Source organism: Rhipicephalus sanguineus, unplaced genomic scaffold (assembly GCF_013339695.2).
Source record: "Rhipicephalus sanguineus isolate Rsan-2018 unplaced genomic scaffold, BIME_Rsan_1.4 Seq496, whole genome shotgun sequence".
Classification (NCBI taxonomy): domain Eukaryota; kingdom Metazoa; phylum Arthropoda; class Arachnida; order Ixodida; family Ixodidae; genus Rhipicephalus; species Rhipicephalus sanguineus.
In genome coordinates this window covers 1-60,001 of record NW_023615372.1, presented here as the reverse complement: position 1 = coordinate 60,001, position 60,001 = coordinate 1, and the positions used below count along the sequence as shown (strand labels likewise).

Sequence of the window (60,001 nt, the reverse complement as noted above, 5' to 3'; positions counted from 1 at the left end):
TTGAAATAGCGCCTTTGTGATTGAACAGGTAACAGCAACAATGACGACGGCCACGACAACAGTTCTGACTTAGGCGACGTGCTTGATAAGCGCAAAGCGGTAATCAGGAATCAGCATAGTAACGTGAAAACGTGGGCGAGTTTGGTGATGCATGGTGAATAACCGCGCAACTACCGAGGCGAGGACGTCGTTGTATTTCCTGGTGTATTTTCTTCCGTGCCTCTTATGTATGCGCGTATCAGAAAAAATAAACCAGTTGTAAGCCAGCGCTTTCTTTGTCCTTCCTATCGTCCTCTCGTCTCGGTAACTGCGCTGGGGTTCATCACCAAGGAATAATCATCATGGTCACCATCAGCGCCGAGACAACGCGAAAAAACCTGGAAAAAGAACTTGGCACCTGACGACGCGATTGTTACCGCTTTGTCGACCGTATCACCTCGCGGTCTCTGAATAGCCTGCACCGCGGTTAGCACATAGATACATTGTTCAGCGTACGAGGCATTGTTCAAGACACCCGAGAGCCGTGAAAGGGTTTGTTTACTCCACGTGTGAGTGTGTGTGTGTGTGTGTGTGTGTGTGTGTGTGTGTGTGTGTGTGTGTGTGTGTGTGTGTGTGTGTGTGTGTGTGTGTGTGTGTGTGTGTGTGTGTGTGTGTGTGTGTGTGTGTGTGTGTGTGTGTGTGTGTGTGTGAAATGGGGCGTAGCTTACAGATAGGCTCTTCTTTATTCGAGGTCACTCGTTTGTCGTTTTAGCGTCATAAGTGCTCGAACGTTTTTAAAGCAAAAAAACAAAAGATTTCGGGCAGTTTGCACTAACTCGCGCACAGCTTGATACAGCGAAGCACGGGCCTGTCGCCGCTCCTACTCCCCGTCGGCCGACACGTCTAGCTTCGAGATGCGCGGCTTCCTCCTCAGGAGTACGCAGCCAGGCTATGCACGCTAAAACGGGGGTTGCGCGCAATGTCTCCGTAGGTGTGCGTGGTTTAACTACTGCGCATGCGCGCCTGACGAAGTGGTGCGGTATCTCGTCGCTAGACGACGCGATGCTTGCTTCCTCTTTCTATCTTTTTTTTGCTCTCTCTCTGCTTCTGTCTCTCTCTTTCGTTGATGTTCTCACTGTCTCTTTTTCTTTCTGCATTTCTTTTTCTCTATTTCTCTCTTTCTCATTCTTTCTGTGCTACGCTTTACTCTCTCCCTCCTCCTAACCATCACATCTCTCCTCATCACGCTCCCTTCCCTTTCAAACCTTTTGCTGCACTGTACTATAGAAGGCTACGCTATGCTCTGCTAGCGTGCATGGATAGCCGAGCAGTCAGGATGCTCGCGTTCGGATCGAGGGTACGCGGGTTTGGATCGAGGGTACGCGTGAAAAATATTGTTTCGGTAAACTTGTCACTTTCTCTTTTTTATATCTTTCTTTCCGTCTCTGTGTTTCTTTCTTTCTTTCTTTCTTTCTTTCTTTCTTTCTTTCTTTCTTTCTTTCTTTCTTTCTTTCTTTCTTTCTTTCTTTCTTTCTTTCTTTCTTTCTTTCTCTCTTCCCTGTACTCGTTCTCAGAGTTATTAGAGGACACAGCGTGGCGGTGAGTAGTGCGTTCTGCAAAACTCTGTGGCACATACCCGTTCATGATGATTATAGTTTTCGGACACCATCACACACTTTACGCCGAGCTAGAACAGATTGCTGTAGTCCTTGTGGCTGCGGGTTACAGCTAGGGAAGTAAAAAGAAAACTCTGCTTTTCGATTCTATTCTTGTTGCCATCTCATGGAGGAAGTAGGCATTTCGAATATAAATCAAAAATAAATTATTTGCAGTTTCGCGAACCTCAAAACAGCGCGAGAAAGCCGAGGAAAAAGTATTGTGCCACGACTGAACCCTACCCCCACCCTCCCACTCCCTCCTGCCTGAAAAAGAATTCTGGTTACACTACTGTTGTGCTTCCTGTTTTCTTCACTTTGCTTTTAGAGCGCAGCTCTTCGGCGCCCGCTCCTGCGTTCAGCGGCGTCGCCGTTGCCGTTGCCATCGGTGGCGTAACCGATAGAGATAACAAAATAAAATGAGAAAAACATTTCACCATCTCCCACTAAAGGGAACCATGTGGGGATGCGAAGGAGCGCATGGGTCGACTTAAAGTTACGTTCATCACGGGCACCTTGCCCGATGTTAACGCTTCCTTGCATGTGGAGCACACCATGAATTCATTGTAGTTGCTGTTGCTGTTACTCGTCCCGAACCTTTGTTGGAGCACGCCACGCGGGTTCATTCCGCGTCTGAAGAATCTCGTTCCCCGACGCAATCACGTGATTGCTGAGAGAATGTAAGGGGGAGAGGCCACAGCGTCTTACCCAGCCCCTTACAGAGGCCCAAAGCGCTGGCGCGTGACAGCGCGTTCTGACTAGGATATACCGCGTTGGTTCATCGCGCGTCAGCAGAATCTCGTTCGCCGACGTCATCACGTCATTGCTGAGAGAGCGTAAGGGGGAGAGGCCACAGCGTCTTACCCAGCCCCTTACACAGGCTCGAACACGCTAGCGCGTGCCAGCACACGTGGTTTTGTCTGCGTTACGCCAAGCTAGGACAGCATACGGCAGACCGGACCACTAAAGTGCTCTGCACGTATCATCATCAAGATGGTCGAAGAACAAGACGAAGAAGACTTCTGCATGGCGCGAGCGCGCGCTCTGCACGTATCATCATCAAGGCGCTCGAAGAACAAGGACGAACAAGTCTTCTCCATGGCGCGAGCGCGCGCTCAATATGTTACAGACGGCTATGGTAGGTTTTGGGAAGCGGACGGTCGCCAATGAAACTACGAAAAAAGCCCAGCGCAAAAGCTGCTTCGCATCTAAAATACCCAGGATCGAATGGGATTTCTACCCGGGCCCTCAACGGAGCAGTCGATTATTCTACTACCGAGCCACGCTTGTGCTTGAAACTCATTTCCACAAAGACCCTAAACAGGCGTCATGTCGGGCAAGGAATCGCGTTAACGTATGTAATATGGCGTGGCAGAAGAGTAAAATAACCAATCATCACACAATAATAATTCCGCAACGAGTGTGCGGTTTAATGCTTCCCACCCACTGCAAAGTGCCCAGCCATAATACTTCATCGTCATCAGCCACATGCAGGGTCAACAAAGTGGACGTAATACTTTGCAGGTGTGCAGCGGGTAGCTCACTCATCCGCAGAAAGACGGATAATGGCGTAGTGGGTGCTGTCCTGCTTCACACAAATTATGATTGATGGCGTGGTCGATACTTTGCGGAAAGCGAAAACTTCAAGCACATTTGGCCTTGCCCCAACACGAGGCTGCGCTCATAAGTCGCATTAGGCGGTATGCTAATCGTCTGTGAATGTTTTTCTTCGTGAAGTTCTGGTATGACAACCAACTGATTACCACTCACACTTAGTAATTCATTGTGTGGAAATGTTTCTTAATGGCTCAGCATTCCTCTCTGCCTTTTTATTTTAAATTGCCGATAGCTTTCTAAGGGCGCATTTAATGGCGACCAGCGTTCATGGCATAATAACTGGACAATGTGGCCGCGTCGTGCTGTGCACTAAAAAAATTGCAGATCCCACACCTTGCGGGAATCGGTTTCATGCAAAGCAATGAACAAGTAGCTGTCTATGCTGGATTTTAAATGCGAAGCATTTCTTAGCGAACCTCATGCACTTTGGCCGTTTCTATCTACGTATCTATCTATCTATCTAGCCGCCTACGTCTCGGCGCTCTCCTGGTCGTCTCCATAACTTGTAGTATACCAAAATTGGCACAGCAAGGGATCAGTGTATGACGAACACGATTCACTGATCATGACATGAGTAACGCAAAATACCTGTCGCGCACGTCATGATACCCTTTCTCTCAATCACGTGTGGCACATACCAGCATACCAGATTTCATGTCATGCGGGTATGTGCCACAGGTGATACAGAGTCTCAACCATCACAGTAACGTCGAACACACACATTGACACGCAAGGAAAGTGATAATAATAATACTTGTTGAGGTTTTTGGTCCAAAACCACGATATGATTATGAGAGACGCCATAGCGAAGGGCTCCGGAAATTTTACCATCTGGTATTCTTTACCGTGCACCGAGATTGCCCTGTACACGGGCATCTAGCATTTTGCCTCCACCGAAATGCTACCGCCGCGGCCGGGATTGAACCCGCGACCTAAGGGTCAGCAGCCGAGCACCGTAACCACTACACCACCGCGGCCGACGCAAGGAAAGTGAGGAAGCTGAAGACAGATCACCCCTGAAAGACGCTCAACTACCATCCCCTCATCCACGTGGTCCGCAACGTAGATTACAAAAAAAACCGGGGTGATTGCTTCCCTACAATAAATCTGCCGAGAGAACCAGGTCTCTCATCATTACCGGGGACTTCAACATCGACTTATGAAGACCCAACAACGCCTCGTCCTTATGCTGCGTGAAAGACGGCTTGGATGAGGACAGGGCATCAAAAGGCCTCGCTACCACGTCCACGACAGGAGGCATCATAGATCATTTCATCGTAAGAGGCATCCAGGATTTCCACCAGCTACACTATACCTCGCACTTCACTACACTTATACGCCTCGTCGCCGCGATCACGAACGGATCCGACAAGTCCGGTCCAGCTGCTGGCGCTCACTGATCACGGTGATTATGACCTTGTTCGAGAACTGTCAAGAACCCCTCCTACACATACACACAGGTTCGTGAAACGTGCTTGCGTTCACCGTCATAACAGACAAGTATAAGCATAACAAATGAAACGCAACTGTAACAACTGCAACTGTGACTGTAACTTACGTGCAGTGCGCTTGCGCGTGCCACTCGGCTGCGTACAATATATCTAGGGAACCTTTCCTAAATGAAGCATAGTTGCGTGTAACGCTTGTCCTGTGCATCCGTCTTCCTTCTTTGTCCTGTTCGGATTCGCGCTATCTAGTACTGAAGAATCTATAAGCACTACATATCAGCTTACAGCGTCTGGTGTTGGTAACACCCATGTGGCTGTTGACGTCGTTACGCCAATGTAAACAACTGGTTATGTAATACATATTCAACTCTTCAACACATGAGTGTGCCTATACCACTTCCACATTTCTTTAGCGTCATTCCGTAACGTTTCGCTCAATATGAAACATTACGCCACAGTCACCATCCCGCGCATGCTTCGCACGGATTCCCACGGTACGTGGGATCTGCCGAAATTTTTTTGGCTTTCAGCCAAGGGTTACGAGGTGCATCGACGTGTTTTTGTAAGCGTAGTAGTTCTGGGCACATCGTGGCTTAACCAGGCACGTCGACTACGGTGGCGTTTAAAGGGTAACTTATGGACTGACGTAACGTCAGCACTCACTTTCTAGCATAGACATCAATATTGTCTAAAGGAAGCGCACTTTACAATGGCATGATGTGAATATCGCAGGCAACATTCGTTTGCGTATTCCTCCGGAGTCGAGCAACGCTTGAATATAGCTTCCTGAATCATGGAAATACAAGTCTAATGTTTAACAAGCGGCGCCAACACTGGAACCACAATTGCCGTTAATACGGCATGAAGCCACTATCATAGGAGAAAATATGTAATCGTTATTGCTTTCTTCCAAAATTACATAACGAACACTGCAAGCACAATTGACGTTGCACCGACATTACACCTGCATAGGGTCTTTATTCCAAAGCAGTTTCAAGACGTGGCGTAGCTCAGTAGTAGAATACCTGACTGCCACGCAGAATGCTTGGGTTCGAATCCTGCTGGGATACTGATTTTTATTCAATGTGAGCAATGATGCGTCGGGGACCTTCTACTGCGACGACGGAACGCCGCGCGCGGCGTTCAGCGCTCGCAGCGTTTCATTGTCTTTTTGCGCCTGCGCCGGGTGGGGAGACCGTCTGCTACTACCTTCGACAAAGCGCCCGCAGTGCGCTAGAATGATGGTTGTCATTTCGCAATTCACGATGAAGGTGGTGAAAGTGAAGACGACAATTATAACCAATTGTGCTGAGAGCTTATTTCTTTTAACATCTAATTTCTGGTGCGCTTGACCCAAACCGCTTAAGGCCTATACATTTCCTCTTAAATCACCGGCCACTGCAACCTAAAGCGATGCTTAAAGGGACACTAAAGAGCAAAACGATTTTTCTCATATTAGCAAAGTACTCTTTCACGATACTAAAAACACCACGCTTGCTGCGAGAAGACGCGTAGTAAGCGAGAAAACGCGCAAAAAAAAATGTGGGTGGCGGCGCCACCTTGAAGTTTACGCACCATTCGCCGTGACGTCACATGTTTTGACGGCGCCTACTAGGGACAACGTAGTTCCCAAACGGTAAACATGAAGTACATTGTCCTCTGAGGGTGCCATAGACTTAACATACCAATTTTTGGGTAATGTTGTTGAGCCGATGGCGCCAAAATCCGATAAATACACTGTGACATACATGAAGTCACGTGGGGAGATTTCGGCGCGAAATTTAAAAATGAAACTTTGAAGTTGATTTTATCCTCTATTAATAAACCTTTGATGTCGTAATTAACGATGTTAGAGTTCTCAGGGCACAATTTATCGATCTAAACCGATTCATTGTTTCTCTTTAGTGTCCCTTTAGGAGAAGGGAGCTTCGACAGCGCCGAGGAGTGCGGGCCTAAAAACTTTGCGCAGCTTGCACTGAGTCCCGCAAGGCAGAGCAGAGCTGGTCGGCACTCCCCTGTCCAGGCTTGTAGATGTAGATGTAGATGTAGATGTAGATGTAGGTCCTGTACTGCTGGCTCACACCCACTCAGGGGGATTGGCCGAGAATCGGGTAGCTAAGAAAAATATTTAAAAGCTAGAAATCAGAATAATTTTTTATTTTGTATAACAGAAAGTCTAGGTACACGATGTGTTCACGTGATCAGATTGTAAATGACGAATGTTGGCTATTATCGACCGGGTTCGATTGGGAAACACTTGGCAATGTAAATGACGAGTGTTGGCTATTATCGACCGGGTTCGATGGGAAACACTTGGCAATGACTGCACCGAGCAGCTAAAACACCTTACTTAGCCTGAAAGCAGGGGAATTGTCCGAGGGGCTCGTTTTCCTGTATTATACACAACTAATGAAACCTACAGACGATTAAAACAAGGAAAGAATAGGGGACAAAAAAATTCGGCAGATCCTACGTACCGTGGGAGTCGATGTTATGCGAAGAATGCGGCGGGTAGGTCACTGTGGCGTAACTTTTTTTTACTGAGCGACACGTTACAAAATGACGCTAAAGGTTTGTATAAATTTTATACGCACACATATATATGTTGAAGAGCCGCATATGTGTTACATAACCAGCTGTTTACGATTGGGTAACGCTGCCAATGGCAACGTGGGTATTACCAACACCAGAAGCGGTAAGTTGATATGTAGTGGTTATACGCGTCCCGAGAACGCATGCACGTTTTACAAACCCGTGTGCATGTGTGCAAGAAGTTCTTGACAGTTATTGAACAAGGGAACCATCACCGTGATCAGTGAGCACCAGGAGCTGGTCATGACTTCCTATAGGATCCGGTCGTGATCGTGGTGACGAGGGGTCCCTGTGTAGTGAAGTATGTCGTATAGCAGAGCTGTTGGAATTCGTGGATGCCTCGGTCATTTCGTCGACAAATTGTGTGTCGACAGAGCCGGCGAGATGTCGGAATCTGAAGTCACCCTTCACGTTGGTGAGGTACAGGCCGTCGAGGCTGGTAGGCCTGGATAGTGCTACATAGACCAACATCAGTGGATGGTGTTTGTCGTATTCGTAGACTACCTGGGCGTATGTAGCCTACGTAGCCTAGTCTACAAAGCGGCTGTCAAACAATCTGGCATCATTCTCGGTCAGCATGAGGCCATCGCTCAGCCCCGTAAGAAATGAAGAGGACACTGCATCGTTCTGGTGGACGAAGTGCAGTTTACGGTGCGGTGATGTGGATATCATATGTAACTTAACTTTCGTTAATGTATTCCTCCGGGGTCGAGCAATGCTTCAATATAGCTTGCTGAATCATAGGAATACAAACGAATGTTTATTAGACTGCTATAAAAGCAGAGCCAACACTGGAACTACAGACGTTAATCTCATATGACGCCTGTATCGTAGGAGTACACATCGTAGCAGTATCATGTACTGTTTATTGCTTTCTTGTAAAATTACATAGCCAGCCCCACAACCACAATTGACGTTGCACCGCTATTACGCCTGCGTAGGTTGTTTTTCCAAACCAGTTTATAGACCTGGCGTGGCTCAGTGGTAGAATACCTGATTGCCACGCAGAATGCTTGGGTTCGATTCCTGCTGGGATCCTAATTTTCATTCTTCTTTCATTCTTTCCATTCGTTGAGTCAACGCTGCCGATGTTGGTTTTCCTTAACGCTCTAGCATTTAAGTTACCAATGTCTGTTCTCGCCATTCCTGGCTAGATATAAACTGTCAATCACCTGTGGCGCATACCCGTACACCGCGGCCCGTGGTAAACGGGTATGTGCCACACGTGTCCAGTGGAAAGGGTTTGACGACGTACGCGACAAGATTTTAACGTTACTCATGTCACGCCCCGGCAATCATATTCGTCAAATCCTCTTACCCTCCCATGCAAATTTCACCTCTACGACAACCATTGAACATCACTACCACATTCATTCTAATCATTATTGTCATTTACACAGTGAAGCGTAGTTTAGCATTTATGATCTCATGAGGCATTTTAGGAGTATTTCGTGCATTTCATTAATATACGAGACCACCAATGAGCATTTTCTCGAAATTTACAGTCCGTGCGCATACTCCGCGCGAATAGCACCTGATAACATACCATGATAACATACACACTTAGTGCGGAAATACAACACGACCCCAGACGATGATCGGAATGAGCTTTATTCCGCTATTTGGAATTGTTTCCTTCCATGTGTTGACTACATCAAGATATTTTTAAAAAGCCATGCAGTAGTTCTCTGTCGCATCCTGCAAACTGTTTTTTTTTTTACTGGATGGTGCAAGAATAGTAACCTCCTCGTGAATACTGCGAACGCCAACGCAATGATCAGAGCTAGGAAAACAGCTACCATATTATTTTCCTAACCTGTTCATCCTGTTTCGTTAGGTAAGGTTTGTGAGAACAATGACATCGATGTTCTCTCTCATACAACCTTTCATATTTCGGCTCACACTAAGCGCGTTGCTATGCGGGGTCTGTGTACAGCCTACCGAGATAATTCAATTCGTTAATGCGTTTGTCCGAATTGTACAGAATTATTTCTTTTCCTCAAGTTGAATATGCGTCCGCGAAGTGGAATCTTACTTCGAAATCCAGCAGTCGCACCACTGAGCGCGCATACATAGCCATCTATGCCACCCAAGCATATATTGCCTTCGATTCTCTATATATGACCCTGGATTTCGTTCCTGCTCGATTATTATAATTGCCATCCCTTTGCTGCCAACGAAATCGCACTGATCTTCTATTTCTCTTCAAGCATGGTCAGGGTAATCATCCCCTTCCCTGAACTGCCGAGTTGTACTCTTTCTGGTATTGCGCGTAAGATAACCAGAGACCTCTTCGTGCACCTGCCTGCCGCTGTCAGCATTCAGTCGTCCAAACAATACAAAAGTCCTTACAATGTTTATTTTCTTGATTTCGATGTTTTTCACGCTGTGTGGGCACTCCAAAACTGGAGTGCCCACATTGCAAGCGAAATAATCACGACGAAGCTTCAGGACTGCAACAGGCCACCGAAGAAAAGTGGGAGCCAATGTTAACGGCACAGAGTTTTAAGGATCAGCGAAGCCTGGTGGACCAGCCACGCGCCGTTCCATTAGCCAACTGTTTTCGGGTCTGAGAAAGCAGCCCACCTCGGGTAAAAAAAGAACACGTTCTCGCGGTTTCGTAAAGTAAACGTTTATTCTTCCCCCTCTATGTTTTTCAAAAGTGAGACTTCCCCTCTCCCCTTCCCTCTCCACTTCCCCTCTCCCCTTCCCTCTCCACTTCCCCTTTCCCATGCCCCTCTTCCCTCCCCTTACCCCTCCCCCTCTCCCCTTCCTCTCTCCCATCCCGCTCTCCACTTCCCCTCTTCCCTTCCCTATTCCCTCCCCTCCTCTCCTCCATTCCTCTCCCCCCTCCACTTCCCCTCTCCCTTTTCTCTTCCACTCCCCCTCTGAAATGCGGGCTCTATATGCCGAAACACTTTCGCATCGCCTCATGGTCCCCTTTAGCGGGAGTTGGTGTGATTACTTTTTAGTTTTCTCTTAATCTTTTATGGTGTTTCCTTCGGTTGTCTTTATTCCCTTCGGCCCCCTTCCCGAGCACAGCTGGGTAGTCAGCTTGTCTAAAAATCACACCATCTCCCGCTAAAGGGGACCATGAGGCGATGCGAAGCAGTGTTTCGGCATGCAGAGCCCGCGTGTCAGAGGTGGAGTGGTGAGGGGGAAAGGGGAGAGGGGAAGTGGAGAGGGGAATGGGAAGGGGAGGGGAAAGGGGAAGGGAAGGGGAGAAGTGAAGTGGAGAGGGGGAAGGGGAGAAGAGGAGAGGGGGAAAGGGGAGGTGAGGATATGTGGGAGGGGAGAGGAGGAGTGGAGAGGGGAGAGGAGGAGTGGATATGGGAAGTGGAGAGGAGTGGGAAGAGAAATGAGAGAGGGAAAGGGAAGGGGAGATGTGATGTGGAGAGGGAAATGGGAGAGAGGGAGTGGAGAGGGGAAGTGGAGAAGGTTTGCGCATGCGCAGTAACGGTGGTCACGCCGCACACCACCACCACCGCCGGATTGAACTCCGCCATAAGATGCTTCACATCTAAAAACTGACTGGCTTCCCAATCTTTCCATCTAGTTCTCCTCCTCCTGAAACCTGCTATGGTGTCTCTCTGCCTCCCTCAGAACATAATGTAATTCGCATTTACCGATGCGAATTGTGTAGCCCCGTCTAGCAAGAGCTGCAAGGTATGTATGATGTCACGGGGGTTGCTGCGGGAACCTCAAAGCGGCCGGGCCATGAGCATTTCTTTTCGCATATTTTCTGTCTTACCGATCGCCATTTGTAAATAGCTCGATGTTCACATAAAAGTAATAATAACCACAACAATTCTCGCGGAAAGTTTTGTTCCTGCGAAAGGGCAATTTACTGCTAAGAGTGAAATCGGCTTTCCCTTGAGTGTCTTCTTAATACGTGAGTGGCCAGAAAAGAACATTTAGGCCAGGTTCCTGTAACTTTCCTTCGTTTAAATGGACAATCAAAACGTATTCGACGATTTCGTAAAAACGCTTGGAGCCTATAGCGGAAGTTCTTTGAAGCAGACCTATTTAAAGGGGCCCTGCAACACTTTTCGAACATGGTCAGAAAATGCTGCCTATAATTAGTCGAGACTCCTGCGAACATGTGAGCCAAACATTACAGCACAGCACGCGGCATAGAACTTACAATTCAATTTGAAACTCAGCTATAAATTGTTCGCTTTCCTCCTGACAAACGATACCATATACCCAAAACCAACTGCTTCACATATACAAAAGCGCATGGACACGGCCATTGGCTCATTTGAGCATCATGAGCGGCACAGTTACCGCGGTCGCCGCAGTGTGCCTCGACGCTCTCGTGCCGCGCTCTACAGAGTGCGCTTGTACTCACGCTTAACGTTAGCCGGACGTTCAAAGACAACAACAAAAGAAAATGCTCAATTACATAATGTGCGCTAACGTACGGACGTAGCTTCTTGCCCCCTTGTCATCGCCCGCTGTGTAGCTTTCAGCGCGCTGGATTGGACGAAAGGAAAAAGAAAGCGGTCAGAGTGTGCGTTAAATCCCTGTAACTCCGCTCGTACTGGACACATTAAAAACATTTTGTGGCAGGCGATTCTTGAGGCAATAGACTGCGATAGTGAGGTCATTCGATGATTACCTTGAGAAGTGCTGCAGGGCCCCTTAAAGCACTGTGCGAAAAGAGTAATTTCTAACACGGTTTTAAATATGCGCGTCGTATAGATCGCAGCGGCGCTGCCGAAAGGGTTTCCATCCATCCCTTCCTATTGGTCGCTACAGGTGTGAGTGACCACATAGAGGCGACTGAGGTTCTATTGACTGTCGCACTAACGTCACGGTTAACATTTACAACTTGGGGAATTAATGTTATTGATAATAGTTTCAACAATTTATAATTTGTAGCGCTTGAACAAAGAGCAGCACAAATTGATTACGCAATCACACTATGCTGCTTCAGTTGGGAACCTCCGGCGGAGGAATTGCTTCGTCTGCTTGTGTAACAACGTGCTCGTTGTTGACGCCAGTGTGCTTATCCTGAGGTCCCCGCTCGTTACTCCATGAATCGCCCTTGCTGCACTTTTATAAGCTGTAAACGTACTGACTCGCCGCTTCGGAGACTGCGTCATTCTGCGCCTGCGCAAGCCAAGCAACGAGCAGAGTTCCTGCAGCGCACCGGTGTAGTGGGCATCGGGCACTTCGCATCCCATCGACGCCAGGATACGCGCGTTTGCGACCATCACTTCACAGCGCAAGACTGCCACTGCAAATACAGAATTTATGCTATTCGTTGTTGTCGGAGAGTTTCAGTCTCTCCGCGAATTGCTTAGCATTAGCAGATTCCTGACATTATACACATGGCTCACTGCGTTTTATATGCTGACGATACTACCATTTCCTTTGCTGATAGATGTATTGATACCGTCACTAATAAATTAAATGCTGTACTTCGTAGCATGTCAAAGTGGTGCCACGAAAACTTTTTAATTATTAATCCAAATAAATCTAAGTTTATGGTTTTTAGATCAGCTCAACGCAAGTTAACCTCCTCACCAGCAATCACAGTTGACTCTCATTTGATTAATGTCAGCGACAGCGTATCATTTCCTGGCGTTCACCTCGATGCTAACCTTACCTTCGCTCTCCATATTGCTCACATTAGAAAAACGGCAGCATTCGGCATTCGCGCTTTACTCAAAGCTCGCTCATATTTTTCTCATAAAGCACTCCTTTCTCTTTACTTCGCGTTCATTCATTCTCATATCACTTATGGCATCGTATCATGTGGGAACACTTACCAGTGTCATCTTTCATCCTTACAACATCTACAAAATCGAGCTCTTCGCGTCATTTTTAACTGCTCTCGCGACAGTAGCGCCATTCCCCTTCTTCAGTGCAATAACATCTTAACGGTTAGCAACCTATTTCGGTTTAATCTAATTGTGTTTCTGCCTAAACAAGTAAAAAATCAACTTTCTGCTAATTTCATTGATCCCAAGATGTTAGTTAATACTAACACAATCAGGTTTGCGGCTAACAATAACTTTTTACTTCCTAAGGTTCATACTAACTATGGTAAATCATCTTCTCTCTTCTGTACCATCTCCATATGGAATAACTTGCCCACTTCACTAAAATGTAAAGTTTCTTTTATTTCGTTTAAAAACTCATTAAAGGAGCATCTGTTAAATAGTTGATCGGTCTTTTTTGTTACTTCACAATGTATTTATTATTTGTTTTTTGATGCCATGCACTTTTGTTTTTTAATCTGCTTTGTGTATTCTTTGTTTCTGCGATTCTAACGGCTGCTTATTGTTGTTTTCTTTGTTTGTAATCATCACTGAGGGTCCCTTTGCAGTCGTGTACTTTGGGAACCTCGTCTGTATATTTTACTCCATGTAATATTCTTTTACATTATGATAATAAACTTATTGATTGATTGATTGATTGATTGATTGATTGATTGATTGATTGATTGATTATCGGGTTACATGACAACAAAATGTGAGTGGCCAGCGGCCAGGTATTTCGCGGCACCTGGTGCCGGTTTAGCCAAACAAACAGAGATCACGTGTTCTTGTTTTCGCGTATTTATTCACAATTTCGCCCCTGGAGGCCTGCGGTGAGTGGTTGGGGAAGAGATGGGTCTGAAAAGAAAGGAAGGACAGTGGCGAGGGGTAGGCTTATACTCAATCTGCCTCGTGGGAGTTGATGCTTCGAGCGGTATGCCTGTGATGAAGCCAAGTGCCAGGGGCTGGAGCCTCGGGGTCATCCAGGTATTTGGAGAGCGTGTCCTCCGCGATCTTTCACGCACCGGCAAGCACTAGAAAGAGGCGGAGCTTATAGACCAAACGACTGATCGTTTGGTGGACGTTTACATAATTTCGTAAAACGGTTTCACAGATCCCATGAGAACAAGGAATGTTTTGCTACAGTTTGATAATGAAATAAACAAAATATATAAATAAATACATACATAAATAAATAACTAAGATATGGCTCTATTCTGTTACTATACACGCAGGATTACTTGTGGAGCTTCCTGCAAGCACTTCCTGCACAACCTAGCAGTGCGAACTGTATCACCCAGAAAAAAGCAACATTGAGACATGTATTTAGTTAATAGCACATTTACCCTTTTCGTATGAACTTCAGGATGAAAGCATGGCTGCGCATAGAGGAACGGTTGCGGACCCGCCCTGCGGGTCTGCTAAAAGCGAGTGCTTGGGCTATAGCTGAACGCCACTGGGGTGCAGACGTCTTGTTGTCATGAGCCTAGGTTGCTTCATGTATCAAATTAACGGTTTGAATCGTTCAAAATGTTAAGGCACAATTGACGCGATACTTGTAAGAATGCCATGTCTCATGAGCAGGCGTGAGGCGTGCTTGCTTACATGTTGCCTTTGTAAAGATGGCTTATTTTTGCTTAGATAGATAGATAGATAGATAGATAGATAGATAGATAGATAGATAGATAGATAGATAGATAGATAGATAGATAGATAGATAGATAGATAGATAGATAGATAGATAGATAGATAGATAGATAGATAGATAGATAGATAGATAGATGCGCTCAAAATGCCAAAGGTTCGCTATGAAATGCTTTGCATTTAAAAAGAAGTTTGCGCAGCTTGCACTGAGTAGCGGAAGAATGGGGCAGAGCAGAGCTGGTTGGCACTCCGCTGTCCTGGCTTGACTAGGTACACGTGCATTCACAAGCCAATGCAAGAAGTGTTCCCGTGATCAAATTGTAAATCACGAGTGTTGTCTATATATCGATAGGGTTCGATTAGGAATCACTTTGCAATGACAGCACCGAGCAGCTAAATTACCTTAATTGGCCTGAAAGTAGGGTAATTGTCCGAGGGGCTCGTTTTTCGGTATTATACACAACTAATGAAACTGACAGACGATTAAGACAAGGAAAGCATAGGTGACAATATTTGTGTTTTTTTTACTGTATTGCAATGATTCTCAGTTAAGTTGAAAGAAGTTAAAGTAGATGAAAAATCACCCTTTCCATCGGTGGGATCCTAACCCACAACTTTCAAACTACGCGTCCGATGGTCGACCATTTGAACTACAACGGAGGGTGCGTTAATAAACCGTTCCCGCGTCACCCCTGCAATTTCACTAGAAAAGAAATTCATTACAAGACAATTCCAACAATAAATAGAACAATAAGGACGCCGTGAGGGAAATTTTATTCCTGAATATTGAGCTTCGCCAGAGCAAGAGGGTCTTTAAACCTTGCCACTTTTTCGGAAAGATTAAAGCGAAATACAAATCGTTCACTGTGGCTGGCTCTGCTCTAGGCGCAGCTCGGTCAGACCTAACGGAAGCGTTTATTCTAATCGTGGCTTGACCCGTCTTCTACTTCCTCTTCGAGCCTTTAGAGGTCTTCCCGAGTCTGGTGCGCCTCCCGTGTCTGGATGACGACCGGCTGCTCTGAGTTTTTCTCGCCTTCACGTGCCTTCCTCCGAGCCTGGAGGACGCGCGACTGTCGCCATGGCGACGCTTTCTGCCGCGCTTCGAGGGAAGGCTCGTTGCCGAGGAAAAGCCTGTAGAGCGGTCATGGCGGTTGCTGTTGCTGTGCCTCTTCTTTCTTCCGTGGCTTCTTTCGGACCGTGTTGCGGAGCTTTCACGGCTGCGGCCTTTACGCACTCGTCCACCATGACGACTGTGGGACGAGTGCCTTGACCTGCAACTGCTCACCTTCCTCTTGGCACTGAGATGCTTTGGCGCCTCGCTAGCCGTATCGCTGGTGCTGCTTGACGGACTTCGCGGACGCGACGAGCCTTACGACTTGACACCGGAGCCGCAGCGTGTCACACGTGGTGCACTGTAAATATGAATTACTAGTTTTTGCATATAGTGCTTAAGGGAGTGTTATAGTTTACTTTGCGTGCCTTTTACCACTTGGATTCTTCATGTTTGGGTTTTTTTTTTCAGTAATAAAGAATTTTGCTTGCTCCATATTGTTCCTGTCTCGTTTTGCAACTATAGAGGCCGATGAAAATATTGGCGAGCCTGCCAGGATTGATTATCCGCCTGATTGGTCTCTCACATCACAGGAACATGGATTGCTAGAAATTGTTGGGAATAGCGACTGCGTTGGGACTGAGCCGAGAGGAGTCGCTTAACTTATTTCAGCGCGCGGAACAGAAGCTCGCGAGGCAGGTGAAGCTGAGGAAGAGATTCTGCTCTTAAAGTTCCGGTTGGCTGACGCCTCTATTCCCACAGATGATGACAGCAGATCGTCGGCTTCTTTTGAAAGGGAGATGCCGAGAGCAAAGAGTATTTGTCCGCGGAAACTAATGACACCATTTCATGATAAACGAGATGATTTGGATGTCTATTTGCACCGGTTCGAAAGAATCGCTTTGGGACAAGGATGGGCTAGAAGCGAGTGGGCGACAGACCTTAGTCTGCGTTTAGCAGGCGAAGCTTAGAGCGTATTTGGGAGAATGCCTGCTTCCGAGTCCATGGACTAAGACAAATTTAAAAAAAAGCGCTGCTTCAGCAATTCAGACCGACCGCTGAAGGATTTCGTGAAAAAATTTCGGAAATCTAAGGCGCGAAGACGGTGAAACAGGAAATCAGTTTGTGGGCCGCTTGTCTAACTACTTTGAGAGATGGATAACGATGGTTGATGCTCCTCAAGCCGTACCTCTTCGATGAGACGCGGTGTAGAACAAGAAAGAAGTTATTACCAGGGGGGCAATGTGGGGGGTCATAAGACTGAGGAATGTGGGCGGAAATTGCGAGATCAAGTAGCAGCGGTAATAGCTCATAGAGAAGCAGACAAAGATGCGACAAAGAGAGATACGGAATATAGTGAGTGCAGCTGCGGCCACAGGCGGTCTCGAGAACGTTAATATGCCTGTTGTCGAAGGGACAGTAAGCGAGAAACGTGCGTCGGTACTTCGAGACACTGGTGTTAATACGGTGCTGGTTACAAGAAGTTTGATAGACGACAGGAAGACACGTGTGGCGCATACCCGTTTACCACGGGCCGCGGTGTACAGGTATGCGCCACGGGTGACTCCAGTTTATATCTACCCAGCAAGGGCGAGAACAGATATTGGCAAGTGAAGTGCGAGAGCGTAGGAAAAAACGACATCGCCAGCGTTGACCCGACGAATGCAAACAACATTAGGATCCCATCAAGAATCCAACCCAATCATTCTGCGTGGCAGTCAAGTATACTACCACAGAGCCACGCCAGGCCTGGAAAGTGCTTTGGACAACACCCAGCATAGAGCAACACCCTATGCTGGCGTAAGTTGGTGCAACGTCAACTGTGGTTGTGGTGCTGGTCATCTAATTTTATAACAGGTTAACGTCTGTGGTTCCAGTGTATGCTCTGCCTTTATAGTACTCTAATAAACATTAAATCTGTATTCCTATGATTCTGCAAGCTATATTCAACCGTTGCTCGAAGGGCGCTCGAAGGGTGGCAAAAGGCGCCGCCACGCCCATAGTTGCGTGTCCTCGACGCATGGCAGAAGGCGCGTGAAAGCAAGGAAAGATCCGAGCAGCCGGTCATCATCTAGACACGGGAGGCGAACGAAGGCGGGCAAGACCTCCAAGGGCATGAAGCGGAAGTAGAAAACAGGTGGAGTCAAGATTAGCTATGTCCAGAGCAGAGCAGCCGACATGAACAATTAGCCTTTCCCTAACTTTTCAAAAAAGTGGCGAGGTTGAAGGAAACTTTTGCTCTGCCGAAGTGCAATTACTGGAATAAAATTTCCTTCCTTGCCCTTGTATTGTCCAGTTATTGTTTGACGTGTCTTAATTGTAGTTTATTCGCTGGTGAAATTGCGGGCATGCCGCGAAAACGGTTTAATTACTCCAGAACTGTTATGGTCGAGCTTTGCGGTGTTTCCTAGGTCAATAGTTATCATCATTTTGAACCGGCACGCTATCTATATCTTCGTCCTCTGCTTCCTCTTATGCTTCACTCCCAGAACGTGTGCTCCGATATCGACGTGGGATGCAATAACTCTGGTGGGTGAGAGAACGAGTACTAAGAGAGAGAAAGAAAGAGAGAGAAAAGTTATGAGCTTCGCGCTAGTCGTTTAAGCACTGCACGGGCCGTGATTCTCGGCCTGGGCCCGGTCTGGCCGCGGAACTCAAGTTTACTCGCCTGAGCTCGGCCCAGCGACACAAAGCGAGACCCTGGGCCTGCCCGCACATGAGAACAAATTACATCTACCCGGCCGGGCCCGGCCCGACCGCAGACTGGGCCCGACAGGGGCCCGTATCAGTCACCCATAGCTGGTAATCCACATGTGATAGACAGCAACGTATTTTAAGTGGCAAATAACTTCGTTTTGTTGGCGCATGGTTCGCTAACAATCATACTTTAACCTACGGTAATTTCTTGTAAAAAGGGGCTCACGGTGAAAACAGTTGAGCGGACACAGTTGGTACGATGAACGTTTGTTCGGCAGTGGTATACTGCACATTTTTTTTTAACACGAAAGTGTTTTATGCCGGGGTCCACCAAGACTTTCATGACGTATTTCCGTCACGGAAATACGTCAGCAAAATGAGCGCCATCAGATGGCAAAGAAAAAAAACTATAAGAAAAATTTCCGGTGACGAACCCACGAAGTCAGCCACGATCACTGTTGGGCGTTTAGCCTACTTAGCTACCTTATCTTTCACTTTCCTGTCACAGTGCTCTTGGATGGATGGATGGATGGATGGATGGATGGATGGATGGATGGATGGATGGATGGATGGATGCTATGAGCCTCCCTTTATAACGGGGCGTTGACATGTGTGCCACCAGCCTCCAAAAACAAAATAAAAAAAACTTCGTTGCCTCCGCAATTAGCTCCAGCGACGCGCTGTTGCTACGACTGTCCCATTCGGCACGTTTCCAATAGAAGTGTAATTTCGTGAACACTTTAACAAACCGCGAGGTGGCGGCTTTACCCCAAGACTCACTCATAGCATCCATCCACATTGAAAAATAGCTCTCCGACGCTCGCCTGGCTGTCGCACCGCGTTTCCCGCTCGCCATGTGAGAATTAAAGGCCAGGCTAGAGGGAAGACACGATGCTCGTCGAGTTTGTCTTCGCTTTTCACGACGCTTTGGTGGAGTGCATATCGAGTATCAGTGTTTACTATGCGCTTGTTGATGCCATCTTTGCACGGGATTCACCATAGGCGGTGTCCAGGTCTATCTTGAGAACTTCCGCTACCACAAGTGTTAACTCATGATCATGGGCGCTAGTCCTCAGTACGGAGGTGTGCCACTAGTTGTCAACGTGGGCGCGTCCACATCAAGCGGTGCTACATCTGCCAAACAACAATAGACATTGTACAAGCTCCCATATACCAGTGCACTATAAACAATCAACTACTTCTCTGACGACACGTTTCACTTTCGTGTTATAGCGATTCCTATGACGGAGGGATCAGCAAGCTTTTTTCTGCAAATACAATGGGGATCGTAAGAGCGTTTTGTAGCAGGTATTGCAGCAAGGAAAGTGATTCGCAGCATGAGTTCAATTTCGATAGGGAGCATAATAACAACAGAGGAGAGAGAGAACAGAACGCTCTCTTCACTTTGTTTTTATTGCACACTCTATAGAAATTTAAAGCATGCTCTAACGCCAAAGCCAATCGTGCCCCCTACTGAATATGCAGCACCTGTCTGCAGCATAGTAGCACCTTGCCACAACAAGAGAAATACAAGGAAAAAGGCAGATTTACTACTTTTCTTGTAATTGCACTAACCTAGATAAAACTATGAGGAACCGCGTGCACCAAGCGTACTTTAACAAATACGTATAAGTAGCCGGAAAAAATCAATTTGAACGATTCTTTTCATATATCACACCATTGCTAGTATATACGGTCTATATGTTTTTGGTGCCATAGTTTATATTCTATTTCTTCACGTGCAATTCTGCAAAAATCAAATTATCAGGCGATTCCGGCTTTAAGCACGCCTTGCGCTGTTGCATCACATATCCTGCCAAGCTAAAGTTTCTTGCACTACTTGCGCTAGCGGCAGCGGCCGCAAATCACGTGCCTTGCGAATTGTGAAGGCATTGGCAGTCGTTGTTCTTAACTTCCATCACTGGAGAAAATTTAGGATATAATTCTGGACCTCTGCAGAAAGGGATGAGCTGTCCTCTGCAGAAAGGACCTCTGCAGAAAGGGATGAGCTGTCCTTTGTAGAAAGGACCTCTGCAGAAAGGAATGAGCTGTCCTCTGCAGAATGGACCTCTGCAGAAAGGGATGAGCTGTCCTCTGCAGAAAGGACCTCTGCAGGAAAGGATGAGCTGTCCTCTGCAGAAAGGACCTCTGCACAAAGGGATGAGCTGTCCAGCTCATCTCTTCATTTCTCACGTTCCCGAACGCCGTGCTACTATTCAATATCATCTATAAAACTCCTCTTTGAGGGCTCCTCCTTGCAGTTTTCAGCAGTGCGGGTTATGCAGAGTTTGCATCGTGCAGCATGCCTTCCTAACGATATTGTACCGGTAGAAGGTGACCAGTGGACTACGCGGGAAGGACTGGCAGGAAGGGGACGAACCGATTTCACCTATTTTCATGGTTCGTTCCAGTTCAGTATTAAATGCGTCAATAATCTGATCGCCGCTTACGCATTTTATGCATATGGTTCGAGGTAAAGGACATCCCTCGGTGCGTAATTCGTAATTGTCTTTTTTCAAGCCAGATATTTTGTCAAACGAATGTACACTTTGCCCTACGCCTTGTTTAAAGGATATACGCTATTCCTGGGCACCCCAATGCTGTTGCGACAGTATCGTGTAGCTCTCGCATTATATAGCGCGAGGGTCTCAAACACGCGTCCCGTGGACCTCTTGCTAGCGGCCCACGGCTCGCACATGATTGTCTTCGTCCCACTTTTAAATGCGAAGCATTTTTTAGCGAACCCAAGGAGCTTTGAGCATTTCTATCTATCTATCTATCTATCTATCTATCTATCTATCTATCTATCTATCTATCTATCTATCTATCTATCTATCTATCTATCTATCTATCTATCTATCTATCTATCTATCTATCTATCTATCTATCTATCTATCTATCTATCTATCTATCTATCTATCTATCTGTCCTCCAGTTACATATAATATTCACGTCATCGTACCGTAAAGTTCGCTTCGTTTCGATAACACTGACGTATGTGGTCTAACGTGAGTGCTGACGTCACGTAAGGCCATAAGTTACCATATCAACGCCAGTGTTCTCGACGTGCCTGGCAAGTTCACGATGTGCACACTACTACACTTACAAAAACACACCGATCCACCTCGTAACACTTGGCTCAAAGTCAGAAAATGCAGCACAGAAATGCACTCCAGAGAATGCGGCATGTAAATGCTCGATGAAACAGAAACTGAAATTGCATTCAGTAGGTGAAACTGGTGCCGGTACGTTTTATCGTGCGCCTGTCGCTGCAGTCGTGGCCGAGCGGTTAAGGCGATGGACTAGAAATTCATTGGGGTCTCCCCGCACAGGTTTGAATCCTGTCGACTGCGTGCATTCTTTTTTTCGCACATTTTTGCAGAGAGACCTGTTCTCGCAGATTTATTTACAACCGCGTGAAGTGCTACCGAAGTAAAATCCTGTTCGCAAGTGTGAAATGTACTGCCGGCAGAAATGCTCGATGAAACAGAAACTGAAATCGCATTGAGTAGGTGAAACTGGTGCCGGTACGTTTTATCGTGTGCCTGTCGCTGCAGTCGTGGCCGAGCGGGTCATTCTACTTCCGGCCGCGCCAGCGAACGGACGAAGAATGAACGGCTCCGATGGAGCGGCGATAGCGGCCCGTGCCGGCCGCGGTAACAGGATTGCTGCCGAATATGACAAGGATTACGAAATTGTGCTGCCCACTCTGCCTACCGGTCGTGTTGTTCACAACACGTTGTTTTTGTACAGTGACGTGCGTGAGAGGCCCTACAGGGTCGAAGACTTCCGAGACGCCCTGGTCACCGCTGGTGTGCTCCCCGACGTGATGGCGTTGGAGGCGTACCAGATTAACCATGTCTGGGCGGTGACCCTCAACACCGGAGAAGCTACGAAGAAACTGGCCGCATTGAAGGAGCTCAAGGTGAAAGGGCGCCGGTGTGTCATTTTCGACCCTGAAGACCAACAGGTGAAACTTCGCCTGCATTGGCTGCTCTACGGCGTGCAGGACGAAGACGTCCGGACAGCTTTCGCAGCGTTCGGAAACGTCACCGAGGTGACGCGTGAGCGTTGGCGCGTCCGGGGCATGCGGGAAAAGGGCTCAACCACCAGGAGCGTGCTCCTCAAGTTGAAGCCTGGACTGAAGGTGGACGACCTGCCCCACCAGGTTAGAGTCGCCGGCGAATTGGCCCTCGTGGTGGTGCCCGGGAGGGCAATGCAATGCCTGCGTTGCCACGGCACGGGTCATGTTCGCCGAGACTGCAAGGTGCCCCGCTGTTCGAAGTGCAGGCGCTATGGACATGCAGACGCGGACTGCGTCCGCACGTACGCGTCGGCGACCGGACTGCCAAGGGGTGACGAGCACAACGAGCTCATGGACGTCGCCGAGGCCGAGGAGGCAGCGAGGGGGACTGACGAGGCGAGAAAGCAGGCGGATCAACCGGACACGTCGGCGCCTTCCATCGGTGAAGCCTCGAAAGGGGCTGGCCCGGCTGAACAAGAAGCGTCAGGTGACTCGTCTGGCTCAAAAGGCACCCCGCCGATGACACCAGTCCTGCCAGCGTCCTGTGGAGCTGACACCCGCCAGGTTCCTGAACCGACGTGCCTAGGAGCGGCGGGTAATGTGGCTGGGTCGAGCGACACGACGGGGAAAGCAACGGAGAGCTCGCTAGGAACCAAAGGCGGCGAGCAGAAAAGCCCGAGCGAGCCGCAGGCGGAGAAGCCTGGCGGCCAGACGACTACCAACGCCGCCGTGGCGTCGAAGCGCCCGCACCAGCAGACAGGCAACGACGGGACTCAAGCGACGACCCCGGGTGTCGAGGAACCCCCAGCAAAGACTGCCCAAGTACGGCGGTCATCCCTTCGTCCGCGCCCCAACGTTCCGTCCGACAGGCGAGGTGGCAACGCCGAGCCAGTCGGGCAAGTTCAAGTGCCGGCGCCGGACGGCACCGCCGGCGATGGCGTCGTCTAGCCACGCGCTAGACGTGAGAGGTAAGCACAGTGCTGCTGGTCTCTTTTCTTTTCGTTAAAATGGCTCCTGCATGTCCGTTAAAAGTTGCAACCCTAAACGTTAGAGGACTGGCAGGAAAAAGAAAGCAAAGCCAGCTTTACCGACTTTTAACGGAACGCGACATAGACGTGCTGGCGGTGTAGGAAACGAAAGTTGATGGTGAAGAAGAGACCGGCAGCATGGTGCGACGTTTCACGTCTAGGTTTTTTGTTGTGATCAGCCACGCACTGGGCACATCGGCTGGCTGCGTACTTTTTGTCAAGAAGTTGCCTGAGCTCAGAGTGAACGGTCATTTTTCGTGTCCCACGGGTCGGTGTGTGGCTGTTGACTTTTCTTTGAATAATGTCGAGTGGCGTATTGTGCGTGTGTACGCGCCCAACAAGGTGGAAGAAAGGGCCCTGTTTTTTCACGGCCTAGAACAACGACTCTGTGCAGAAAAGGAGACGATACTGTTGGGCGACTTTAACTGCGTTCTCAGTGCACACGACAAGACGAGCACTCGGGGCTTTAGAGAAAAGAGCACAGATGTTTTGACGCGCATTCTCGATAACTGGGATCTTGAGGATGTCGCAGAATGTCTTCAATATACGAGTGCGATTAAGTACACGCGTTTCGAAGGGCCTAACTATGCGAGACTTGACCGCATTTATACATCATTTGACATCCTGCCGGCATGTACTAGTTATGCTGTAGTCCCGGTGTCCTTTTCTGACCACTGCTTAGTGGAATGCTGTATCGGAAATAATAAGCGAACCAATTATTTCTCGTGGGAAACATGGAAATTGAATAGGAAGCTGCTGGAGGACGAATAATTTAATTCAAGTGTAATTGAGGAAATTGGCGAATTAGAACCAAGCAAAAGTCTGCACATTTGGCAACAATGGGAGCTGTGTAAAGAAACTATAAAATTAAAAGCAATTGACAGGGCAACGCGCATTCGGCACGATCAGAGAAAGAAAGAGACGGAAATGAAAGAGCTTCTTGATAAGCTACTGAAGCATGAATGCCGAGCCTCCGGAAAATGGTTAGAAGACATCAGAAAAGTAAAAGAAAAGATTGAGCAACTGGATGAAGAACGTTTTCGTGGTGCGTTGGGGAGGGCAAGGGCAGAGGACACAGCCGCGGGTGAAATACCATCGAAGCACGCGCTGTGTTTGGAAAAAGCACGTGCGGAAAGAAACCACATACACCAGATAGAATGGGGCGGGTTGGTAACAGCCGATACAGAGGACATTAAAATGGCTTTCTCTGAGCATTATCGGGCATTATTCGCTGCTCACGACGTAGACCTGGAAAAATTCAAAAACGAGTATCTGCCTGTTTTGCCCCGCGTGAACGATGAAAGAAAGGAGAATTTGCAAAGGCCAATAACCTCAGCCGAAGTCGAACTAGCAATAGACAAGTTAAATCCTGGAAAATCACCCGGACCCTACGGATTCACCGCCGCTTTTTATAAACAGTTTAAACACGAAGTAAGCCCTATCCTCACAGTCATATTTAATGAAGCTTACAAATTAAACACATTGCCACCGTCATACCGGTCTTCTCACACAGTACTTATGCCTAAAACCGAGGACCCAGATAAGCTAAAATTTGTTTCAGGGTATAGACCAATAGCCCTTACTAACGTAGAATACAAAATCTATATGAAGGTTTTGGCTCGAAGACTACAGACTGTGATAAAGGACATCGTTGGGCCTCATCAAACGTGCGGTATCAAAGGGCGACCGATTGTTACCAATATTCACATAGCGCGCAGCATACTTGAATGTGATTATTCAGACGAGCGAGTTGCCATCTTACAGATTGATTTTGAAAAAGCATTTGATTGTGTTGACAATAGAATTTTGTTTGCTCTGTTAAATTATGTTAACCTTGGTTCTGTTATCTGCGAGGGAGTGGCCCTGGCGTACAGAAACTGCACTACGAGATTGATTGTGAATAAGAGTCTGGGGGCCCCCATTAGCGTGCAACGTTCGGTTCGTCAGGGTTGCCCCCTCAGCCCTTTGTTATTTTGCATGTATATTGAAACTCTCTGCATGAAAATTGTCAATGAACAAAGCATCAACGGTTTTCAGTTACAAGCAGCAGAAGTTAAGCTGCTTGCGTACGCGGACGATGTGGCTATTTTTTCAAGGGATAAACGTAGTATAACACAGGCTGTCGAAACCGTGCGTACTTTCAGCCAAGCTACAGGCAGCGGAGTTAACTGGTCGAAGTGCCTAGGGCTCTGGCACGGATCGTGGCCAAACAAACCTGACCACTTCGCTAATGTGCCTTGGGTGACGACCCCGGGCAAGTATTTGGACGTCCCGCTGGATGGTTATCGCGACAGCGATCATTATTGGAAAGGTCAGGCGAAAGATATACGGGAGAAGGCCGATAAGTGGATAGGAGCTGCCTTATCGATCTTTGCCAGAGCCACAGTTTGTAACTTGCTTTTTATCAGCAAGTTGTGGTACGTAATGCAGGTGCTGCATTGCTCCCGGTCTAATGTGCAGAAGTTTCACAGAATATTTGCCATATTTGTCTGGGCTTCTGAGTGGGAGCGATGCAGCCGTACCAACTTGTTTCGACGGGTCAAAGATGGGGGGCTGGGACTTGGTCACCTCTTTTTGCGGCAGCTTGTTAACCGTTTTTTGTTTTTTTAGAGACGTCACAGATCCCTTCCTGCGCACACTGTGTCAATTGCGACTTGGTAGATGTCTCCCAGAGTATGTAGTGACTTCCGAGGATTTTGTGGGAGGGATTGGGGCTTTCTTTAAAGAAATTGTGTTTAGTATCAGGTTTCTCACTGTAAGATTTTCAAGGGAGTACCTTTGGAGTGTAAAACGAAAAGAACTTTATTTTGGCCTATGCGGCATCGTCTTTCCAGTGCCGTTGTACAGGTCCTTGTACATTGGAGGCCCAGGTAGCAATGTTTTAAAGAGAGTAAAAAAAATGCGTGTGCAGCCGGGAACAAACACATTTTTTTCTAAACATCATACCGGAACGTTGCCTGTTAAAGCCTTTTTGGAGACAAGGGGTTGCTTTTTGCCATGGGGTACTCATTGTTTAATTTGCAATTTGCCAGAAACCATAGATCATGTTCTTTTGCACTGTTGGGAGGGTGTTTATTTTTGGGACGTTTTGCAGATATCAGTCAAGAAAGAGTTCCCGCTGCACCCGTATGGCATTCGGTTTTTGTGCGTAAACAATGAAGATGGCGTTCCTTTCGATGCAATTATGCTCCTGGGCCTCCACTCCTTGTGGAGATCGCGAATGGCAGGCTACCATTTCGACAAAGATGCGCGGCCTGCACGAGCGTACTTCAGGGAGAGTATTCATTGGTTTATAGAATTTATAAAGTGGAACCGGAACCACCCGAATGGCTGTCAAGACTGCAGCCGCTGGTGACATTGCCTGAATTTTAACTTGACGATACCAGCACCATGCTGGTTGATTACACAGCCACCATATGTACTTTGTACATCGGGTGGTTTTTACGCCAGTGTTGTGTGTATTATGTGCTGTGTACCAAAGCCAGGTAATAAAGAAAAAGAAAAGTCGTGGCCGAGCGGTTAAGGCGATGGACTAGAAATCCATTGGGGTCTCCCCGCACAGGTTCGAATCCTGTCGACTGCGGGTATTCTTTTTTTTCGCACATTTTTGCAGAGAAACCTGTTCTCGCAGATTTATTTACAACCGCGTGAAGTGTTACCGAAGTAAAATCCTGTTCGCAAGTGTGAAATGTACTGCCGGCAGAAATGCTCGATGAAACAGAAACTGAAATCGCATTCAGTAGGTGAAACTGGTGCCGGTACGTTTTATCGTGCGCCTGTCGCTGCAGTCGTGGCCGAGAGGTTAAGGCGATGGACTAGAAATCCATTGGTGTCTCCCCGCACAGGTTCAAATCCTGTCGACTGCGTGTATTCTTTTTTTTTCGCACATTTTTGCAGAGAAACCTGTTCCCGCAGATTTATTTACAACCGCGTGAAGTGCTACCGAAGTAAAATCCTGTTCGCAAGTGTGAAATGTACTGCCGGCAGAAATGCTCGATGAAACAGAAACTGAAATCGCATTCAGTAGGTGAAACTGGTGCCGGTACGTTTGATCGTGCGTCTGTCGCTGCAGTCGTGGCCGAGAGGTTAAGGCGATGGACTAGAAATCCATTGGTGTCTCCCCGCACAGGTTCAAATCCTGTCGACTGCGTGTATTCTTTTTTTTTTCGCACATTTTTGCAGCGAAACCTGGTCTCGCAGATTTATTTACAACCTCGTGAAGTGCTACCGAAGTAAAATCCTGTTCGCAAGTGTGAAATGTACTGCCGGCAGAAATGCTCGATGAAACAGAAACTGAAATCGCATTCAGTAGATGAAACTGGTGCCGGTACGTTTTATCGTGCGTCTGTCACTGCAGTCGTGGCCGAGAGGTTAAGGCGATGGACTAGAAATCCATTGGTGTCTCCCCGCACAGGTTCGAATCCTGTCGACTGCGTGTATTCTTTTTTTTCGCACATTTTTGCAGCGAAACCTGCTCTCGCAGATTTATTTACAACCACGTGAAGTGCTACCGAAGTAAAATCCTGTTCGCAAGTGTGAAATGTACTGCCGGCAGAAATGCTCGATGAAACAGAAACTGAAATCGCATTCAGTAGGTGAAACTGGTGCCGGTACGTTTTATCGTGCGTCTGTCGCTGCAGTCGTGGCCGAGCGATTGAGTCCACTTCCAGCCGCCACGGGTGACGGACGTGTTTTCATGGGCTCGAACGAGCCAGTGCTTGCGGCACAGTTTAGTCGCGGAAACAGGGACGCTATGGAAGATAACCAGGATTATCAAGTACTGCCGCCACATCTGCCGAAAGGTCGTATTGTTTTGAACACAGTATTTTTTCACGGTGACCTACAAGCGAAACCGTACCGAGTCGAGGACTACAGGGATGCCATTGCTCAATTGGAATTGCTACCTGAGGTGGAAGCCTTAGGTGCATTTCAAATGAATCATGTGTGGGCCGTGACGTTCAAAAGTCGTGAAGGTATGCGAAAGTTGTTAGCTGCCGGACATATTAATGTGAAAAACAGGAAGTGCCTGGTGGTAGACCCAAACAACCAGGAGGTTCGAGTGAAGATACACTGGGTGCTCCACAATGTAACAAATGAGGATATACGTGTGGCCTTCGAGCCGTATGGCGAAGTCACAGAAGTGAATAGGAAACGCTGGCGCGTGTCGGGTGTGTCAGAGAAAGGTTCGACAACGCGTGTGCTAAGCCTGAAGCTAAAGACAGGGGTCACAATTGAAGACGTTCCCCACCAAGTACGTGTCGCCGGAGAACTTGCTCTCGTCGTAATTCCTGGAAAGGCCCCCCTTTGTTTGCGCTGCCAAGGAAAAGGTCACATCCGCCGTGACTGCCGAATCCCTCGATGCCAGCGGTGCCGACGGTTTGGCCACGACGAAGCCCAGTGTGTGCTTACGTATGCGAACATAACGGGACCCGCGAAAAGCAAAGATGCTTCTGAAAATTTCATGGACGAAGCTGAAGCCGAAGAAGCAGCAGCGATGGCGCCGGAGAAACCCAAAAAGCCGGAAACGCCCCCAAGTACGACGGTGAAACAGGTGTTGATAGCGAGCGACCAAAGGAAGTCGAAAGAAACGTCAGCAGAACCAAAAAGTGAGGCACCCCAATATAACACGACCGACAATCGTGTTGTAGAAGCGGCTGCGCCGTGCGACCCTTCGAAAGATGAGAGTGTAGCCATGGAAGGCATCACATCGATGTCCGCCAAACGAGGGCATAATGATACCTTCGAAGACTCGGACCTTCCTAAGGATGCAAGCGGCGGCCCTCCGCCACCTAAATCGGCTCTGATGCGACGAATGTCGTTCAAGCCGAAACCGAACATTCCTCCTGACGGACGACCAGAGGCGAAACCGCCGAGCTAAAGGCGGGGCCTCGCTTCCCTTGTCCAAGCCAGCGACATGCCTCCTCTAAAACAAAGACGTTTAGACCCTGCTGCGGAGTCCAGCCACAGGACATCTGTTGAGAGGGAAGACACGGGGCAGCTGGATGATGCCGACTGTGAATTGCCTCAGCACGGTGAACCCTCTTATACATCTCTGCGCTCCGAGGTAAACGCTGTGCGATCTAAGTGCTCCTCACAAATTAAGAACGGAAAGCTTGCCGTGTCCTTACGAATCGCCACTTTGAATGTACGTGGACTAGCAGCCAAGAAGCGTCAAAGTCAAATTAATCGTCTCTTTCTCGAAAATAACCTAGATCTGGCAGCTGTGCAAGAAACCAAGATTGAAAGTGAGGAGCACACGGATCGTATGGTGGAAACTTTTCGAAGACACTATAATGTTTGTGTCAGCCACGCAAAAGGTACATCCGGGGGCTGCGCAATTTATATAAGGAACAACGTAGGCATTGAAAGTGAAAAAGTTGTAGCGTCAGAGGAGGGGCGCTTGATTGTGCTTGACTTTTTGTATTCTGGAAAGGAATGGCGTGGTATTTGTATTTATGCACCAAACACTGATAATGAGCGTGTTGTATTGTTTGAAAGAGTAGAACATTTTCTGAAATGTGAAGAATGCCTTATCATGCTAGGTGATTTTAACTGTGTTTGCATGGCTGAAGATAGAACTAGAAGTGTGCCTGCACGAGATAAAAGTGACCCACTACTAATCTCGCTGCTCAGCGCTTATGAAGAGGGGGGTTACATGGAAGATTTAGGAATACCTACTTTCAAATTGGAAGTAGGCCGTCCTACTTTCACGCATTTACCAACGCGGAAGCTGTGCCATTCCCGTTTAGGCTGGATAGAGCATACGCTATCAGATCTACTCTTGCCAAAGAGTGTGTTAACTTCGAAGTTAAACACGTATCTTTTAGCGACCAGTAGCCTTGTATCACAGCCACATGTTTTCTCTGGGAGGAAGAAGAAAAGAGCCGGTTCAACCTTTTCTTGGAAACTGTGGAAGTTCAACGTGAACACTCTTATAAGACGAAACATTTACTTAGTGATGAAATCTTTGTGGATAAGGTAATCGAAGTACATGGTATTCGAAAAAGTGCGCTCGTCTGAGTCGGGGCGAATGGATCGCTGCAGTGGGAACAGTTCAAGGAAGAACGCGGTTAAAATGAGTGCGATTGAAAGGTCTTCCATGTTACGCTACAATGAAAAAAGAAAGCAAAAAGAACTACAAGGTCAGCTAGAATTCTTGTTGTCAGTCGAAAGCACGCGACCAGGCACTTTAACTAAAGAGATAAGAGAGGTCAAGATTCAGCTGGAGATAATGGACACTGAAAAATACAGAGGAGCAGTCATACGCGCACGCGCAGAACACCTTTGGCTGGGGGAAACACCGACGAAACGCTCGCTGAGCGAAGAAAAGCGCTACGCCTCGCGTAAAGAAATAAAACAGATTAAATACGGAGGAGTGACTACCACGGACAAACAGATGATAGAAAGCGCGTTTTTGGATTATTATAAAGGACTTCTTGGGTGCAGCGGTAACAGAGAAGCAGCCTTGGACAGCGAGTTTTTGTCAATAATGCCGACACTAGATAAGGAAACCACCGCACGCCTTGAAGAGCCAATATCAGTTGGGGAAATTGAAAGGGCCATTAATGAATTAAGTGAAGGGAAAACGCCCGGCCCGGATGGACTAGGCACAGCTTTTTACAAAGCATTCAAATATGAGCTGTCGGAACTCCTGTTACGCCTCGTAGCGGAGGCTTACGAGGTAAAGGAAATGCCGCCGTCCTTTCGAAGGTCACATATTGTACTCATACCCAAAAGTGAAGATCCAGTGAAGCTCTTGTCAGTGAGTGCTTATCGTCCCATAAGCCTCAATAACACTGATTATAAGGTTTTTATGAAGGTACTCGTCAAGAGACTGCAAAGCGTAATACGGTTAATCGTAGGACCGCACCAAACATGCGGAATTAAGGGCCGAACAATAGGAACCAATATCCAGACTGCGAGGAGCATACTTGAGTGTTGCGATGCATGGGACAGCCAAGTAGCAATGTTGCAACTGGACTTGGAAAAGGCTTTTGACCGTGTTATGCATGATGTACTTTTTTCAATATTGAAACATGTAAATGTAGGAGATGTTATTTTAGAAGGGGTGAAGATGTCGTATAGGAATTGTTTTGCTAGCATCGTAATTAACAAGGAAGTCACTGCAAACTTTCAAATTGCAAGGAGTGCCCGTCAGGGTTGCCCGATTTCCCCCTTGTTATTTGCTATCTACTTGGAGCCCTTTGTTTGAGCATAATCAAGAGCGACAAGATACATGGTTTTAGGTTAATGACGGCTGAGGTCAAAGTACTGTCCTACGCAGATGACATCGCTGTTTTTTGTAAAGACAGAGGGAGTATTAGTGAAGCAGTCAGTGTAGCAGACAAGTACTGCAAGTGGTCAGGCAGTGCCTTAAACTGGGATAAGAGTGCAGCTTTTTGGCATGGTACCTGGGACGAAAAGCCTGAATTTTTCGAAAAGGTTAAGTGGAGCTCCGTGCCGACGAAGTACCTCGGTGTGCCACTGCAGAAATATAATGATCCCAGTGAATACTGGAACGACGAGACAGAAAAATTAAGGGAGAAAGCGAACAAGTGGGGAGGAAAAAACCTATCAATATTCGCGAGGTCAACAGTGTGCAACTTATTCTTAGCAGCCAAAATTTGGTATGTACTTCAGGTGCTGTGCATGAACCGCTCAAATGTACAGAAGATACACAGAAGTTTTGCCACTTTTGTTTGGGCCTCCACGTGGGAACGCACGAGCCGTACAAATCTTTTCCGGTCAGTGAAAGCCGGTGGGTTGGGATTAGCCCACTTATTTCTAAGGCAGATTGTTTCCAGGTTTATGTTTCTGCGAGATCAGAGCCATCCTTTCTTACGTACTATGCTACAAGTTAGATTATGCTGTTATCTACCCGAATTGGTTGTATCCACTTGTTGTGCTGGGCGTAGCGGCATTCATGGTTATCTCAACGAAGCTGTTTCGGCTTTTAACATACTAAAAGTACGTTTTTCTTTACAGTACCTTGGTGTGGTGACAAAAAGACAATTATATAAAGACCTTATTGATGTAATGCTGCCTGTGCCGATGTATCGTGCGATGTATGAAAAAGGCCAGGGAAAAGACGTTCTTAAAACGGTTAAAATAATGGTGGTACGGCCATCAGCAAAGACCTTTTTCTTTCAGCTACACACTGGTACACTTCCCGTAAAACCATGGCTGCAGGAAAGGGGCTTATTTGTTCCCTGGTCTGTTAATTGTCTCCTATGCCGCAAACCAGAGAGTGTCGATCACATTTTTTTGGACTGTTTGGATGCTACGTTTCATTGGGACATCCTACAACGAACTTTAACAAAAGACTTACCTTTGACACCCCATGGAATCCGTTTCCTACCGGTTCACAGTGACAGTGGCATACCGTACGACATGTTTATGCTGTTAAGTATGCACGCTATTTGGAAATCATGCATGGCATTTCGGCATGTTGACGCGAAGGCCCGTTCTGTCAGAGAATACTTCATTGAAAGTATAGCTTACATAAGAGATGCATACAATGCACGAGAAGAACAGCCGGAATGGCTCCCTGTACTGAATGAACTTGTAGCACTAAAGCGCTTTTAAACAATTTATGCCAAACAAAGTGTGATTGGCGGTTTTAATGCATTGTTAAATACTTCTTGTCAAACTACACCTGTTTTTTTGTGTGTGTACACGATGTACCTCGTTCTGAATAAAGAAAAAAAAAAGCTCTCATGGCCGAGCAGTTAATTCGATGGAATAGAAATCCATTGGGGTTACCCCGCACAGGTTCGAATCCTGTCGACGGCGTGTATTCATTTTTTCTCGCACATTTTTGCAGAGAAACCCGGTCTCGCAGATTTATTTAGAACCGCGTGAAGAGCTACTGAAGTAAAATCCTGTTCGCAAGTGTGAAATGTACTGCCGGCAGAAATGCTCGATGAAACAGAAACTGAAATCGCATTCAGTAGGTGAAACTGGTGCCGGTACGTTTTATCGTGCGCCTGTCGCTGCACTCGTGGCCGAGCGGTTAAGGCGATGGAATAGAAATCCATTGGGGTCTCCCCGCACAGGTTCGAATCCTGTCGACTGCGTGTATTCTTTTTTTCTCGCACATTTTTGCAGAGAAACCCGGTCTCGCAGATTTATTTACAACCGCGTGAAGAGCTACTGAAGTAAAATCCTGTTCGCAAGTGTGAAATGTACTGCCGGCAGAAATGCTCGATGAAACAGAAACTGAAATCGCATTCAGTAGGTGAAACTGTTGCCGGTACGTTTTATCGTGCGCCTGTCGCTGCAGTCGTGGCCGAGCGGTTAAGGCAATGGAATAGAAAGCCATTGGGGTCTCCCCGCACAGGTTCGAATCCTGTCGACTGCGTGTATTCTTTTTTTTTTCGCACATATTTGCAGAGAAACCTGGTCTCGCAGATTTATTTACAACCTCGTGAAGTGCTACTAAAGTAAAATCCTGTTCGCAAGTGTGAAATGTACTGCCGGCAGAAATGCTCGATGAAACAGAAACTGAAATCGCATTCAGTCGGTGAAACTGGTGCCGGTACGTTTTATCGTGCGCCTGTCGCTGCAGTCATATCCGAGCGGTTAAGGCGATGGAATAGAAATCCATTGGGGTCTCCCCGCACAGGTTCGAATCCTGTCGACTGCGTGTATTCTTTTCTTCTCGCACATTTTTGCAGAGAAACCCGGTCTCGCAGATTTATTTACAACCGCGTGAAGAGCTACTGAAGTAAAATCCTGTTCGCAAGTGTGAAATGTACTGCCGGCAGAAATGCTCGATGAAACAGAAACTGAAATCGCATTCAATAGGTGAAACTGGTGCCGGTACGTTTTATCGTGCGCCTGTCGGTGCAGTCGTGGCCGAGCGGTTCCTTTGTATTGTATTATGTGAGTGTGATATGACTGCCCTGTACAATGTCCAAGCCAGGCAATAAATAAAAAAAAATAAAAAAAAAAAGTCGTGGCCGAGCGGTTAAGGCGATGGAATAGAAATCCATTGGGGTCTCCCCGCACAGGTTCGAATCCTGTCGACTGCGTGTATTCTTTTTTTTTCGCACATTTTTGCAGAGAAACCTGGTCTCGCAGATTTATTTACAACCTCGTGAAGTGCTACTAAAGTAAAATCCTGTTCGCAAGTCTGAAATGTACTGCCGGCAGAAATGCTCGATGAAACAGAAACTGAAATCGCATTCAGTAGGTGAAACTGGTGCCGGTACGTTTTATCGTGCGCCTGTCGGTGCAGTCGTGGCCGAGGGATTCCACTTCCGGCCGCGATAGCGAGCGGACGCATTTGGAATGGGCTCTGTCGGAGCGGTATCAGCGGCCGTTTCTGGCCGCGGAAACAGGGTGTCTGCTGCCTCGGATAACGAGTATCGCGTTGTTTTGCCTAGTCTGCCATCAGGAAGTTTAGTTTTGAATACGGTTTTCATGCATGGGGATGTGAGGGCCCGGCCCTATCGTGTAGAAGACTTCAGGGATACGCTGAGTGATTTGAAATTGCTCCCCGAGGTTTCGTCCTTGGGGGCGTATCAAATGAATCACGTATGGGCAGTCACGTTCAAGTGTGCGGAAGGCGCGAAGAGGCTGCTCGAAAAAGCCGACGTGAAAGTGAAGGGCCAGCGTTGCGTCCTCATTGACCCGTCGAAGAAGGAACTGCGGTTGAAGTTGCACTGGCTCCTGCCTACCGTTCCCGACGACGACGTACGGGCGGCCTTGCTGAACTACGGAAGAGTGACGGATATAGTCAAGGAACGCTGGAAGGTTAGCGGCGTGTCTGACAAGGCCTCAACGACACGTACCGTGACAATGAACCTGAAGGCAGGAGTCAAGCCAGAGGATATACCCCATCAGATAAGGATTGCTGGTGAGCTTGCCCTTGTGGTAGTGCCGGGAAGGGCACCACTATGCCTTCGCTGTCAGTGCACCGGGCACATTCGCCGGGACTGTAAGGTGCCGCGCTGCACGCTGTGTCGTCGCTTTGGCCACACCGAGACAGAATGCGTGCGTACCTACGCCAGTGTCGCGGGGCCCGTGGGGAGTGACGACAACTCGGAGCTGCTAATGGATGAAGCCGATTCGGAAGCAGCAGCGAGTGCTGAGACAGAAAGCGCTACGACGGACAGTGCACCGGCTGAACAAATCTCGGGCGAGAAAGTTCGAGCGGGGCCGGCGAACTTCAAAGGCGAAGGCGCACTACTGGTTACAGATGAAGCCTCAGAAGCAGCACTGGCCAGGGATGAGAAGAGCAAAGCGCCAGTGGCGGGTGGCAAGAAGGAAGCGGAGGAGGCAATGGACATTTCTAAGGAAGGCGCCGCGACTAATAAGCGACCACACGAAGGCGTCGAGGGAGAGGGTTCTTCTACGGACCTGATCAGCGCCGGAGAGCCACCACCAAAAGCAGCCCCCCAGCGTCGGGCAACGTTGCGGCCAAGGCCGACCATCCCACAAGACCGGAGGCTGACGGCGTCGACACCATCGACGCCGCCACCACCGCCACCGGTTACATAGCAGTAAGCTTAGAAAGCCCCGTTCTAGGTATCGGGCCCCACGGTAATCTGTCGTCAAGGGTAAGCCCCATACTCTGGGTCTCTATTACACTATATTATTGCAATGGCACTGCCTGACAAACCCTTGCGCTTCGCCACAATCAATGTTAGAGGGCTTGTAGCTAGGAGAAGGCAATTGCAGTTGTATAGACTGACGATGGAACAAGATTTAGATATCATTGCCGTACAAGAAACGAAAATTGAAGGTGACGTCGAGACCAAGAGTATGGTGCTTCCTTTCACGTCAAGGTACTACGCGGCTGTTAGTCACGCCGTTGGGAGATCCGCGGGGTGTGTCCTTTTTGTGCGCCAACACCCAGGCCTTGAAGTGAAGGCTGTGAGGTCAGACTCGGCAGGACGCATGGTCGTCTGTGACATTGTTTTTGGTTCAGCAGACTGGCGAGTGATGTGCCTTTACGCTCCTAACGCACTCGATGAAAGAAGACAGTTCTTCGAGAGTATTAGAAACTATTGCAATATTGAAGGGAATCTGGTGCTTATGGGAGACTTTAATTGTGTACTGGCAGCACGCGATAAATCGAGTGGTACAGCATATAGAGACGCCAGCACGGCTGAGCTTCGCAAAATAATTGATGAATATGGGCTCGAGGACGTGGCGGAATGCTTGGATAGCGGCCGAAATGTGCGCTTCACGCATTTTCAAGCATCCAGCCACGCCCGGCTTGACAGAGTGTACGTTCCGGGCGAATTGATAACGCTTGCGCAAGAGTACCGAGTGCAGTCTGTTTCATTTAGCGACCACTGCCTAGTCTCGTTTGATATTAAAAGCAAAGCGGAAAGTAGAAATAAGTTCGCATGGGAATTGTGGAAGCTCAATGCGAAGATTTTAGACGATGAGGTTTTCTGCGAAAAAGTGTTAGCCTCGCTTGAAGAGATTAAGAACCGAGCAGACACAACAGTAGGCGAACAATGGGAAACTTTCAAACAAAAAACGAAAATGAAGGCACTGGAAAGATCCAGCGCTATAAAGCACGAGAAGAATAAATACGAGGCAGACCTGCGGAAAAGCTTGCAAATGCTTACATATCAAGAAAGCCTAGCTCCTGGGACGTTCAGGGACGATATCTGTGCGCTCAAGCAGAAGCTTGAGCAGACGGATATCGAACGCTATCGCGGGGCGTTGATCCGAGCTAGAGTAGATGCAATGGTAACAGGTGAGGCACCAACTAAAAGAGCCATCGCAAAGGAAAGGAAGTGGGCCCGCAGGAACGTAATTTACGAAGTAGAACAAGACGGTGTTATCTTGAATGAACAGACAGACATCGAACACGTGTTCACGATGTACTATAAACAGTTGTTTGCCTGTAGCCCGGTTGACGCGGAAAGTTTCAAGACAGAATTCATGCCTTCAATGCCAAAGATTGATAACAGTTCAAAAGAGACTTTAGAGCGCCCGATTACGGCCGAGGAAATAGCGGTGGCTATTGATGACTTGAAACCGGGGAAATCTCCTGGGCCCGATGGGCTAGGAGCTGATTTTTACAAGGCGTTCAAGTACGAAGTAGCCCCTATACTAGCTAATGTTTTAGAAGATGCATATGAACGTAAGCGATTACCGCCTTCATTCCTGTCCACGCACACAGTTCTGATCCCAAAAACAGACGATCGTGACACGTTAAGGCAGGTAACGGCATATCGCCCTATCAGCTTAGCGAATGTCGACTACAAGGTATACATGAAAGTTTTGGCGAAAAGACTACAAGCGGTTATTAAGGATATAGTTGGACCGCACCAGACGTGCGGTATAAAGGACCGGTCCATTTTCACTAACATTCACATGGCGAGAAGCATACTGGAGTGCTGTGACGTATTAGGCAAACAAGTCGCAATGCTCCAGCTCGATTTAGAGAAAGCGTTCGATCGCGTACCGCACGAAATACTGTTTGCGATTCTGGAATATATAAACGTGGGATCCGTTATCACAGAGGGAGTCGCAACGGCGTACAGGGGCTGCACGACGAGGCTAATAATCAACAAGTCCGTGGGAGAGCTTATCGAAGTGCAGCGGTCGGTGCGACAGGGTTGCCCCCTCTCACCGCTACTTTTCGCTTTATATATCGAGCCCTTGTGCCTCAGTGTAATAAGAGCTAGTTGTATAAATGGCTTTAAAATACAGCACGTTGAGGTAAAACTACTCGCATACGCGGATGACATAGCAGTGTTTTGCGGGGACCACGCCAGTGTCACGAATACTGTGAAAATTGTGAAGCGTTTTTGTGCTACTAGCGGCAGCGCTGTTAACTGGGGCAAGAGCCTCGGAATCTGGCATGGAGCTTGGCCAGTGACACCCAACACGTTTGCCAACATGCAATGGGTTTCCACACCCACGAGATACCTAGGCGTCCCTTTAGAGTTTTATCGCGACAGTGAACCCTACTGGCAGAACCAAGTTTTGGAAATGCGCGCAAGGGCGGAGAAGACAAAAGGGTCAGAATTGTCTATGTTTGCCCGCAGCACTGTGTGCAATGTCTTTTTTGTTACGAAATTATGGTATGTGCTAAGCGTTTTGCACTGCTCTCGCACTAACGTACAGAAGTTGCACAGAATTCTGGCTGTTTTTGTTTGGGGGTCGGTTTGGGAGAGGACAAGCCGTACCAACCTGTTCCGACGTGTACGTGATGGAGGCCTCAGCCTGTCGCATTTATTCCTGAGGCAAGTAGTGAACCGGTTCTGTTTCCTACGTGATGTGAAGGACCCCTTTTTACGTACTGTACTACAGCTTAGACTAAGTAAACTTGTGCCTGATTTTGTTGTATCCACCGAATTTATAGCAGGAGGGGTTTTCGGTTTCCTGAAGGAAGTTGTGGCGGCTTATAAATTCTTGCGTGCTCGATTTTCTTGTGAATGTTTGTCGGAAGTGAAACGAAGGAAGTTGTACAAGGACCTCGTCGATGTACTTCTTCCTGTGCCTCTGTATCGCGCCATGTATAGTGCCAATCCAGGAAGCGATGTTCTGAAGCGTGTAAAAAGAATGTATGTTGCTCCAGGAGCCAAGTCCTTTTTCTTCAGGTTGCACACCGGGACACTAGAGGTTAAAACATGGATAAAGGAAAAGGGAATGTGTGTACCTTGGGGTGTGCACTGCTTTATATGTAGAAAGCCTGAGACCATTGAGCATGTCTTTTTAGAATGCTGGGAAGGCGTGTTCTTTTGGGACATACTGCAAAGAACGCTGAAAAAAGACTTTCCCCTAGACCCGCGAGGAATCCGTTTCCTATCTGTGGAAAATGAAGACGGCGTCCCATTTGACGCAGTTATGCTCATGGGATTGCACTGCATATGGAAGGCCTGCATGGCCGCACGTCATGTCGATGTAGATGCAAGGTCGGCACAGGAGTATTTCCGTGAATCAGTGGGCAGGTTCCTGGAAGCACACAAATCTTCGGAGCCGGTACCTGAATGGGTATCGAGGATCGAGCCACTCATGTATATGAAACGATTTTAGCCACCACATTTCAGCCATAGTTTGGCTGATCGTTTTATCCATGCCCACTTTACGCACTTATGTAATATGTATTCTTACGTTTGACCTCTGATTGTGTTTGTGTTCCGATGTGTATGTCAAAGCAGGCAATAAAGAAAAAAAAAAAAAGTCGTGGCCGAGCGGTTAAGGCGATGGAATAGAAATCCATTGGGGTCTCCCCGCACAGGTTCGAATCCTGTCGACTGCGTGTATTCTTTTTTTTTCGCACATTTTTGCAGAGAAACCTGGTCTCGCAGATTTATTTACAACCTCGTGAAGTGCTACTAAAGTAAAATCCTGTTCGCAAGTGTGAAATGTACTGCCGGCAGAAATGCTCGATGAAACAGAAACTGAAATCGCATTCAGTAGGTGAAACTGGTGCCGGTACGTTTTATCGTGCGCCTGTCGCTGCAGTCGTGGCCGAGAGGTTAAGGCGATGGACTAGAAATCCATTGGGGTCTCCCCGCACAGGTTCGAATCCTGTCGACTGCGTGTATTCTTTTTTTTTTCGCACATTTTTGCAGAGAAACCTGGTCTCGCAGATTTATTTACAACCTCGTGAAGAGCTACTGAAGTAAAATCCTGTTCGCAAGTGTGAAATGTACTGCCGGCAGAAATGCTCGATGAAACAGAAACTGAAATCGCATTCAGTAGGTGAAACTGGTGCCGGTACGTTTTATCGTGCGCCTGTCGCTGCAGTCGTGGCCGAGCGGATTTCACTTCCGGCCACTGCTGTGTACGGACGTGTGCATCATGCGCTCCGTAGGGGCGGATACAGCGGCCCAGATGGGTCGCGGAAACAGGATTGTCGCCGAAGATGAACAGGATTACGAAGTCGTTTTGCCGCAGTTGCCTACAGGTGCGTGTGTTATGAATACTGTTTTTCTACACGGAGATATCAAGGCAAGGCCGTATCGTGTTGAAGACGTCCGTGACACTTTGGTTAGTCTGGGTATGTTGCCTGAGGTACTCGCCTTAGGCGCTTTCCAGATGAACCACGTCTGGGCCGTGACTTTCAGTACGGCGCAAGCCACGAAAAAGATGCTAGCACTTGGTGACGTAAAGATAAAGGAAAGGCGCTGCCTCGTTATCGACCCGAACAAGCAGGATGTCCGGCTAAAGCTTTATTGGCTTCTGCATAATGTACCGGATGAAGATGTGCGCACCGCACTCGCAAACTATGGAAGAGTGACAGAAGTATCAAAGGAACGTTGGCGCGTCCAAGGTATCGCCGATAAAGGAACCTCCACCAGGACTGTCACCCTGCAATTAAAAGCGGGCTTGACAGTCGAAGACCTACCACACCAGCTCCGAGTGGGCGGCATAACAACGCTTTTGGTTGTGCCAGGACGAGCACCGCTTTGCTTACGATGTCGACGAACGGGACATATACGCCGGGACTGTCGCATACCCCGGTGTGGTCGGTGCAGACGCTATGGTCACGGAGACAGCGAGTGTGTCCAAACATACGCCAGTGTGGCCGGGCCTGTGGCTGGCGACCATCTCACGGAGCACATAATGGACCAAGCTGATGCAGAAGAAGCAGCGGAAAGCAGAAATCGGGGTCCCGTATTCACGCCCCTTTCTAAGGGCCCGAAGGACGAAGGAAGCGAAGCGGCTCAGGCTGAACAAACGGGTCAACAGACCAACAGCGTGAGCTCTATAGCGCGGGACCAAAGCGACAACGAAAATGAGCAAGGTATTGGGTCGTCGACTGGACAACCTGAAGATATGGACGTCACAAGAGCGGGGACAAGCGCAAAGCGAACGCTTGAAGATGTCAGCAACGAGGACGCAGAACCAGAGAGGACAACAGGAGGTGAGCCGGCAACGAAAGCGGCAACGCTCAGGCGACCCAGCTTGAGGTTCAAGCCGAACATCGCTGCGGGCACACGTCCGCCGCCGAAGCCACCCTCGTAGCCACGGGGGAAGACAGTCAACGAGGGACCTAAATCCATAGGCGCTCAAGGACATAGCGAATATGGCTTCATCATTATGTGACGCGTGTGGGAAGTACCCGCCTTGTACGTGCCTATCCACAACTTCAACGGGGGAAGCCAGGGATGTGTCAATCGGCGAGGTAAGAACCATGCGGTCCGTATCTTGCCCGCGGCCTTCACAGCCCATAACTACGTTGCGTATCGCAACTTTAAATGTGCGCGGACTTCGATCTAAACGAAAGCAATATCAGGTTAGTCGTCTTTTCCTAGAGGACGACCTCGATATCATAGCGGTACAGGAAACGAAGGTCGAAAGTCAAGAACAAACGGACCGCATGGTCGAACCTTTTCGGTCCCGCTATAATGTTTGCATATGTCATTCTGTTGGCACCTCTGGAGGGTGTGCTCTCTTTCTGCGGAACTCTTTAGGATTTGTTGAAGAGTATGTTCATGCTAGCGATGACGGCCGTCTCGTTTTGTGCGATTTTCACGGTTTTGGTAAAAAATGGCGCATCATTTGCGTATATGCACCGAATAGTATAACTGAGCGGTTATCCTTTTTTGCAAGTGTCGAACGGTATTTAAAATCTGAAAGAAACGTGATAATTCTGGGGGATTTTAATTGCGTGTGCTTCAGAGAAGATAGAAGCAAAAGACTATCCGTTCGTGATCAAAGTGCTTTGTTGCTGTCAGAGCTTATGCAAGAGGGGGGTTTTGAAGATGTAGGAAACGTATTGCAAATTGGAAGTGGCGCTAGGTTTACGCATTTCCAGCGCGATTGCCATTCCCGTTTAGATAGAGCATACGTATCAGATGTACTCGTGCCGCTATGCAACAGTTACGAGCACAAACCAGTAGCTTTCAGTGATCACAGTGCCGTAATGTTTTCTCTGGGAGTGAAGAAGAAAAGATCAACCTTTTCTTGGAAACTGTGGAAACTGAACAATAAATTACTTAGTGATGAAATCTTTGTGGATAAGGTAAAAGTACTTATTGAAAAAGTGCGCTCGTCTGAGTCGGGGCGAATGGTCGCTGCATGGGAACAGTTCAAGGAAGAAGTTAAAATTGCTGCAATTGAAAGGTCTTCCATGTTACGCTACAATGAAAAAAGAAAGCAAAAAGAACTACAAGGTCAGCTAGAATTCTTGTTGTCAGTCGAAAGCACGCGACCAGGCACTTTAACTAAAGAGATAAGAGAGGTCAAGATTCAGCTGGAGATAATGGACACTGAAAAATACAGAGGAGCAGTCATACGCGCACGCGCAGAACACCTTTGGCTGGGGGAAACACCGACGAAACGCTCGCTGAGCGAAGAAAAGCGCTACGCCTCGCGTAAAGAAATAAAACAGATTAAATACGGAGGAGTGACTACCACGGACAAACAGATGATAGAAAGCGCGTTTTTGGATTATTATAAAGGACTTCTTGGGTGCAGCGGTAACAGAGAAGCAGCCTTGGACAGCGAGTTTTTGTCAATAATGCCGACACTAGATAAGGAAACCACCGCACGCCTTGAAGAGCCAATATCGGTTGGGGAAATTGAAAGGGCCATTAATGAATTAAGTGAAGGGAAAACGCCCGGCCCGGATGGACTAGGCACAGCTTTTTACAAAGCATTCAAAGATGAGCTGTCGGAACTCCTGTTACGCCTCGTAGCGGAGGCTTACGAGGTAAAGGAAATGCCGCCGTCCTTTCGAAGGTCACATATTGTACTCATACCCAAAAGTGAAGATCCAGTGAAGCTCTTGTCAGTGAGTGCTTATCGTCCCATAAGCCTCACTAACACTGATTATAAGGTTTTTATGAAGGTACTCGCCAAGAGACTGCAAAGTGTAATACGGTTAATCGTAGGACCGCACCAAACATGCGGAATTAAGGGCCGAACAATAGGAACCAATATCCACACTGCGAGGAGCATACTTGAGTGTTGCGATGCATGGGACAGCCAAGTAGCAATGTTGCAACTGGACTTGGAAAAGGCTTTTGACCGTGTTATGCATGATGTACTTTTTTCAATATTGAAACATGTAAATGTAGGAGATGTTATTTTAGAAGGGGTGAAGATGTCGTATAGGAATTGTTTTGCTAGCATCGTAATTAACAAGGAAGTCACTGCAAACTTTCAAATTGCAAGGAGTGCCCGTCAGGGTTGCCCGATTTCCCCCTTGTTATTTGCTATCTACTTGGAGCCCTTTTGTTTGAGCATAATCAATAGCGACAAGATACATGGTTTTAGGTTAATGACGGCTGAGGTCAAAGTACTGTCCTACGCAGATGACATCGCTGTTTTTTGTAAAGACAGAGGGAGTATTAGTGAAGCAGTCAGTGTAGCAGACAAGTACTGCAAGTGGTCAGGCAGTGCCTTAAACTGGGATAAGAGTGCAGCTTTTTGGCATGGTACCTGGGACGAAAAGCCTGAATTTTTCGAAAAGGTTAAGTGGAGCTCCGTGCCGACGAAGTACCTCGGTGTGCCACTGCAGAAATATAATGATCCCAGTGAATACTGGAACGACGAGACAGAAAAATTAAGGGAGAAAGCGAACAAGTGGGGAGGAAAAAACCTATCAATATTCGCGAGGTCAACAGTTTGCAACTTATTCTTAGCAGCCAAAATTTGGTATGTACTTCAGGTGCTGTGCATGAACCGCTCAAATGTACAGAAGATACACAGAATTTTTGCCACTTTTGTTTGGGCCTCCACGTGGGAACGCACGAGCCGTACAAATCTTTTCCGGTCAGTGAAAGCCGGTGGGTTGGGATTAGCCCACTTATTTCTAAGGCAGATTGTTTCCAGGTTTATGTTTCTGCGAGATCAGAGCCATCCTTTCTTACGTACTATGTTACAAGTTAGATTATGCTGTTATCTACCCGAATTTGTTGTATCCACTTGTTGTGCTGGGCGTAGCGGCATTCATGGTTATCTCAACGAAGCTGTTTCGGCTTTTAACATACTAAAAGTACGTTTTTCTTTACAGTACCTTGGTGTGGTGACAAAAAGACAATTATATAAAGACCTTATTGATGTAATGCTGCCTGTGCCGATGTATCGTGCGATGTATGAAAAAGGCCAGGGAAAAGACGTTCTTCAAAGGGTTAAAATAATGGTGGTACGGCCATCAGCAAAGACCTTTTTCTTTCAGCTACACACTGGTACACTTCCCGTAAAACCATGGCTGCAGGAAAGGGGCTTATTTGTTCCCTGGTCTGTTAATTGTCTCCTATGCCGCAAACCAGAGAGTGTCGATCACATTTTTTTGGACTGTTTGGATGCTACGTTTCATTGGGACATCTTACAACGAACTTTAAAAAAAGACTTACCTTTGACACCCCATGGAATCCGTTTCCTACCGGTTCACAGTGACAGTGGCATACCGTACGACATGTTTATGCTGTTAAGTATGCACGCTATTTGGAAATCATGCATGGCATTTCGGCATGTTGACGCGAATGCCCGTTCTGTCAGAGAATACTTCATTGAAAGTATAGCTTACATAAGAGATGCATACAATGCACGAGAAGAACAGCCGGAATGGCTCCCTGTACTGAATGAACTTGTAGCACTAAAGCGCTTCTAAACAATTTATGCCAAACAAAGTGTGATTGGCGGTTTTAATGCATTGTTAAATACTTCTTGTCAAACTACACCTGTTTTTTTTGTGTGTGTACACGATGTACCTCGTTCTGAATAAAGAAAAAAAAAAGTGGCCGAGCGGTTAAGGCGATGGAATAGAAATCCATTGGGGTCTCCCCGCACAGGTTCGAATCCTGTCGACTGCGTGTATTCTTTTTCTCGCACATTTTTCCAGAGAAACCCGGTCTCGCAGATTTATTTACAACCGCGTGAAGAGCTACTGAAGTAACATCCTGTTCGCAAGTGTGAAATGTACTGCCGGCAGAAATGCTCGATGAAACAGAAACTGAAATCGCATTCAGTAGGTGAAACTGGTGCCGGTACGTTTTATCGTGCGCCTGTCGCTGCAGTCATGGCCGAGCGGTTAAGGCGATGGAATAGAAATCCATTGGGGTCTCCCCGCACAGGTTCGAATCCTGTCGACTGCGTGTATTCTTCTTTTTTCGCACATTTTTGCAGCGAAACCTGCTCTCGCAGATTTATTTACAACCGCGTGAAGAGCTACTGAAATAAAATCCTGTTCGCAAGTGTGAAATGTACTGCCGGCAGAAATGCTCGATGAAACAGAAACTGAAATCGCATTCAGTAGGTGAAACTGGTGCCGGTACGTTTTATCGTGCGCCTGTCGCTGCAGTCGTGGCCGAGAGGTTAAGGCGATGGACTAGAAATCCATTGGGGTCTCCCCGCACAGGTTCGAATCCTGTCGACTGCGTGTATTCTTTTTTTTTTCGCACATTTTTGCAGAGAAACCTGGTCTCGCAGATTTATTTACAACCTCGTGAAGTGCTACTAAAGTAAAATCCTGTTCGCAAGTGTGAAATGTACTGCCGGGCAGAAATGCTCGATGAAACAGAAACTGAAATCGCATTCAGTAAGTGAAACTGGTGCCGGTACGTTTTATCGTGCGCCTGTCGCTGCAGTCGTGGCCGAGCTTACTTATCCTGACTCCGTGTGCCCGGCTAGCTCAGTCGGATTCCACTTCCGGCCGCCACGGGTGACGGACGTGTTTCATGGGCTCGAACGAGCCAGTGCTTGCGGCACAGTTTAGCCGCGGAAACAGGGACGCTATGGAAGATAACCAGGATTATCAAGTACTGCTGCCACATCTGCCGAAAGGTCGTATTGTTTTGAACACAGTATTTTTGCACGGTGACCTACAAGCGAGACCGTACCGAGTCGAGGACTACAGGGATGCCCTTGCTCAATTGGAATTGCTACCTGATGTGGAAGCCTTAGGTGCATTTCAAATGAATCATGTGTAGGCCGTGACGTTCAAAAGTCGTGAAGGTATGCAAAAGTTGTTAGCTGCCGGACATATTAATGTGAAAAACAGAAAGTGCCTGGTGGTAGACCCAAACAACCAGGAGGTCCGAGTGAAGATACACTGGGTGCTCCACAATGTAACAAATGAGGACATTCGTGTGGCCTTCGAGCCGTATGGCGAAGTCACAGAAGTGAATAGGCAACGCTGGCGCGTGTCGGGTGTGTCAGAGAAAGGTTCGACAACGCGTGTGCTAAGCCTGAAGCTAAAGACAGGGGTCACAATTGAAGACGTTCCCCACCAAGTACGTGTCGCCGGAGAACTTGCTCTCGTCGTAATTCCTGGAAAGGCCCCCCCTTTGTTTGCGCTGCCAAGGAAAAGGTCACATCCGCCGTGACTGCCGAATCCCTCGATGCCAGCGGTGCCGACGGTTTGGCCACGACGAAGCCCAGTGTGTGCCTACGTATGCGAACATAACGGGACCCGCGAAAAGCAAAGATGCTTCTGAAAATTTCATGGACGAAGCTGAAGCCGAAGAAGCAGCAGCGATGGCGCCGGAGAAACCCAAAAAGCCGGAAACGCCCCCCAGTACGACGGTGAAACAGGTGTTGATAGCGAGCGACCAAAGGAAGTCGAAAGAAACGTCAGCAGAACCAAAAAGTGAGGCACCCCAATATAACACGACCGAAAATGCGTGTGGTAGAAGCGGCTGCGCCGTGCGACCCTTCGAAAGATGAGAGTGTAGCCATGGAAGGCATCGCATCGATGTCCGCCAAACGAGGGCATAACGAAACCTTCGAAGACTCGGACCTTCCTAAGGATGCAAGCGGCGGCCCTCCGCCACCTAAATCGGCTCTGATGCGACGAATGTCGTTCAAGCCGAAACCGAACATTCCTCCTGACGGACGACCAGAGGCGAAACCGCCGAGCTAAAGGCGGGGCCTCGCTTCCCTTGTGCAAGCCAGCGACATGCCTCCTCTAAAACAAAGACGTTTAGACCCTGCTGCGGAGTCCAGCCACCGGACATCTGTTGAGAGGGAAGACACGGGGCAGCTGGATGATGCCGACTGTGAATTGCCTCAGCACGGTGAACCCTCTTATACATCTCTGCGCTCCGAGGTAAACGCTGTGCGATCTAAGTGCTCCTCACACATTAAGAACGGAAAGCTTGCCGTGTCCTACGAATCGCCACTTTGAATGTACGCGGACTAGCAGCCAAGAAGCGTCAAAGTCAAATTAATCGTCTCTTTCTCGAAAATAACTTAGATCTGGCAGCTGTGCAAGAAACCAAGATTGAAAGTGAGGAGCACACGGATCGTATGGTGAAAACTTTTCGAAGACACTATAATGTTTGTGTGAGCCACTCAAAAGGTACATCCGGGGGCTGCGCAATTTATATAAGAAACAACGTAGGCATTGAAAGTGAAAAAGTTGTAGCGTCAGAGGAGGGGCGCTTGATTGTGCTTGACTTTTTGTATTCTGGAAAGGAATGGCGTGTTATTTGTATTTATGCACCAAACACTGATAATGAACGTGTTGTATTGTTTGAAAGAGTAGAACAGTTTCTGAAATGTGAAAAATGCCTTATCATGCTAGTTGATTTTAACTGTGTTTGCCTGGCTGAAGATAGAACTAGAAGTGTGCCTGCACGAGATAAAAGTGAGCGACTACTCATTTCGCTGCTGGAAGAATATTACATGGAAGATTTAGGATACCTACTTTCAAAAGTAGGCCGTCCTACTTTCACGCATTACCAACGCGGAAGCTGTGCTAGGCTGGATAGGATATACGCTACGGTCTCTCTTGCCAAAGAGTGTGTTAACCTCGAAGTTAAACACGTATCTTTTAGCGACCATAGCCTTGTAACAGCCACACTTGGAACCAATTTAAAAAAGAGCCGGTTCAACTGGGAACTATGGAAGTTCAACGTGAAACTCTTAGAAGACGAAACATTTACACAAAGTGTAAAACAAAGAATCGAAGACATGGTATCGACAAAAACACACGGATGGATAGCGGAGTGGGAAAACTTTAAAAACGCGGTCAAATGACTGCGATTGAAAGGGGAAGCATACTTTATCAGAAAGAAAAGACTAAAGAGAAGAACTTCAATGTCAGCTCAATTATCTTATGTGCATGGAAAGTGCAAATCCCGGCTTATATACAAAAGAAATACGGCGAGGTAAAAAACAAGCTTGAACTTATCGCAAGCAGAGAGGTACAAGCGCAGTGATAAGAGCACGAGCTGCAAAAGATATTGGAGGGCGAAACGCCCAACAAGCGTGCGCCTGTGCGACGAAATAAGATTTCAGTCAAAAATGAAATACGCCAGATCTTAGCACAATGAAGTGACGTGTGAAAAGAGTAAAATCGAAGATGCATTTGTAGAATACTACAGTGAGTTATTCATGAATAAAACGAACCATGCAGCTGTTCTAAAGCTGCGATCATTAATTTAAGTGCCAAAGGTTTGAAAATGACATCAAACACGAATGAGCTGCCCAGTAAGTGTGAACGAGTGAGAAACGCTATTAAGGAACTGCCTAGAGGAAAACTCCTGGCCCGATGGATTATGGGGCCGCCTTTTACAAAACGTTTATTGAGAGATAGTCCGAATTTTGCACGAGGTGATGCAGTGAGGCGTACGAAAACAAAGTGTTGCCTCCCTCCTTTCTATCTGCTCATATGGTCCTAATACCAAAGACAGATAATCCAGACAAACTAATGTCAGTAGGAGCTTACCGCCCAATAACTCTTACAAACGTAGACTATAAAATATATACAAAGTTCTAGCCAAACGATTACAAAGCGTTGTCAAGCTGCTCGTAGGACCGCATCAGACGTGCGGCAATAAAGGGTCGTTCTATTTGTACCAATGTGCATGTAGCCCGCAGCGTTTTAGTGTTGGACGCCGTGGCGGGGCGGGTCGCTATGCTCCAACTTGATCTTGCTAAGGCGTTTGACCGTGTCGCACACGAATTTCTTTTTTCTTTGCTTGAACACGTCAACCTCGGAAAAGTAATGCTTGAAGGTTTAAAAATGGCTTACAGTAATTGTACAGTGCGAATAATTGTAAATAAGCAACCTTACAAGAAGCATTGACGTCAGGTCATCCATAAAACAAGGCTGTGCGCTGTCTTCTCTGCTTTTTGCGCTATACCCTTGAACCTTTCTGTCTCAGCTTAATTAACAACAGCAAAATTAATGGCTTCGTGCTTCAAACGCAACACGTCAAAGTTCTCGCATATGCTGATGACGTTGGTGTTTTCTGCACTGATCGCAAAAAGCATAGAAGAGACTATAAGCGTCACCAAAGCATTCTGCGAACAGACAGGATGTGCGATAAACTGGGAGAAGAGCGTCGGTTTCTGGCACTGGCACGTGGGACGTTAAGCCGCAATCATTCGCGAGCATCAATGGTCCAACACACCCACTGCGTATTTAGGTGTACCCTTGAACATTACAACCAGACAGGAGATTACTGGGACTGACCTGACGTCAAAGGTGAAGGAAAAAGTTGGTGGATGGCAAGGCCGTGAATTGTCAATGTTCGCGCGTGCGAGTGCTTGCAATGTTTTCCTGATTGGCAAAAGTGTGGTATGTGCTACAGTTTCTGTCAATGTCTCGCGTAAATGTGCAAAAATTGCACCGTATTTTGCGGTCTTCATTTGGGGCTCAAACTGGGAAAGAGTCAGCAGAACAAATCTTTTTCGTTCACTGAAAGGACGGGGGCCTTGGTCTTTCACATCTGTTCATCAGACAAATTGTGTCGCGGTTGTGTTTTTACGGGACCAGAAAAGACCCGTTTTTGAGAACCGTTATGCATGTGAGGTTAAAAATGCCATTCCTGATTTTGTTGTGTCTAGTGCAGCTGCAATTGACGGCGGTATAAAAGGCTACCTCAAAGAAGTGGTGATTGGCATTCAGGATACTTCAAACACGATTTTTCACTCGAGTATTTGAGTCTTGTATCAGAAAAAAGCTGTACAAAGACCTGATCACTGTAATGATGCCCACACCATTATATAGAATCACTAAATCATAAAGGCCCCGGGCAAGACGTGCTAAAAAGAGTTAAAAAATGACCGTTAAAGGATCTATAAAATCGTTTTTCTTTAAAGTACACACGAACACATTGCCTGTGAAAACATGGCTTAAAGACAAAGGCATATTTATACCGTGGACGACAAACTGCACCGTGTGTAACAAACCGGAGACGATCGAACACACATTCATTGACTGCTGGGATCCAATATTTTTTTGGGATGTGTTACAAAGAACCCTGAAGAAAGAGCTACCGATAACACCACATGGAATACGTTATCTTTCAGTGCAGAATGAGTGTGGTGTTCCATACGACATGATAATGTTATTGGGGCTTTACAGCCTCTGGATCACACGCATGGCCGTGAGGCATATGGATTCTAAAGCCAAATCGACACGGGAAAACTTTATTGAATGTGCAATGTATGTGCGCGACACATTCGAACATTGGATGAACCTCCAGATTGTATGGAGGTATTTGATGAATTTGTGAAAATGAAATGTTTTTAATCCATCACAATGGTCGAGTAGACCAATGTGGTTTTTATACCAATGTATTGCTTTATTTCTGAATAAAAAGGTTATTAAAAAAAAAGAAAAAAAAAGCGGTAGCTACATGGTGAGCGTCCGCTTACAATGCGGGAGGTACCGGGCTTCGATCCCAGTGCTGACCGGGAACCGACCGTTTTTCCAAAGGGGGTAGAAGAGTACACCTACCTGGCGCTCGGTTGTTAATGGGTACTCATATCGAAAGGTCGCCCCATAAGGTTCTGTAACAAGGCCCCTGGCGCACCTTAACCCACCACAGCCATGGTGAAATAGGTTTGAGCATCCGCCGCTGCTGTGGAAGCAGAGGAATTGCTGCCGGCCGGGTACCTACCGGTAAATAGGAAGCGCACTTCCGGCCTGGTGCTCGCAGAATGAAGTTCATAGTCGCTTGGGAGGGCACCCACCCTGTGGGAAATTGGCGGCATGGGACCGCCATACCTAAAAATAAGGTCATCCTCTTTTTTTTTTCACAGTGTTCGCACCATCCAGCTGCGGCGGAAGTTGGCGAAGCCAGGTTCACCACGTTACGTTGACGTGAAAACCGAGCGTTCTATACTCCCACTCGCACCGCGTCGCGTCGCGTCGCGTCGCCTTGGCGCAAGCGCATTTGCTCTACTTATCCCAAAATCAAAACACCTAAACAGCTGCGCTCAGAATTCTAATTGGGTAGTAAAGTAATTGTCGGTGAATTTTCTTGGCTTGCATTGCAAATCGAGATGTTAACAGTTTCTGTGTGCAGTCGCTCAGCAGATAGTTGGCGACTGGCGACAAGGTGATAGAAACATGTGGACCGAAAAACGAGAGAACCTTGCTCACGGCATTTTGTCCTGGACACGTAGTAGTATACTGCTGGAACGAACCTTGCCTAAACAAACTTCCGAATTTTGATCCCAACAATGACAGGTTTACTTTCTGTGTCTCTGTCAAGCACAGTCGTGCGTCTTTAAGTCCTCCCTCACAATTCTTAAGGAAAAGTGAAAGACCTCCACCTCCATTTTGTAGCATGCGAAGGACAAGCAAAATGCAAATTAAAAGGGAACCGATGAGGGGAAGCTCTGAAAATTTTTATGGAAAGGAGGAGAATGGCCGCGTCACTCTTAGTAAGTATGACAATGTCAGTAGACCTCTTTGTTCATTAGTATGATTGTAGCAAAGCGGTGCAGCTGGCCAGCACCTTTCGTCTCGCGCTCTCCTTATAGCTGTCGGGTTTGAAGGGCAGTATGTAGAGCTGTTCGCCTACCATCACCGTAATACATAATAACCGGAAGCGGCGGTCAACGTGGCGCTTCAAGTGGCTGTAGAATGCCTTCCGAACAAATTACATTTCTCATCTAATAGAAACCTCTTATCGTCTGAACTCTATCAAGTGACATCATAGCCAATTATCACGATGCACAGGATAGTAGACAGATAATATTGCGCCATCGATTGTTTGCTCTTTCCTGCGGTTTTCGAGCAAGTGGGCTTCGTTTACGGCCGCTTGTTACTCTTCATAAAGAACTTTTGCACGTCCTTCCCGGTCTTGCATAAAAGTCGTCTGAAGCATTTGTCAGCGCGTCCCTCCCGCACTCGTTGCCTTTCCTTGTCGCTCTCATTGAACGTTTGACAGCTATTGACTCCGAAGAGTCATTGACGCACCACGCAAATAAAGAAATATAAATGAGCCACAGAAAAAGACGCTGCTGGTACTTCCCTACATTAGAGAAGCGATTAGTTGTATGAAGCGAAGCGAACAGCCTTCCTGTATCTCTTCCTATTACGTCATCCTGTACTATTGCAGTACATTCTTTGGAAGGCGTTGCTACTGTTTAGGTTTGAAAAAAGATTGTTTGGGATAGTTTAAAGAAAGAGAAATTGTTACGAACAGACAAAGAGATTACGAAAATCTAAGAATTTTACCGCAGTGAAAAGAATGAGGAAATGTATTCCAGCGATGATAACTTATCACGAGGGGTTGGACAGACCTCAACAAGTTTGCGCTGGTTGTGTTTGTGCCCGTCGATCACCTTGCACTAAGCCATAGTTACAAAGCAAGACCGACTAGCTCTACACTCAGCTCACTCAAAAAACAGAGAGAGATAGCGGTGAAAAAAATTACACCATCTCCCGCTCAAGGGGACCATGAGGCGATGCGAAGCTGGAGCACTTACACGATATCGCGTTCCGTTGGCGTTCGCTGGGCATGCTACCGACCTCGCGTCGTGGAACGCGAAGAGGAACACTACGCGCGTCGTGTCTTCCCTCTAGCCTGGCCGTTAATTCTCACAGGGCGTGCGGGGAACGCGGTCGACAGGCGCGCGAGAGAGAGGCAGCGTAGGAGAGGAGAGAGAGGGGGGGGGACGCGCATGCGCTGGCCCTCATCGCGGCGCTGCGCAGGAGAGAATTTCGGCATGTCGAGCCCGCGTTTCAGAGGAGCCAACCGAGGCAAGCGCTGGACTGAACGCGCGCAGCGCTCTACCACTTAAAGGAGAGGAGACTAGAGGAGGAGAGTAGCGTATGCGCCGTGAGAGCAGAAGCGAGAACGCAGGAGAAGCGCAAGCAGGTGCTTAGAGAAGTGGAGAGAGTAACGCGCAGCTGTTGGAGAGAGAACGGAGGAGAGTTGCGAGGAGGAGACTACTACGCCGCGTGCGATTACCAGCCGCGTGACATACCCCCAGAGCACGAGATACTTCGCATCTAATATCCGGGATAGCAGTGTCGATTTAAGCGCTTGCGGCAAAAGGGGTGGGATGGTCAAGAAAAAACAATACCAGGCAGCAAATACGTGCAAGGCAAGTTATTGACTGAGAACTTAAAAAACGTTGCAGAAAGTTTTTGGCCCAGCAGGTCCTATTATGCATGACCCACGTTGAGTTCGGCGTTTCATGTAAGTTGTTGCAGGAGAGTGTCAGCCTCCCACAACAACCACCACGCCGCTTTTATTATTGCTGCAAAAGTGGTCCTGCGCGAATTGGTGTTATCATCGTCATGGTGATATCATCCTCACCTCACTTCGTGAGGATGATATCTACCTTTGAGGTTGGCAATTTTTGCAGCTAGGTACGGTATACCTCGATGAAGTCAGGCTAAGAGAACTGGATTACCTTACCAATGTTGTTGACACGAGACCCATAGATGAATCTGTCCACAGCTTTCATGTCAAGCGTGTAATGGTGCATCCACGCGTTTCCACTGAAGCGAGGACTGCGGCTGCTGCTGGTACTGGTGCTGACGCTCGCTTCTCTGCTGGACGACGGCACGTGGAATACCTGGTACACGACAACGATGAACACTGCCACAACAGGCAATAAACGTACGAGAGTTCGTTCGGCGAGCCGAAGACGTCGCATGATTCTTCTTCTTCTGCTTCTTCTGCTTCTGGCTATCTGCAGCAATGCGGCGTAAGCGCAGCTGTATTCGCACACCCTGAATGTATGTCCCTTGTCAAAAATTGGGTGAAGCAAACAGGTTATTTCTTATTGTAAATACTCGCGTTTGTGTTATGGCAAGCTTTACTGGCGATGGCTACTTAATTTGCAATCAAGTAACAAATGCACGGGCCATTCCATTCTGTCAAGGTGGTTGACCATCGAAACTGGTACGGTAGTTGTATGCTAGTAGTACTACCATACAGCACCATGATGGTGCATGGTAGTACTGCTATGGTATGGCATACCACCATCACCATACCGGCCTCTCTGTCATGATGGTGTATGGTAGTAATACCAGCGAAACTGGCATTACTATACACAAAAGCATTGCCGGGAAGACTATAATTCGGTGGCAATATAAGCCGTGTTATGGTGTACTGGAATGGGGTAGTGTGCCGTCTGGTGCCGGAAACGTGGCTCTTTTTGCGATGACAGCTGCGGTTCCAGAGCACACCGTACTCCTGTGGTAGTACGGTGTGCTCTATTTATGGTAAGCTAAGATACAAAGCCTCTGAGATAGGTAGTTGTGTTTGCCGCGCTGGGGCGCTATATTGTAAGCGTTTTGTCACAAAACGGAGCCGGGACCGAACGGAAGAACGAGAGGGAGTAAGCAGCCAATAGCCAGCTAAGGAATTTGGGAATGTTTTCAGCGCACGAAAAAATATGAAATTGTTAAAGCTGAACATTAATATTGTCTGACATTGTTTTTCAAAGCTTGAAGCTGAAGAACGCGATTACTTCAATAATTTGTTTGTGTTAGCATCTTGACATGGCGCAGTTTCGAGAGACGGTCGATAGTGGCACTGGCTACCACGCTGTTCCAACCAATGCTTCTAGTAGTTGTCCACTTGTAATACTTGAACAGCGCCAGCACTCGAACCGTTATTCAGACGAAAGTGCCGCCGGTACTCCTCTTCAGTCTACACCTCAAGCGCATCTTCTACCTCGGGCTTCGTTTCTGCGTGACTGCTGCAGCCACGCAGGCGGCACGAAATGGCATGAACGAGAACGGAGACGCCATTTTCGCAAACTGTCGCAAAAGGGAGATGGCTGAATAGCAGTCAGCGCGCTCTTCCTCTCCTCAGCCCACGCGCATACGTTTCGATCCAATCCAAGTCGTCCGGAGACCGTTTTGTATCCATTTTTGTAGATAGAACGGGGAGCGGAGGGCAACGGAACGAGGTCTCCGGCCGTTCTGTGGCTATCACGTGACCGTTCTATGGCATTTGCAGGCTATTCTCACGTCTTGGACCATTAAACAATGCATATTAAATTTGAACTTGAATCGAGCCTCGACCGACCCCGTGCAGCTCATAGAACGCTCCGCCTCCGTTCTGTGACAGAACGCTTACAAAATAGCACTCCTGGTCGTGCGCGCACGTGCGAAACTTGTTGATTGTTCTCTTCTGTTTCTCATGACGCGTTAGCGAATTTTTTCGTGTGCGTAGCAGACTCAGTGTTTGAGGAAGCCTGATGCATTCAAGTTTTTGCAGACCCATTGCAATTACGGACTTACTCACATAGGATAAATCGAACACCCCGAATACATCGCGGTGCGTTTAGCTGCATTCCTGCGCTTTGGCGCCCCTTTGAGGAGTAAAATCTCTAGAGAAATGGAGCAGCATTCGTCATTGAGTGTTCTATATTTTCTGTCTAAAACCTTGCGACTGCTCTTCTGGCTGGTGCAGGTGACCGGTGGTACGTGCAGCTCACCTGACGCTGTTAATGTTAGCCCTCCGGACCTCCTCGTGTGTTTCGACGCATAACTTCAAATTACTGTGATAGCTAGACAGGCGTACATATGCATGGAATGAACAGAGATGTGCTTTTATTGCGATAGCAATTACATGGGCAGTCTCGACGGGTTTTTGCCGTCGCCGTTGCCATCGCCGTCGCCGTCACGTCCTTCCGGTATGAAGTCCAAATTGATAAGATCCCCCCGCGCATTGTATGTTCTACCGCGGGTAAAAGCGCTCGAGCGGGGGAGATGAACGCGGCCGAAGCAGAGTTAAAGCAAGCCGGCCCAATTGCTCGCAGTGGTGCATGCGATAACATCACCCCCACTCGGGGGAGGCCTGCCGTCGGAGCAGACAGGGAGCGCCCCGCCATCTTTAACAAACATGAAAAAAGACGCGAGGTGGGGAGCGCGGGGGGGGGGGTGGGTGGGGGGGGTCGTTATAGCGCGAGCAGCCACTACCTTGAAGTTTGATGTGAGGGGCGATCGCGATCGCTGGCGCACGCGCTATCTCGAAAGCCATCACAGCGGGCGGCTCGTATACCCTTCTACGAGCTTCGCTCTCAACGCGAAGTGACTATGCCGCAGAGCATCGCTCCCTGGAGCGGTCGTATTTAGAGCTGTGCACGGGCCGCATTTCCGAGCCCAGCCCGGCCCGGGCCCGTATAACACTGACTTTGTCGAAGGCCCGCCCGAGCCCGACGGCAAAGGGCTGCGAGCCCTTTTTTTTATGCCCGGCCCGGCCCGACGTACAAAAACACAATCCCGGGCCCGGCCCGGCCCGGCCCGGCCCGGCCCGGCCCGGCCCGGCTCGGCCCGGCCCGCTTTTTGAAGGTTCGCCGCGAAAACAAAACATCGTTTTCCGGTAACTTTGGCATTTTATTGAGCATATCAAATATGATCAAACGACACATGACGAACGGTCTCTATTACATCTTGCAAATTACAAATTACAAGTAGACTGCCTCATGCCAGCAACAATGCAGTTCGCTCGCCAAAGCCGTCACGTGTATGGGGTATGCCCATGCAAGCTTGCACGAAGGCGATCTACGTCGGGTCACTCGTCGCTGTCGCGTGCATTTTCACTCATATGAGATTTGGCCTCAAATCTAACGCGAACATTCACGTGGCGCCGTCACTAGCTCAGGTGGTATTACTTCTCTGTCTGTCGGAGTGCAACAGAGGCAGTGTTTTACCTGCTCCCCTTTTGTTTAAAGTAGCGAATGGAAAGGAAAAGCGGTAAAGGGCGGTCGCGGAAAAGGCGCTGTGTGCGTGCTCGAAAACAATTCCCGCTCATTCTCTATATTTCGGGCTTGAGTCGGGCTTTGCGCCGGGCCCGAGCCCGGCCCGATAAAACTCCAAGTAGCCCGAGCCCGGCCCGGGCCCGAGGCGAAAATACGTCGGCCCGCCCGAGCCCGGCCCGCGGGCCGGGTCGGGCTCGGGCTTTCGGGCTACCCGGAGCCCGTGCACACCTCTAGTCGTATTCTCTTACACCAGCGTTTTGTAGTTACGCGACATCGGATAGAAAACAGTTAGCTGCCAGCCTCACTTCGTATAACACTACAACTTGTTGCTATCGCATTAATTGCTTCGCCCTTGCGGTGAAACTGTGACTTTTTTATGCCTGTTGCAATCAAAACACTAAGCATGCAGACGGTCCGGGACGCTGCTCTGCGATAGGAATTGTGCAAGCTCAGACGACGCAGAAGCAACTTTATTTATTGCAATAGTGCAACCAAATAAGTTTAAGCGTTTAAATCTTGCAAATATATTTACTTTCAAACGTGTTACGTGACCATTTGACTCAAGAACTCCAGAAATTTGCGCAATTTTGATTTAAATTTCGCGCGCCGGGCACGCCGTTTGATCGTGGCGCCCTACTGGTGGCGTCATTGCAAATGTGACCACCGTTCCTCCCATCCTGAAGCGACACCAATGCGCCCAGTTGTCAGTTCTGATGCAACACCGTTCTCCCATTGGTTTGCTGCGAAGACGGCACACTACCCTATTCTAGTACACCATAGCCGTGTTATATAAAAATATAAAGGCCCTGCGACCTTGTTTATTATCTTAATATTCTTTTTAATACAAGACATTCATATTCGCATTTTGCAAGCGTGGGTGTGTAGCCTAGTCAATAAGGACGTTGTCTTTGCAAAAGTGTGAAGCCGAGGCGATAAAGATGAAGTTAAAGAAGACCGTCTGCTCGGGTAGCAGACATCATTGAAGGATTCCGCGGAGCATTTCCAAAGTCTATTCTCGCCGTTGCTGGGTTGCTATAGGCTGTAAGTCACCTGTGGCACATACCCGCATTCCATATGGGCCGTGGTAGGCAGATATATGCCACACGTGACTGAGAGAAAGGGTTTCGTCACGTACGCGACAAGCATGTCACGTTATTCATACGCTCATGTCCTCCTATGCTAATTTTCGTTTATATCAACTTGAAGAAACGAGCATGAGAGCGCCCAGAAGTTGGCAGCTAGATAGATAGATAGATAGATAGATAGATAGATAGATAGATAGATAGATAGATAGATAGATAGATAGATAGATAGATAGATAGATAGATAGATAGATAGATAGATAGATAGATAGATAGATAGATAGATAGATAGATAGATAGATAGATAGATAGATAGATAGATAGATAGATAGATAGATAGATAGATAGATAGAAACGGTGAAAGTGACTTTAGTGGCCAAAGAAATGCTTCGAATTTGAAAGAGCGAACTTCGCATCGACCCACGTGCTACGTTCGTCAATCGCGCCCTCCAGTGAGTGATGCAGTTTATAAGGCGCTCTCTCTCTCTGTAGGGTGAAACTCAATTCACAATTCAGACTTTGAAAAGTTCTGATCTTTCTAAAGTGCACATATCTAATGATGCCGCGTAAGTATGCATTCCGCGTAAGTAAGGATGGTATAAACGCCCGGCATTTCCATGCAAAGTCGCACCAATAAACGTTTCATTAAATGATTGAATGAGCTTATTGAAGCGCATACTGATTTCCTGAGACTCCATTCTAATGGGTATGTGCAATAATGATTGCATGTACCCACTACCAGAAGAGTCTACTTTCGCTTATCAGCTTGCTCACTGAAATGCATGACGGTGAAGAAGCCGGTCGTACTGGGTTGCATGTGCACACTGAAGTTATGCAAGTGGACGACCAAAATTTGGTGTAATGTCTATCCAAGTGGACCAAAAGTTCACCAAACGCTATGGGGGAGACACTGAAATAGAAAAAAGACAATTACACAGAACGCGAAGTCGGGAATAAACATTGAATAAAAGGCGAAGCCACCGCCCACAAGAAAAAAACAATGTCTTGGCGTTTCGGCACCCAGAAGGGTTGCCTTGTTCACAATGTAATGACACTTAAATGAAATATTAAGGTCCCCTAAATCTTTTTTTCTTTGTTTCGTTTTTTTTTTTTTGCGGTACCGCTCAGAAGAGTTTCTCCGAGCGCATGAGCGGGCACGTCCCGCGCACCAGCTACAAGACACTACGCATGCCCCAAGGATCGTGCCATTAAAGACACTTAAAATAAAATGCCGGCTTCTACGGACACCCTTCTGGTAGGAAGTCTTGTGCAAGATCTAAAGACACTTAAACGGGACATTACTTGATGTTTGTTCTTTTTTCTTCGTTTTTTTTGTTTTGTTTATTTTTTCAGTACCACTCAGAAGAGCTTCATTGGGCGCATGCTCGAGCATGCACTTTTGCTCGAGCGGGGTGTTACGCGCACATGCTACGAGAAATTACGCATTCGCCAATTGTCTCTCAAAATGTACTTCGCCTTTGCGAAGTACTTCAACGATGCGGGTCTCGTGTGAATGCAATTATATTATCTGGGGTCTTACGTGCCAAAACAAAGATATCACTATGAGACACGCCGT

The 60,001-nt window shown here is 47.6% G+C and overlaps 4 protein-coding genes and 13 non-coding genes across 17 annotated transcripts; all 17 read left to right on the top strand.

Moving 5' to 3' along the window:
• Nucleotides 1–21,722: 21,722 nt before the first annotated feature.
• Nucleotides 21,723–21,804, top strand: Trnas-aga (transfer RNA serine (anticodon AGA)). The gene has a single exon. It is a non-coding gene; the product is annotated as a tRNA-Ser (tRNA).
• A 5,200-nt stretch (nucleotides 21,805–27,004) lies between these two features.
• Nucleotides 27,005–27,086, top strand: Trnas-aga (transfer RNA serine (anticodon AGA)). The gene has a single exon. It is a non-coding gene; the product is annotated as a tRNA-Ser (tRNA).
• Nucleotides 27,087–27,287: 201 nt separating this feature from the next.
• Trnas-aga (transfer RNA serine (anticodon AGA)) lies at nucleotides 27,288–27,369 on the top strand. The gene has a single exon. It is a non-coding gene; the product is annotated as a tRNA-Ser (tRNA).
• A 202-nt stretch (nucleotides 27,370–27,571) lies between these two features.
• On the top strand, nucleotides 27,572–27,653 carry Trnas-aga (transfer RNA serine (anticodon AGA)). The gene has a single exon. It is a non-coding gene; the product is annotated as a tRNA-Ser (tRNA).
• Nucleotides 27,654–27,856: 203 nt separating this feature from the next.
• Nucleotides 27,857–27,938, top strand: Trnas-aga (transfer RNA serine (anticodon AGA)). The gene has a single exon. It is a non-coding gene; the product is annotated as a tRNA-Ser (tRNA).
• A 1,479-nt stretch (nucleotides 27,939–29,417) lies between these two features.
• Nucleotides 29,418–33,145, top strand: LOC125756699 (uncharacterized). Its single transcript, XM_049411603.1, has 2 exons — nucleotides 29,418–29,567; nucleotides 31,946–33,145. Exons 1-2 carry the CDS (start codon nucleotides 29,418–29,420, stop codon nucleotides 33,086–33,088), a joined length of 1,293 nt encoding a protein of 430 aa, XP_049267560.1. The 3' UTR covers nucleotides 33,089–33,145.
• Nucleotides 33,146–33,497: 352 nt separating this feature from the next.
• On the top strand, nucleotides 33,498–33,579 carry Trnas-aga (transfer RNA serine (anticodon AGA)). Its single transcript has one exon. It is a non-coding gene; the product is annotated as a tRNA-Ser (tRNA).
• Nucleotides 33,580–33,781: 202 nt separating this feature from the next.
• On the top strand, nucleotides 33,782–33,863 carry Trnas-aga (transfer RNA serine (anticodon AGA)). Its single transcript has one exon. It is a non-coding gene; the product is annotated as a tRNA-Ser (tRNA).
• A 203-nt stretch (nucleotides 33,864–34,066) lies between these two features.
• Nucleotides 34,067–34,148, top strand: Trnas-aga (transfer RNA serine (anticodon AGA)). The gene has a single exon. It is a non-coding gene; the product is annotated as a tRNA-Ser (tRNA).
• Nucleotides 34,149–34,454: 306 nt separating this feature from the next.
• Trnas-aga (transfer RNA serine (anticodon AGA)) lies at nucleotides 34,455–34,536 on the top strand. Its single transcript has one exon. It is a non-coding gene; the product is annotated as a tRNA-Ser (tRNA).
• A 223-nt stretch (nucleotides 34,537–34,759) lies between these two features.
• LOC119377566 (uncharacterized) lies at nucleotides 34,760–36,007 on the top strand. The gene has a single exon (XM_037646974.1). The coding sequence runs from the start codon at nucleotides 34,796–34,798 to the stop codon at nucleotides 36,005–36,007; it is 1,212 nt and encodes a 403-aa protein (XP_037502902.1). The 5' UTR covers nucleotides 34,760–34,795.
• A 3,648-nt stretch (nucleotides 36,008–39,655) lies between these two features.
• Nucleotides 39,656–39,737, top strand: Trnas-aga (transfer RNA serine (anticodon AGA)). The gene has a single exon. It is a non-coding gene; the product is annotated as a tRNA-Ser (tRNA).
• A 202-nt stretch (nucleotides 39,738–39,939) lies between these two features.
• On the top strand, nucleotides 39,940–40,021 carry Trnas-aga (transfer RNA serine (anticodon AGA)). Its single transcript has one exon. It is a non-coding gene; the product is annotated as a tRNA-Ser (tRNA).
• Nucleotides 40,022–40,282: 261 nt separating this feature from the next.
• Nucleotides 40,283–41,531, top strand: LOC119377568 (uncharacterized). The gene has a single exon (XM_037646976.2). It carries the CDS (start codon nucleotides 40,283–40,285, stop codon nucleotides 41,447–41,449), a length of 1,167 nt encoding a protein of 388 aa, XP_037502904.1. The 3' UTR covers nucleotides 41,450–41,531.
• Nucleotides 41,532–43,471: 1,940 nt separating this feature from the next.
• On the top strand, nucleotides 43,472–45,044 carry LOC125756700 (uncharacterized). Its single transcript, XM_049411604.1, has one exon. It carries the CDS (start codon nucleotides 43,533–43,535, stop codon nucleotides 45,042–45,044), a length of 1,512 nt encoding a protein of 503 aa, XP_049267561.1. The 5' UTR covers nucleotides 43,472–43,532.
• Nucleotides 45,045–45,446: 402 nt separating this feature from the next.
• Trnas-aga (transfer RNA serine (anticodon AGA)) lies at nucleotides 45,447–45,528 on the top strand. The gene has a single exon. It is a non-coding gene; the product is annotated as a tRNA-Ser (tRNA).
• A 202-nt stretch (nucleotides 45,529–45,730) lies between these two features.
• On the top strand, nucleotides 45,731–45,812 carry Trnas-aga (transfer RNA serine (anticodon AGA)). Its single transcript has one exon. It is a non-coding gene; the product is annotated as a tRNA-Ser (tRNA).
• The last annotated feature ends 14,189 nt before the right edge of the window (nucleotides 45,813–60,001 follow it).

Coding starts and splice junctions, on each gene's coding strand:
- LOC119377568 (XM_037646976.2), top strand. CDS start 40,283: ATGCGCTCCGTAGGGGCGGATACAGCGGCCCAGATGGGTCGCGGAAAC.
- LOC125756699 (XM_049411603.1), top strand. CDS start 29,418: ATGCCTCCTCTAAAACAAAGACGTTTAGACCCTGCTGCGGAGTCCAGC. Junction 29,568..31,945: donor ATACATCTCTGCGCTCCGAG/GTAAACGCTGTG, acceptor TTTTTCGAAAAG/GTTAAGTGGAGCTCCGTGCC.
- LOC125756700 (XM_049411604.1), top strand. CDS start 43,533: ATGTCGTATAGGAATTGTTTTGCTAGCATCGTAATTAACAAGGAAGTC.
- LOC119377566 (XM_037646974.1), top strand. CDS start 34,796: ATGGGCTCTGTCGGAGCGGTATCAGCGGCCGTTTCTGGCCGCGGAAAC.